The sequence below is a fragment of the Lolium rigidum genome, chromosome 4 (genome assembly GCF_022539505.1).
Source record: "Lolium rigidum isolate FL_2022 chromosome 4, APGP_CSIRO_Lrig_0.1, whole genome shotgun sequence".
Classification (NCBI taxonomy): domain Eukaryota; kingdom Viridiplantae; phylum Streptophyta; class Magnoliopsida; order Poales; family Poaceae; genus Lolium; species Lolium rigidum.
Genome location: NC_061511.1, coordinates 184,582,818 through 184,654,184, shown reverse-complemented (window position 1 = coordinate 184,654,184; position 71,367 = coordinate 184,582,818). Strand labels below are relative to the sequence as shown.

Sequence of the window (71,367 nt, the reverse complement as noted above, 5' to 3'; positions counted from 1 at the left end):
AATCAATGAGAAAGTAATATGCACTTAACTGGAACAAGAATGTGATTCTTAAGCAAAGAGAAAGCTACCAGAATGAGCTCATTCTACCAGAAGTCAGTAAGCACGCTTTCACAAAGATTCTGGATACTTCAGTTTGTCGGGGATGAAGATCTAGTCACTAATACACGAAATAAGATGGAATGGATAGAAACATGCGGTTAAGCTATTTATTAGTCACGGGTGTAGTGCTGACCGGCTCCAACCAACACTAAGAGGAGCGACCAGGACGAGAAAAGAAAGAAGATTTCCCGCAGACTTGTGCACTACTCCAAGCAATCCTCGTGCCATACATTTTTTTGATGGGCCCATCGTGTGCCATACATGACATCACAACCTAGAGCGCCATGGCACACAATGCATGTTTCTCCACTGCTAGCACACTCAACGTGATAAAAAGAAACAAAAAAAAAAAATAGAAGGACAGCATGGAGGAGAGGGGGCTCACGGGGCTGCAGCAAGTTAGAGGAGGTGCCCGGCAGGAGCATGACGGAGTCGTGGCGGCAGCAGTGAGCCGGAGATGTTGCCGACGGCAGCAGGTCCACCGCGCCTCCATTCCTGCGCCGCCGCGAGCTCCAGCGTCACTCCCGTCGTCCGCCGTTACGGACGTCGCGGAAAGACACCGTCGCGCCGACCCGGTCGCATCCGCAGGCCACCCACACGCGTGGAGCTCGTAGGCCACCGGCCACAGGGCCGATCGAGAGGTCGAGGCGGATCCTCTCGCGCCTCCCTCGATGTGGATCGCTGCGGGGAGGAGGCGGGACGGGGCGCCTCCCTTGATGTTGGGTGCTCCGGGAAGGGATATGGCGGCGGTGTACGATCTGCTCTGGCGCACTGGTGGCGGAGAAAGGGGCGGCGGATGGGAGGAGGGGCACGCCGGAGGTGGGGGAGACGAGGCACCATCGAGGGGAGGAGCGGCGGCGGCGCCGCCGGCGAATTTGGGGAGGAGCGCTGGGACGAGAGGAGGGTTTCGGTTTCGGTGGGGCTGGTACTTAACCAGATTTACCGTCACGCGTTAGTTAGGTCTTAACCAAAATTTAGGGCAATTCAGATCAAGCCATGCGCAGCGCATTTAGTTAGGTCTTAACCAAAATTTCGCCTCGCGCCATGCGTTTGAGCCCAAATTTGCCGCCCCCTCCTCCCTCTTGTTGGAATATTCCTGCATTATCTTGCCCTAAAATTCCGGGTCTTTTTTGCTTTTTTTCATAGGTAATAGGTATGCAATCAAAGTGACCGTCATTGCATGTAGGCGGCGGGCTAGAGCTCAAGCTTGTGGGTCGCGGTGGCGCTGCGTGGTCAGGATGCGACTGTGTTGGTTTGGGCGCGGTCATGGCCGGATGTGTGCGTGAGGGATGGGGCGAGAGAACGAGTGTGATTTGGGAGCGGTCATGGTGGCACTGGTGCGTGAGCGGGCGCCATGGCGAGCAAATAAGGAGGAACGGTTGGTAGGTAGGGCCAAGGGTATGATGATCACATGATGGCCTCGCATCGAAGGTCGTGCACACGGAGGAAGTGTGGGCTCGATCCCCCGCATATCAGCAGTGTTTTTCATTGGAAAAGGGATCTTGTACAACAATATGACAAGTTTGTAGAAAAATGTTATGGTGGCCTCGAAGTTGAGTTTGGCACTACATGTTCAGAATCTTCGACCGATATAGCCCTATTTGTGAATCAAGTGTCAAATCAGAGTTGTGTATTTGATGTTCCTATTCGTGCCCACCCTCCTCCGTGCCATCTCGCTATCGCCCAAACCTTCCTCCGCGCCACTAGTGGAAATGGCGTCGGTCGAGGAACTCCCTTACCACCGAGTATTCGTGGTGCCTTTTGATGGCAATCAACATTTCCGTGTCTCCGACCATTGGACTTTGCTCATAAAAATAAACTCTATTCATTAAAAATATAATATCATATTTTAATTAAAATGAAAATTTAATCATTTAGGGTTTGTTATTTAAAGTATTTTCTCTTTTCCTAGATTCCAAGAAAATTCAATAATTAGTAAAAATTCTAAAATAAGCAATAATAACTTATAAAATAAATAAATCATCAAAAGTAATTTTCTTTTATCATAATTATCATTGTTAGTATTTAAACCTCTAAATTGTATTTTACCTTATTTATCATTTTTTATATAAAAATAAGAAAAATGATAAACCCATTATTACCTTGAACTTAAAAGTTGTTTCTTAATTTCAACTTTACTTAACAAATGATTTCTCAACAATGGTTGGACAAATAGAAAACCCTAGTTCAGTTATGAGTAAAACCCTAACTCCATAATTTTATGTGAAACACTAGATTGCTTTCACTCCTAAAACCCTAGGGGCTTATGAAATGTAATCATATAAACTTAAACCTTACTCATATATCTATACTAAGAAAACAAAAGCATGTTCATGTTCTATTAAGATCATACTAGCCCAAATATAAATCAAGTTATTACTCCATGTCTTCATCTTGAATAAGATCTTATATGACCAACTAATACCACCTCATGATGAACCCTAATTGATACTTATCACTATTAATCATCATCCATTGATATAATTCCAATTTGATCAACTAAAGTAGCAACCATATATAATTATGTACCTTATGTGCTAATGCTCAAGTAAATCATCCAACTACTATATATAATTAGAAACTCATTTCATTTAAAGATCTACCTCATACTTATTTAAGTGAAACCCTTGAGAAGGAATTGTAAACCCTAGTTTTTATTCTCAAAGTCATCAACCTTAACCACCCTTATTTAGTATCACATCATTGTGATCAACCATAATAACAATACTATATAGTAATTCACTTTATATGTTCATGCTTAACTAAACCCTAGAAATACTAGATGCATCTAACTTCATTTTGCTTAGGATCCATATAATACTTAATTAGGACACTCAATTGAGAACCATAGTAAACCATAGAAGCAAATAGTTTATACTTGAAATACTTATTGTTCCTTATATAACATGTTCTTCAATAGTTATTCTTTTGAAGTAAATAAGAAGTAATCATTAACCATATCCTATAGTATTAAAACTAACCACTATTCTTTATTTGTTAACACTATGGCAATTACTATTCCTTGTGTGCCAATATAATTGCTATACTCTTTTACACCACTTGTATATGATACCGAGTTAACAAAACCCTAATAAGAACCTTGTTTGAAGAATCACTCTAAAAGTGCAACACACCCTAAAGCAATCATCACAACTCACTAATCCTAAATCATTAGGGTTAGTTCACGCTTAGTACGATTGCATATCATACTATGCATTATAGCATTATGCCAATTTTTTAAACATTGTCCTTACCGAACAACGGTGATACTATTTCAGAATTTGGAGTTATCCTGTATGGAAGTCCTTTCCTGCATAATCTTGTAGTCAAGAAAGGCAAGTTCATCACTTGCTCATGTCACCTTGATTATGTTTATCAAATTATTTGCAAATTACTATCACTCTTACATTACAGAGCAAATATTAATTTTCCAATTATCAATATGAATATGTGGTGGGCAATGGAACCATGGTTTGAGTTGATGGTGGATGTTCCATTGCAATTGGGTTACTCATCTAGGATTAACAATCAATATCGTACAGTGATTCTTGCGCCGACACACTTTACTCATGTTAACCATAAGATCTAAAATAGGACGGAGTAGTTAGTTGTATTTCTTCCTTTTATACATCAACAGACGCACTTTACCGGAGCAGTTGCATCCAGGAAGGAGCAACCGGAGTGGTGGGAAACCCTGAAGTCCTCATGTTATCGTGGTCTATGATGGGTTGTAGAAGACCGGTGTAAGTGCTTACTTTAGGAGTCTGTGGGCTAGCGGGAGCATAGAATCGAGGTCGGACAAAGGAACCGACGAGGATCCAAGACCGGAACTACAATACGGGTGGGTGTGCGAAATCGCGGAGAAATACAATGATTGGCAAGGACCTTATATTGGGCCTCACACCAAGGAAGTGTGGACAGGAAAGTACGCCCGGTTGGAAACAAGGACAAGTTCTCTTATGGGTAAAGCAACACACCTCTGCAGAGTGTATCAAATTGTGGCTTGTCACTTCCTGTTACGGGGTTAGAACTACGAACGCGGTCGGAAAGGAACTTCATGAAGTTCTAGACACCCAGTGAAGGTTGACGGATATAGTTATTCAGAATAAAAGCAACCTTTGAAGAAATGTTTACGGAAACATGCATTGCTTATAACTTCCTAGTCTATGGTTGTAGCTATTGCATTAAACACCTATTTTCCTATAATGAATTTGTTGAGTACACTCGTACTCACCCTTCTTTGACCCCCTACTTAGACATGGGGGCATCGAACGAGGATCTACAATGAAACTCGAAGACAGAGGAGTCAACTACTTCAATAGATAGGACTCTGCCAGACGGAGTCAATCATTACATCCAAGGTTCAAGAAAGCGTTATGCGTAATCGGTGCGGTGGCCTTCCGGTTAGCGGCGCTTTTCCCCTCTTTTTTCTGCATAAGCGACGCTTTTTTCCGCTTTCCCGGACCTTGATTACATCCACCATGAAGAAACCTAAATTATAAGTAGAGGGGAACTAGTTTCCTAATCTTTGGACCTACGTAACTAGAATTCAATCATAGCCCCTCTATAGAAAGAGTTAGTGATAAGTTAGACTACGAGTTGTTCTTCTGGAGTTTATTTGCAGTTTTACCTCACTGTAAAGTAGGAGGCTGTGATGATCTTCTGTATAGAGTCTGTGTGTAATTCTATAGACATTACTTGGCCCCACAAATATTTCCGTTGTACCACTCCGAGGGATGTAATACTAGTGGAACGATGTTTCATTGGTGTTATGTCAATGACTTGCATAGTACACCACGCAGTGGTATCATGGGTCACCACACAATGCGTTATTTTTTGACCATGGTGATGACACTTTGATGCCACATGGTCTCGGTCGTGTGTTATCTTTCAACTTCGTCGATGACACTTTGGCGTCGCCCCATAGTCTCAACCATCGAATGCATTTCCCTCGTGCCGAAGACACTCCTCGATGTTATTGGGTGTCGTGCTAAAGAGAGGCACATGATGAAGTAAAAATGTGGTGGTTTACGTAACAATTCACACAAAATAGGAGAAACAATATATACATGTATATAAAAAAGTTATGAGTGACATACATGGAGACCCAACAAGCACTTTATAACGGAGGGGTTCGCCAAATATTATGGGTGTGGTACTCGGCAAAGGGACACCACTATCAACTCCCGGTAGAGGCACCGAGCTCGGACACGTGTCCACCATTGTAAGTGCAATTAAGGTGAAGTGCCATCTCTCGAAGACACAATATCAACATAACAAGATTAGTAATGTCACCGTTTCAAAGCATGCATGATTGCATCTGCCCTTGCTCGACCGATCAAATCCTAATGTGGTAAAGCATACGGTACGAGGAGCGAATTGTGTCTCATGGTTAAGAACAAAATATTTAATTAAGCACACACTAGTTAACTTAGTAGTGGTAGGAGTAATATTTTTTTTCAACTGGGCTTCCACTCCGAAAACATAAATAACCAGCTCAATTAGTTCACGTTATATGAAGAAGGGGGGAGACAAGGGAAGCGGGTTGGTGGAGTAGCATGAAACCCACTACGAATGCTCGATACCAAGTATCCACTATGGGAAGAAAACCTGCTACCACTAGCCAACAACACAAAAAAATTACAAAACAAACTCAGAGACCTAAAACCGTAGTACCTAGGATACTAAAGAAGAACACTCCCAACATTTTTTATCTTGAAGGAATGCAAACTTCGGGATCCGAAACCATTCTCCCAGCTTGAGAAACAAAGGACATGATATGCCACAAGTAGTAGATTGAGCTCTCAGCAGACCCATCGCAACTTCCAACATCTTCGTAGCTCCCAGATTCAGCTTCTCTTTACCTTGATCTTTCAACAGATTTGAAGCAAAGAAAATAATCTCACACGGTTCCTCATTATATGTTTATCAAAGGTAACTTTACTTCTGGTATTCCAAATAGTAGATATAGCAACCATGAAGTAATAATCCCCATGCGGTAAATTAGCATGAAACCATGCCCATGACTGTCACAAATTGTTAGGGCATAGGTTGGTACCCAAAATCTGCCCCACCGCCCCCACACCACCCAAGCTGTATGACAGTGAAAAAGGAGATGATTTGCCGATTCTACTTCGTGACAAAAATAACATAAAGGGGATCGAGACTATTTTCTTCGCCGCATATTATCTCTTGTTTATTGGTAAACTAACTAAATGCGAGCACATAAAATATAGGCACCGCTTTGAGCTAGGAATCCTAGCCAGGATGCGCAACAAAATTAATTTCAGTCAAGCGGGAGAACTCTGACTTCTGAGCGCTAAAACTCAAGTCCAAATTCGAACTGGCCCATTTTGCAGCTCGTCAGCGCCCACCAGCCCATTTTGCAGCCGGCGTCAGATGCAGACTGAACAAAAAAAAAAACCGCGGAGACGCCGCGATCCCCTCGCCCTACCCAAATCGAACGCCGCCGCTGCTCATCTCCATCGCCGGCCACCTCCCCTCCGCCGTCCACTCCTCCACCCAACCAACTTCCACCCGCTCACGAGCCCCATGCGCAAGATCGACGGCAGCCGCCATGGACTCGCGAAGCAGTGAGGCTGAGCCCCCGGCCCCAGGAACCACTGCGTCGCGGCGGCCTTTTCGCCGGCGTGCGCGTGCACCGCTAGGACGGTGCGCGGCGCTCCGTCGAAATCGCCGCCTCCGTCGCGTGCGTGGACGGCGGGTGGGTGCTTCACGCCGGCGAGGTGCTGCCGGCCATCCGGACGCGGCGGCGCAGCTCCACCGTGGCCCACGCGGCGCCTTGTTCCGGGTCGTCGCCCTGCAGGTACGGTATCCAAACCCTAAGCTCAATACCTTTGCTCCCCTGATTCAGTTTGACTGGAAAATTGTTTCTTGGCGGAGCAGCAGTAGGAGGAGCGAGGCGTCGTAGCAGTAGTACCGCCGGTCCAGCAGCTTCTCCGGCCAGGATTCGACAGCGCACCTCCGACCCCTTCTCCCCGTCCGACTCCCTCCCACGTCTGCTGCTGCTACCTTGTAGGGGCTGCAGTTTTCAGGTATGGGGAGCTCTTGCCGGTGGATGTGAACGGACTAGTTTCTGTTGTTGGTGATGTTCTGAAGCTACTACGTGGATCCATAGCTCCTGGGTTAGTTTGACAGTGTAGCCATCTAGTGTGTTTATCAAATTAGGGGGATCAAGTATGAAGGCTATGCATTTTGGTAGTTGTGCATTCTTTTTTCTTCACTCGTCCCTGGTACTAGCAGGTGCAAGTTAGAGCTAGGTTTTATGTAATCAGGTTCTCGTGAAAATAATGGCGATATGTTTCTTACAACACGAAATACTCTGTCTCGATATAAATATAAGTTCCAGCTAGTTTGTTTTGTCCTGAATTTGCCATCGCACCAATTGGTTTTATAAAATCAGTAGAGAAAATTAGTGAGCAAGGATGCAAGGAAAGATTGAGAGCTGCCAATAATTAGTAAATAACCTCCAAGCTAATCATTCTTATGCTAGCTCGACGTGAGCAAGTTTAGTCTGTGAATAATCAACATGCTAACCCTCTTGCTTACTTGTTTCGTGGCGTTATCATGCAATTTCAGAACTATTTGTTTCTTTAGCTATTCATTTCAGCACATGCTATGTTTGTATACGATAACTTGAGCACCTTACGTTCTCAATTCCTAAATCTTCTCTCTTTTTAATTTGAAGTATCTTGCTTTGTGTAGGCAGTGACACGGGAAAAGGCATTGGAGCTAGAGACCTGGCTGTAATTTCGAGGACACTTGTGCGAAGATTTACTACAGCTGCAGCAGCGGGAGCGCGATGACGGCCGTGGCGGCAATTGACAGCAGCAGAGCGAGCATGCATGAGTGGCTGTAGTAGGTGAGGATGATGCTTCCTTATCAAACTGGAACGACAGAGTTTACTAATTGTGACTTATATGTTTTTTTTCGTTATTGTCTGTATCTAGGTTACTCTCTTGCTTAGCCTCATGGATAGCAGATGATGTTGATGGGAGCACTCGTATGCATATCCCTTAAATGTTTAGTGTCAAATATGCATTACTTTTAATTAATCAAACCACTGTCCAGCTAGTTGGTAAAATCTGTAGCTGTTTTTTAAGTCATGCCTGATTGTTATACATTATCAATTTAATCTTCTTTTTATAAATCCTCTAAGTGAAGATAACTGCTGCCAAGTGGATGATCTTTAATTTTCTACGTCATGCTATAGCCATGAATATATACTGATTTATGCCTCTGCGCATATTTGTATGGATGAGGCCATGGATGTGGCCATACAGGACCTCCTCCATGACCTGAATCTGAAGACCATGTAGGGCGTGACCATGGAGTGCAGGAGGTTGCTCCCAAGGACCACCACTGCGACCTCACTGCTGTCGTTCAGGGCCACGTCAACACTGCAATGTTTTTTTTTGCTTTGTTTGTCAGCATTGGGCCTCCATTATTTGGTTAAGCATGTCATCATATTGTTGATGTGGAGCTGACTCCTTTGTATTAATCATGTTGGCTGCTGTCCGTCCTCCGTTTACATTAGATTTCGAGGGCGGTGAGACCTGAAACCTTAGTTTCTGGTGCTGAAGTAGAGATGCATGCATTTGTAAAATGGGCATGTGTACAACAGATGCTAGATTTCAGAGTTAGACTATGGTCTAGTAATTAATCTAGCTTGTTCTGTTTGCACATTCAGTCAAAAAATTAGCACAAAAAGCAACATGTCTGTGTATGAACAATCATATTAAAATCTTAGTATTTAGTTGAATTAGGTATTGGTCGAGGCCCTAATATCCTTCTTTGGTCCTGCCCACAGCATTTAGTTAATTATTGTCCTGATACTAATTGCATCTTCTGGTAATGCTGAAGCTCTGCTACTGAAGCATCTAGTCAGGTGCAGCTAGTTCCATCATGTACTGATGTGTTGTTGATTTAAGAGCTACCATGGTTTAGTCTTGCTAGCACTTCTAGATCTTTTTTTGCATAGATAATAATGATCTCTTGGAGTACTGAATCCTAAATGCTCAATGTTGGTAGTACGAATTGGTAATCTTCTGTTTGTACCATGCTATTTGATACTGCATACCTGTTTGTTAAATATATTCCTGGTTTAATTTTCTACTGCCTACATTTGAACCATTGAATGCTAAGGGCTGTTTGCTCTATACATTGTGTTTGTGTGATTTTGATGTGCACATTTATATGTTAACTAGTAAAAAGAGACTCTTGTCCTGTAGATGTTTGAGTGCTACTCCTACCATCTTACAGTTGAAATTCTCTTTCTTTTTTTTTGCTAAACTAAGACTCCATGACAACAGCCATTAAATTACTTGCAGTCTGCCAATAGTAGTAATATTGTTTTGTTGCCAGGTTCAAATTTACTTGTGCTTCTCACTGAAGCTAAAGCTAGTTTATGTGGTTTGTGTGATTTAAAGCAGATCTTGTTTAGGTAAACTAGTTCTTATCTTTGTTCTTGTGCTATTTCTGGTTATAGAATAGATAAGAACAGAGTTTGCTGTACTAACCATGAATAGGTGCGCACTACTTGTAAGATGGATTACCCAGAGACAACTGAGACATGTCTCGAGCATCAATCACACAATGGTAAGCATACTGTAGCTTCTGAAAGCCTTTTTCTTTCTTCTAGAGCAGGGTTAAACACCTATTAGGATAATATAACTGTTGTTAATTGTCTTGTCTTATGTATCTCTTTCAGTATTTCATATCACTGGACTGTTGCGTTCCAGAGCATCTTCGTAGCTGTTAAGAATGTTGTATGGTGCGGTGGCAGCAATGCTTGGCCTCGGCTACAACCTCTCCGGTGAGCTCCTGGTTCACCCTTCGATCTCCAGCTCTTGTGTGCTCTGTTATACGACGGACATCTAGCTGTGGTTATTATGTGCTTTGGCGTATCAGCCGATGACCTAAATATTTCTGGGAACATGAAGTCTCCTTTGGTTCACTTTTTTTTATAATATCAAGTGAGCTTTTATCTTGACAAAATCGCCATCTTACCTCTGATACATCCTTGCATTCTTTTTGTTTTTATTATACATGTTGAATTAGCTCCATTGAAGCCTTAATCGAGCTAAGCATAGTGGCAGATGGCACTTGTCTAGCTGCTATTTTTTATACCGCTGTTGTGTCTTGTTCATTTGGTTTCTGTCGCTGTTGATGAACTACAGTCAGTTTCTAGCCTGCAACAAGATGAAACCCAGTACATTGATACCAATGCTGCTGAGTTGTGCGGTTTTATATTTTGTGGCTGGTGTTTGAGTATGAAAATAATTCATGCTGACTAATTCTTTTAGTAGCTTGTGGTAGTTGTTTCAATTGGTCAGACATGTATTGCTGGAGTAGATTAGTGTATATTGTTTCTTGTTTCTTTGCTCCAGTCATGACATTTTAGGAAAATTTGCTTAGCCAAAGATGTAATGTTTACTGTATTGTATTGATGTTGAGCTTTGTCACCTACTCTCCGGTGGCAGTGGTTCTGCTGCTGTGTTTATGTGTAGTATTCAGTCGCATTTTGACAAAGTCATAATAGTTTTCTTTGTAAGCATAAGTTGCATATTCTGTTAGTTAAACTTTGTAGATGGATGGGCAATTGATCGCTTGAATTATTTGGCATGTGGTCCGGAACCGAGGAGATACTGGTGGACCAAGTTGGCTGGGGAGGAGCAGTTTGAGCACGATGACTCTTTTTCCGGCAACGGCAACGGCAACGGTGAAACGAAAGAGGAGCACTGGTGGCCGTGGTTGTGTTATATAGTTTCGGGTCTTGTAATAATATCCAGTCTAGTTTTCAGAAGTTGTATTTGTTTCTTTTGTAATAATCATATCTGTCGAATTAAACTTGTAGCGAAGTGGGTAGATTTGCATTACCTCTGTTCCTAGAGTCTAGCATTTCGCTCGTGGTTTCTTGAGGCATCGTCTTGGTCCGTGGCTTCTTGGTCTTTGCCTGATTCCGCATTGCCTTTTGACACGACGCCGATGCATGTGGTGCGGTCTCAGCTCCATGGGTCCTCCACCATTCTGGGTCCACGATTGCTTCTCTTGAGGTATCTGTGCCTACACTAAAATCTGCGTTTTCTCGGTCTCATTGTGCCTCGTCGGAATTATTTTGACGGATCTTATTTGGAAACAATCAATTTGAAGATATTCAAGAGTGACAAGTGCAGTGAACTGCATATGCGTATGTGCATGCCATGGTTGTAGAACCGCATTTGCTACGTCTGTACCCAAGCATGTTATTTATTTTGTTTGAGAGTAGCTTGTCATATCGCGTGTACTCTTTTCTTTTCTTGAGTGAAAGAGGCGGCAGAATGATTCACACGCTTAGCCTGCCACGGAAATTGATTTTGAGGCTAAAATTTTCATTTCGGGCCGAGCAGGAACTTTGGCCCGAAATAAGGAGACACGAGTCACACCAGTCACGCGCTCTCGTTCTTCTATCCACCGCACCAGCTCCATCATCTCCCGTCCCCATTTGCGCCTACTCCGTCGCCGGTAGACCCTGGCCGAGTGGCCGGCTCCGGCGATCCCTCGCGCCGCCGACCTCTGCGCCGCACCAGATCCTCCTCCTTTCTATATTCTACTCCATGGAACCGCTAAATCACTGCCCCATCACAAACCTTTAAGCACCCAAGATCCCCGCTTGCCCCTCCGGCGCCGGCCATCGGCATGTCCCCTCCGTCGTTGCCTTGTATCCCACACTACCGTCTCCTCCTACCCTCCGCCATACCTTCTTGCCTCCGTCCTCAGTCCCTCCTGCCCTCCCCTTCCACATCAGATCGAAGTCTCGCCGATTCGAGATGTGCCGCCGGCCAGAAGCCACGACGTCGCGGCGGCTTGTTCGCCGGTGCGCGCGTGCTCCGTTAGAACGGTGCGCGGCGCTCCGTCGAACTCGCTGCCCGCGTCGCGCGTGTGGCTTACGAGGGTTGCTGCACGCCGGCGTGGACGATGCCCGTCGCCCTTCTCCAGCGGCTGCAAGTACGATGCGCCCAAACCCCAGCACCCAATCATGTTCTCTCCAATCTGAAAAATCGATTTTTTTGCTTGAGCAGCTAGATGAGCGGATGGACAAATCGGCGGAGAATTCTCGGACCAGCACGCCCGACGGTCCAACAGCTTCGCGGACAAGTCCTTCAAGGTATCATAAGCTAGTTGCAGATTCGATTTCAGAGATAAATAAACCTATAAACGAAATTCCAGGACACTTGGTTTTGATGCACAGTAATGGAATTTTTGGTCTGACGTAAAACAACAAATGTTCAGTATTATACTCTCATTCAGTAATATAAACTTGTCCTATGTTCATGCACAGTTTCAGCTAAGATATAACTTATTTTTCTGTACACACTTTACTTAACAGAATGGCCTCCATTCTTTTATATTCATAATAAAATTAGAATGGAATTGGTGTTGTGACTGGTAATTGTTCGTCGGAGTGTTGCACATGACAGAATGGATACTGGATCCCTTCAAGTTGGTTTATGTTTTATGCTGCTGCTGTTGGTGTACTTGGTTAGATGAAACGAATCAAATGGCATTGTTTTGTGATTTAGTCATGCACCTCATTATTATCTAGAAGGAAAGTTAGTGCTTAGTTTACCGTTAGTGGTTAGAGGAAACGAATCAATGGTGCTTAGCGTGCTGTCTATAGCAAGCTGTTGCTACCAAGTGCAAGAAGAATATATTTTGTAGTGTAAGGCTAGTATGGCGAATGTAATTTTACTAGTTCCTGTCCGTGTGATGAATAATAATGAGGTACAGCTGCTGCACATGTAGTTTGATGACCTAGTTACCTAGTGGATGTGCTGCGTCACAGGGAGTACTGATGTTGCGCCCTTGATGTCCCGTTTCAGTGTTGGCGATGAACGACTCGGTCGCCAGCAGCCTGCCGCTGCTGATGTCGCGGGCGGCGCCCTGCTGCTTGGCCAGGACTTGCTTGAGCAGGTGCGAGAAGTTTATTGCCTTGATGCACTCTCTGTTGCTGAATTCGTGTTTAATCTTGCTGTATCGTCGGGATTTGCTGTTTTGCTACGTGATGATTTTGTCTAAAGTTTGATACTGTGGTTGCATGTGTCGTGCCATGTTTTTGTATTTAATAATTAGGACATGTGGTGTTAATTTTTCTTTATGGTGACGAATTCTTTTAGTAGCCGTGTTGTTAAATTTGTGAGGCATGTACTGGTGGGAGTAAAAATTTGTGTATATTGTTTGTTTGCTGCAGTCGGTTGCTTTTATGAATATTTGCTTGGGCAGAGATGGTTTGTTTTGCTGTATTATCGTGATGTTGAGGTTTGCCATCTACTCCCTCCCTGCGGTCGGATTAAATTGACGCAGGCTCCTGTGTTTATGTGCATGGTGATTCAGTCGAGTTTAACAAGATGTAATAGTATTACCAGTTTTCTTTGTAAGCAGCATAAGCACGGCGAGTCTTTGTTGGGGCGCGCAGGAGGCCACGGGCGGCGGTGGGGGTTGTGTAATACTATTTCATGTCTTGTAATACTGCCTCCGTCTATTAATGGATGTTGGGAGGTTCGTTTAAATTCGGATGTATTAGAGCATCTCCAGTAGCGTCCCCCAAACCGCGCCGGATCGAGCGTTTGGGGGACGTGTTTTGTTCGTGCCGCGTTTGGGGGACGTCGCTCCCGCCCGCGTCCCCCAAACGCCGCCCCCAATCAGAAATTCAAATAGATGCATTCAAAAGAGATCGTTCCCGCCGATTCGTCGCGATCGGAGTAGCGGCGATCGATCAAAGTACCGGGCGCGCGATCATATTACGGTCCGGTGGTGCATGCAAATTAGAAGAAGGGGAAGGGGTTGATCGACGGCGTCGTGTCCCGAGTCGACGCAGGCCCGTCGAGCACGACGACCTCGTCGCGATCTACCCGTTCCCGTGCATGGTGCGTCCGCTCCGTCGCCGACGCGGAGGCCGACGCAGGTGTAGCGATAGAAGACGCGTCGGCCCTGCTCTTGCTGCGTTGCCGCCGCCGCCGATGCCGATGCCGCCGCCGGGGCCGCCGCGTCCGCCGCCGCCATTTTGGCTTCGATGTCGTCGAGGATCCGGCCTTTGAAGAAGTTGTGCGCCGCTCGCGTCCGGGGAGACATTCCCTCTGTCGACGTTCTCGGCGAGGGACATGTCGTCCCCGCGTTTCTTGAGCTCCGGCTTCTCCTCTTGCCTCTTGAGCGGCTCGGCCCACCTTTGGTCGGCCTTCTTGTCGCGGGAGATAAAGGTCGAGGAGACGTCGGCGAGGCATTTCGTGATCGACGCCCGCGTCTTCTCGGACGACGCAGCGTCGGCCAAGGCGGCCTTGGCAGCCTTGTTGCCGATAGGACGCCCTATCGAAGCTGCCGGCGGCGCGTCCAGATCAATGGCGTCCTTCCCCTTGGACAGCGACAAGCGCGTCAGCCGCCATTTCTCATTCATTTTGAGCTTGCCATAGCAATGCATCAGCGCGAAAGACTTGTGACCTTCCGAGTTCTTGGCGTACAAATCCATGGCCCGATCAAACTAACCAAAGGAAGCAGGGTCATTTCATCGAACACAATGTGGGCGCTACGGATTATGGAAGAAACAGTCGTACCAGTTGGCCGACGTCGGCGCCGCTGTCGCCTCTGGTCTCTAAGTCGTGATGGTACCCATGGAAGGAGTTCACCGACGCCTGGATGATGGCCCATCGCGTCGACATTGCCTTCTCGGCTCCTCTTCATTGTCACTTTCCGGTAGTCGCTGTTGATGAGCTTGCGCTCATCGAACTCGGCCTTGATCCTCGCCCAATACTTCCCGCCTTTTTGGTTGGAGCCGATGATGGAGTCATGGCTCACCGTCGCCCACGACTCGCACAGACATTGATCTTCCAGAGGCATCCACTTCGGGCCTCGTGTGCCCGACGCCTTCTTCTTCTTCTTCGTCCTCACGCCGTCCGCGTCTACCTCCACGAGATCATCGTCACCGGCACCCTCGTCGTCCTCTTCCTCGCCGCCCTCTTCGTCCTCATCGTCGTCCTCCTCGTCGTCCTCCACCCCGTCCTCTTCCTCGTCGTCCTCCTCCTCAACCCCGTCGTCCTCCTCGGCACCGGCGCCGTCGTATTCGAGCGGACCCCTGCGGCCGGTGAAAGGGCCGCCGTCCGGACCGGGTCCCGGCTCGCGCTGCTCGTACGCCGGGGAGTAGAGGTTGTTGGGGTTGAAGCCGCCGTGCGGCAGCGCATCCCGGTAGTGCGGCGACAAGTTAGGCGTCACGCACCCGGGAGTGCCGGAGGGGCCGTCGTTGTAGAAGGCGGATGACGACGGAGAGAAGACTCCGGAACGTACACCGGCACGTTCGTACTATATGGGCTCGCGTTGGTGGCGGCGATACACCCGGCCATTATGTGCTCGGTGCCGGCGCGCCGCCGAGCCTTCTTCTCCGGCTCCGCCGCCCTCCGTCCTTTCGGCTCCGCCGTCGATAGCTTCCGGCGCGGGCAATCTTGCTGCCATTGATCTTCGGTCATCCCTTCGGGCTTCTTCTTCGCAGCCGGCGCCTTCCGCGGCTTCGCGAACGGCGCTTTCGCCCCTATCGTCGCATTGCCCGGCGGCTTCTTGGCCGCTTTCTTCGCCATCTTTTGGGGGTTGTCGGCGGCGCCATGGAATGGGGAGAGGGTAGCGGCGGCGGGTGGACGGCGGGAGGGAGAAAGAAATCGGCGGGATAGGAGAAATGAATCGGCGGCGGGATATGTTTTGGGAGGCCTGTGCGCGGCGGTATAGGCGCGATTTGGCGGGAGCGGCGGGATTTGGCGGGAGTGTGAGACGAATTTTCCCCGTGCCGCCGACGGGTCGGCCCCGCGTCGGTTGGCCTCGCTTTCGTTGTGTCCGGCGTCCCCGGAGCGTCCCCCGTGGGACGGGGACGGGCTCGGGCGCCGGACACCGTATCGGGCCGCGCCGGACAAAAATGGGCTTTGGGGGACGCGGCTGGAACTCTTTTTTTGTCCGGCGCGCCCCAAATCCCTTTGGGGGACGGTTTGGGGGACGCGACTGGAGATGCTCTTATTGTGCTAAAAAGTGTCTAGATACATCCGAATTTAGACAACTTTTAGACATGTAAAAAATGGACAGAGGTAGTACTAGTAATATTCGTTTGGATATTCAGAAGTTGCAGTTGTTTGCTTTGTAATTACTAATAATCATGTCTGTCGAATTAAACTTGTAGCTGTCGAATTAAATGGTACATTTGCAGTATATATATGATGTGGGATGTTTTATTTGTTTCTGAAACCCAAACCTTTGTGGGGTATGTTGAGCGAGAATTTTGTTCTGCTGTAATGCAATTAAATTATATATTAGTATTTAATTGGAGCCGCCCGTCATCAAGTGCATGCCATCCCCCGGGTGATCAACATTATTTTACTTTTGTTTTTTTGACTCGTCGTCGTAATCTTGGTTGTGGTCGACATGTAGAAACAAATGAAATGCTAATCCCCCTCGGTGCCGGTTCATTAGGCCGGCACGTAGTGTAAGAAATATGTTTGACCGTGAATTTGGATGTGACAAAAATGATACTACCATATATGTTTCAATTGAGTCTTTGGAATGTGAATATAATGGTAGTATATTTTTCGTGATGTTACTCCTTCTTGGCTGAATGAATGCATGGTCACACTTTTTAATTATACTCTTCCCTTAAACTAGGTGTGAGCCTAATAATTAATAAAGGTGTAGACGGAGGCTGTTTCAAAATAAAAGGTGTACGGAGGCGGCAGTAGTCATCTCTCCTTTAGTCGTGCAAAAAAAAAAAATAGATAGAAGAAGATTTGATTGTGAGTACGTACGTAGAGAAAAAGAAATCAGATCGCCGGTTTCGAAGCTGAAGACGCGTACAGGAATTGATGCATGCAAATGAGTAGTCCATGGAGGACTACACGTTTGGCGCGGCTGTCAGGCGGTGGGTCATTTCTTTTGCGTTGCAGTCTTGCAGAGAGCGAAACGAATAATAATGCATCCAATCCAAAACGCGCGCGCGTGGTTGAAAAACAGGGCAATGATTATGATTAAAAGGAAGGAAGGGAAACGCGTGAGTGCGGGTCCAGCCAGGCAGATGCAGGCGTACTGATGACGTGAAGCAACCAACGATCGCGTAGGGCGGGCTCTCTCTCTCTCGCTCGCGTGCATCGCACCGCCGCGCGCGGCGCGTCTCTTTCTCCCTTGTCCCGCGTGACAGCTCATCGCTAGGCAGGTACGCGGCCGTACGCGCGCGTTCCATCCAAGTTGTTGCAAGTCGTCTGCCGGAAGAGTAGGGAGGAGCTGAACCCGAGGCGCGACCGCTGCAGGTCCAACTCCAGCAGGTTGTCCTCCATACATATCTGGTCGAGAATTTCTTGGAACCACCGAGCAATGCCTGGAGCAACTTGATATCTCTCTGGATCTTCCCCTCCCTCATCAATACTGTCAGCACAGCGCACCTTGGCAGGATGCACTTGTCCAGGCTATAACCTAGAATCACAGGATGCAGCATTATATCAGTCATTCCAAGCTTCAGCTCGTCCAGCAAGAACCGGACCTTCCTTTCTATGCTCTCATCGGCTAAAAGAACTATCGTGGGCTGCGTCTTGAAGGCCTCGAGCACCTCACCCTCCGACACACCGAAGCTCTGGAACAGTTCCAGCTTCCGGCGCCACGTGCCCCTCTTAACGCCGCACATCGCACTGAAGCAGTACACGAAGCGCGAGTCCGGGATGCGCATTCCGATCGCCTTCAGTTCCTCGAAGACTTCCCTGATGCGATCCGGCGACGCCATGAGCATGCCCATGTTGATGACGACGAGTTTCGAAATGGCCGCCTCGGTCAAGCCGCATCGGCGGAGAGCTTCCACGGCGGGGCGCATGTTCTTGTCCACGTCGGCCATGAGGGCCCGAGGGACGCGGGAGAAGCCGAGGCGGAGGTCGTCGTCGCTGCCGATGATGCCGCGGAGGAACTGCATGGACGGAACGAGGTGCTTGTCGAGGCTGCGCGCGAGGAGGAAAGGCTCGCTGGCGATCTTGCGGGGCTCGAAGCCGAGGGAGGCCAAGAAGTCGAGCTTGGGGCGGAGGATCCGTTCGGGATCGACGGTGAGGATCGACGTGGCGCTGCGCAACGTCCGGACGATGTCCGCGTTGGCGAAGCCGTAGTCTCTGAGGAGGGCACACACGGCGTCGGCCTTTTCAGTGGAACATATGCGGAGGCGTTGACCGGTGGTGGCCGCGGCGGCGGCGGTGGGGGAGAGGCCGCACGAGATGAGGTAGGAAACGGTGTCGGGGCAGGGCTCCGAGTTGGTGACATCGGCGACGGCGGACGAGGAGTAGCCGTGGGCGAGATGAATTGCTCCGGGGATGGACTGGAGGGGTTTGTGCCGCCGCCGCCCGGGATCTTGCGGATGTGGAGGAGGAGCCGCCGCCGGCGAAGGAGGCGAACATGATGAATGAATGGAAACTCGAGGGAAAAACCAGGCCGTGGCCCGCCCTCCCGAAGCAGAAACAAAGTTAAGCTATGTGTAAAGCCCAGCCCAGCCCAGCCCATCAACAGCTACAGCGCATCCGTCTATTCCCGATTCAGTTCGTTCAGGCATGGTGCGACTGAGCGGCGGCCGGCGGAGGTTCCAGACTTCCTACTCGAAATAGGCTTTCGCCCCGCTATATTAATATAACAACCACGATACAACAAACATGCTGGGGCCGCAGCACAACCAAATTCAAAGGAACCAACAGAGAAAAAGAAAAAGAATACCAACACTGGCAGATCGACAAGAACGAGGACAACCCGCCACCGTTGCGCCTCCCGGAAAAGTCCTACCACATTCCTAGCACTTCGAACTACCGCGTACCAAACAACACCTTCAACAAGGAGGACGACGATGACGCCGCTGCTGTCCGGACTAATCCTAGGGTTTCCCCCGGTCCACGGAGGGGATTGGGCGAGGGGGTACACCCGACGCCCTCCAGGAAGGCAAGGCGGTGCCCTCGGGCGTCACCGCGACGGCGTCGGCAAGGCCAACAAGGATTTCTCACAACCCCCAACACCACCACCCCTTTCATCCGAAGTGCTCCGCCCAACCAACCGCCCACAAGCACGCGCCACCACGATCTTGACGTCATCCTCGCTGTCTCCCCGGTGGTCCTCGACGCAGGGCCTAGGATGATGTGACCGAAGAGGCAGGGCCGGGGAAGCAGGCACCATAGCCTAGCGGGAGGGAACTACCTCCACCGCAATCGCGGGAGCCGACCGGACATGGCAGCATGGGACAACCAGGCCCGCCTAGCCCGGTACGCCCACGCCGCCAAGCTGCTGCTAGCCGGCCATGGCGCCGTCGCCACCCTGCCACCACGCCCCAGCACCACCAGAACCCAGGAGCACCGCCGCCGGTCAGGGGGAGCTATGGCCCGCCCAGCCCAGATGGGGCCCGAACTGGCCCAGATCCGGGTGGAGCAGGATCCGCCGCCACCACCCCGGCCGCGCCGTGCCGCCGCCAACGGCGATGCCGCCGCACCTCCGACCACCCCGGCACGCGGAAATCACGCCGCCGCACCAGACCGCCGCCACCTGAGTTCACCGCCGCCGTCCCGAGGCCCCCGCGCCCCCGTCCTAGCCGCGGGTAGAGTCCAGCCCGCCACCGCCGGCACCGCACGGGCAAGGCCCGGCGGCGCACGCCGACGGCGGCGGCAGGGGAGGGGAGGAGGGAGCTTGCCCCCGGAGGGGGATATGCGCGTCCGGCCGCCGCAGGGGGCGGCGCGGGTCGCGAGAGGGGAGGGGTTTCAAAAAAAAAAAAAAAGAGACCAACCCAGGCACTAGCACCTGTTGGCATTTTTTATAGAAGAAACTCCATGAGTGCACAGCGGGAGTACCAGGACTCGAACGCTGGCCGGCAGCCTGCGCTCCCGCAGAGCTAGCCAACGGACCGACGGCCCGTTCTCGAGAGGGGAGGGGTTTCAGTTCGGTTGATCGAGGTTCCAGACTTCAAGTACCAGACAGCCTCGATCAGGCATTCCGAGGCGAGCCTTTAGCACTTTAGCAGCGTGTAGCAGCGCCAAGACCGTGTCGGCGCCCAGGCCCTCAAGGCTAGCAGCAGCGAGCCAGCAACCCAGCACCCCAGGCAGAGCGCAACGCACCTCCTCTTCAATGTTCCTGCTTCACATGTAATTTACTTTCCCCAAATTTTACTTTTAGAGCATCTCCAGCCGCGTCCCTCAAAACGTTCCCCAAACCGCGCCGGATTGAGCGTTTGGGGGACGTGTTTTGTTCGTGCCACGTTTGGGGGACGTCGCTCTCCAGCCGCGTCCCCCAAACGCCTCCCCCAAACATTTAAAATACTTTTTTTGGCATTTTTATTTCAGTTTCCACAAACTAATACATAATTGGGAACGTGGTTTACACGAAGACATAGTTAGGAACATGGTTTCAACAAACTAATACATAGTTGGAACCGTGGTGGACACAAATATATAATATTACAAAAAAACTAAACCTAACTAGGCCGGTCATCGCAGGTTTTGTGTGTTCGCTGCCAAGAAAGAACACTCGAGGGCACACCCAGTCACCGAAACTGGAAAATCCAGCTGGTGACGGTGCCTGTTGGTTCTTGCGAGGAAGAACAGCCAGAAACCTCCGTGCACGTATTCGCTGCGAAGAAACAACACTCAGTCGTCCTCCTCGTCGGTGTTGTCGCCGTGGTAGTCCCTGTCGTCGTGGTAGTCCCGACGGCAGCGCGTCTCGCCGAAAACCTTGATGCTCATGTCCCTGTCGCTGAAGTAGGAGAACAGGAGGATGAAGCCGGCTTCGAGGCTGTGGTGGCGCGCGAACTTCTCCCAGCCGATGTTGAGGTACATCTTGCCGTGCGCGTCGTAGATCGCGTCGACGATCCACCGGTAGTAGCCGCACGAAGCCTCCCGCAGATGCATCGTGCGCGAGCGGTCGTCGCCGGCGACGTACTCGGCGAAGGAGTCCGGCAGCCTCTGGATGCCGCGCGGGTCGCCCTTGAGGACGAGGACGAACTCGAACAGCACGTCCGGCTCCACGTCCATCTCCGACGATGAAGACGACGGCGTGGGAGGTGACGGCGAGCGTTCAGCTCTGCCGCGGCCACGACCACGACCACGACCACGGCCGCGAGGTCGGCCTCCGCCTCTACCAGACATAGCGTCGAGTCTTGTTGAGATGGTGGCGGCTAGGGTTTGGGAGAGAGGCGCTAGGGTTTGGGTGTGAGAGGGACGATGAGAGGCGGCCCTTTTATAGGCCGGAGGGAGGCGGAGGAGCGGTGGCGCTCATTAACGCCGGCACGCAAAGCTAGGCGCGATGGGACGCATCGCTGCGCCTCTGCGGGAACTGCACCGTCGCTGCAAAGCCAATAACTTCCGTCGCGAGGTAGGCGACGGTTAGGTTAAAATTTATTGTGCCGCTGACGGGTCGGCCCCGCCACTCCCCGCCTCGCTTTTCGTTGTGTCCGGCGTCCCCGGAGCGTCCCCTGTGGGACGGGGACGGGCTCAGGGCGCCGGACACCGTATCGGGCCGCGCCGGACAAAAATAGGCTTTGGGGGACGCGGCTGGAACGGATTTTTGGTCCGGTGCACCCTAAATTGCTTTGGGGAACGCTTTGAGGGACGCGACTAGAGATGCTCTTAGGAGTCTTAATTCTCGATGCTAATTTTCCGACAGAAATCTCTCCAATGTAAACCATGCCCCTTGATTCCTAAAGTAATACTCCTTACTTTTAGGAGTACTATGGTTTAGTATTTGGTAGTTTTCGTGCCCGCTTTAGCTTGGTCCGCCCAACAATTTCTTGGTAGCTCCTCCGCTGCCAGTGGGTGATAGTGGGATGGTTAGTCTTCTTAGTTTATTGCCAGTTCTAATTAGGAGTTTCACACTCTTCAGAGCATCTCCAGCCGCGTCCCCCAAACCGTCCCCCAAACCGCGTCGGATTGAGCGTTTGGGGGACGTGTTTTGTTTGTGCCGCGTTTGGGGGACGTCGCTCCCCAGCCGCGTCCCCCAAACGCCGCCCCCAAACATTTAAAATAATTTTTTTAACACATAAACCATTTATATCAAATGTAGCATATGAAAAAAATGTTTTCGAGGATTGTTTTCAAATTAAATTACAACAAACAATAAAACAAGTAATCAAATATAATAAAAAGGGCTAGATGATACATCAAGGTGCCACGGTATTTCCTTTGATCCTCCACAAATGCGAAGGTAGTCGTCCTGTGTATCGGCAGGTGCTCCGTATGCAAGCATCCTCATGGAGGCGGTGCACTTCTGAATGGATGAGAACTCGAGAACGCCTACAGCGTCGACCTTGAGCTTGAAGTAGGGGTCGAACTCTCGAACGCCGTGGAGGATATTCATGAACAGGCCCTTGCTCATCCTGTACCGGCGCCAAAAATTGTCGGCATGTGTTGCCCCGTCGGCGAAGTAGTCGTTGTGCAGCATGGCATGCCCCTCCATCCTCTGCCGGGGCTTCGACTTCCTTCTTCCCGGCCTTGATCCTCCGCGGCGCGGCCTCTTCCTCTTCTCCGCCTCAGCGTCAAGCATGTCCTCGGAGGGACGCGATGATCGGCAAATGCTCCCGCAGGTCGTCGTCGAACGCTTGCTCGTCCTCCGGCAGCGAGGGCAACCATCTCATCGTCGCTGTCCATGGCTAAAGCAAAATCAATGGTTAAAATTGCACCGAGGCAGACGACGCAACAAACAGCCGACCAATCGCGCCTACCCGGCAAGTCGTCGAGCACCTTCACGTGCGCGGAGGTGGGGCGGATTTGACGGCGCGTTCCGGGAGGCGCCGGCGACGCGGCGGCGGCGGCACGACCAGCGGGAGCCCCGGCCGCGACAACGGTGCCGACTCGCAGCACGCATCGGACGCCCAAACGGCCGGGAAATCCAGCGGCGGCGGTGGGGTGGGAGGCGCGGGAAGGAAGGAGCGACGAGAAAAGAGGCGCGAACCAACGGTTTATGCAAATAGTCGCCGACATGTGGGAGCCCGCCTCGCTTTTCGTTGTGTCCGGCGTCCCCGGAGCGTCCCCTGTGGGACGGGGACGGGCTCGGGGCGCCGGACACCGTATCGGGCCGCGCCGGAAAAAAATGGGCTTTGGGGGACGCGGCTGGAACGCTTTTTTTGTCCGGCGCGCCCCAAATCCCTTTGGGGGACGCTTTGGGGGACGCGACTGGAGATGCTCTCAGTCTATAAGAAGCACGTACTGCTGAATAGTAAGGGTGTTTTGGCTCTAATACGTGCTCCTTTTCCGAAGCAAGGTCTGATGGAAAATTCAAGTCAATGTGTGATGCAGCTTCACTAGTTGATATAGCCATAGGATAAAAATACCCTGATGGACGGCAGAAGCCGAAAAAGAAGACTCGCCTACTAGTTGGCCCCACTCATCACAGAAGAACCCATTGTTAGGTCTAGTTCATCTTGCTTCTGAATTCCACCACTCCATGAGGACACAAGGCACACAAAAGGACTCGGCCACTCGGTGCAGAGCCCATCATTATTCATTATGCATAAACTTACACGTGTCCAAGATAAACAACCATGGTGGATTGTGTGCATGCATACGCCTTAGGCACATCCTACATGCCTCTTGCTAATACTAGTACAACACGTAAAGAAGATCCATACCTAGTAAATCCCCACGGTATGAATTGTAGCACACCAAGAAGCAGTGTTGTCAAACAAACACTGGTGTTGATATCAACTCCTACCCACTGTGTTGTGTCTTGTCCGGGAAGCCCAGCCAACAGCCACTTGCACATAAGCTCGGTCATACAAGCTGTCACAGAACGAGAACCAGCAAATTCTCCATTTTCTCTTGAACAGGAAGGTGCAGAACACCACCCAGAGGCCCATTACACATCCAGAACCCATGGCAATGAGAAATGAAACCGTATCGTTGACATCTTCATGATGCTCTAAAGTAGCTGGAATGAACTTGGTCCCAAGACATTTCTTAGAGATCATGGGACCACATAGACCCGGATTGCCAACATAAATAGATTCCTGGTCATCAAGTGCTTGTAGTTGATTTCCAGATGGTATCCCGCCTGTCAGATTGTTGTAGGACAGGTTCAAGTGACTCGATGATGTGAGAGCCGATAAGCTTGTAGGAATTCTGCCGTGACAACTCATTATGTGATAGGTCAAGAGACTCCACTTGCACTAACGAGCCAATCTTGTCCGGAATTTTTGAACTGAAGGCATTCCATGATAAGTTCAGACTCTTTAGAGCCACAAGAGTACCGATCTCTTCAGGAATATCTCCGGTAATACTATTACAGGATAAATCAAGATTTACCATGTACACAATTTCTCCCGTATATAAACGCTCTTGGCCCTTTGTGACTACTGTAAAATTCTCACCATAATGAGCAGGGTCATAATGCATATAAGCCAACACAAAGGTGAGTGCACTACCTGATGCATCATCTCGATCTCTCATTCGAATCATCCCTGTGTAGTTAACAATAGATTTCGGTATGTGTCCTGATATATTGTTGTAGGAAAGATCCAAAAACTGAAGATTAGTTAGCATAGTAAGCTCCACCGGAATATGACCATAGAACATATTAGATCTTAACCGCAAGAATACCAAAGATGATAGCTTCTCTCCAATCCACGATGGCAGAGTCCCAGAGAATTGATTATACACTACAAGAAAAGTTGCCATGGCCGACGAAGTTGAAGTCGCGCCGTGGTTGCTGGTGTACCATGGCCGACGATTTTGGTCCCTCCGTGGTGCATGTCAAAACTTTTTTTCTCGTTTTTGAGGCCACCTAGCCCGACGAAAGCGGCCAAAACGTCGCGTATGGTGGCCCGGGACGTGGTGCATCGCGAATTCTCGGGTTCGCCGGCCGAGTCAACGCAAATCCGCACCGCCGAGGGATGTAGGGCCCGGATGGCAGCCTCTCCGGCATTGTTTTTTTTCTCGATCGCGCCATCTCGTTCAACGTTCTCCGATCGAGCCGTTTACGATGCGGGATCATGGGTCCCGCATGTCATCCTCTATGAACCAAAATTCTTTCTATTCTTGGATTTTTTTGACCCCCGATTTCCGGCTACTTCCTTTTTCTTTTGATCCCTTGCCGCCTTGGAAACGTTGAGACCGCTGCTGCTAAATGGGACCCGCATGTCATCCTCTATGTGCAATCAACTTTCTTTTCTTGGAGTTTTTTTTGGCACCTCAAATTTGGTCACTTGCCTTTTTCTTTCGATCCCCGCCGCCTCTCAAACGGTGATACCGCTGCTGCTAACTGGGACCCGCATGTCATCCTCTATGCACTATAAAACTTTCTTTTCTTGAATTATTTTTGGCACCTCATATTTGGTCACTTACCTTTTCCTTTCGATCCCCTGCCGCCTCTCAAACGGTGATACCGCTGCTGCTAAATGGGACCCGCATGTCATCCTCTATGTACTATAAAACTTTCTTTTCTTGGAGTTTTTTTTGGCACCTCAAATTTGGTCACTTGCCTTTTTCTTTTGATCCCCGCCGCCTCTCAAACGGTGATACCGCTGCTGCTAAATGGGACCCGCATGTCATCCTCTATGTACTATAAAACTTTCTTTTCTTGAATTATTTTTGGCACCTCATATTTGGTCACTTACCTTTTTCTTTCGATCTCATGCCACGTTTGAAACGTTGAGGAACCCGCAGGCTCATGGGACCCGCATGTCATCCTCTATGTACTATAAAAGTTCATTTTCTTGGTTTTTTTTCACCCTCTGATTTTTGGCAATTTCTTTTTTCTTTTGATCCCCGCCGCCTCTCAAACGGTGATACCGCTCGTCGCTAAATCGGACCCGCATGTCATCCTCTATGTACTATAAAACTTTCTTTTCTTGAATTATTTTTGGCTGCTCATATTTTTTCACTTGCCTTTTTCTTTCGATCCCCTGCCGCCTCTCAAACGGTGATACCGCTGCTGCTAAATGGGACCCGCATGTCATCCTCTATGTACTATAAAACTTTCTTTTCTTGAATTATTTTTGGCTCCCGATATTTTTTCACTTGCCTTTTTCTTTCGATCTCATGCCACGTTTGAAACGTTGAGAGACCCGCCGGCTCATGGGACCCGCATGTCATCCTCTATGTGCTATAAAAGTTTCCTTTGTTGGATTTTTTTCACCCTCTGATTTTTGGCTTGCCTTTTTCTTTTGATCCCCTGCCCCCTTTGAAACGTTGGCTCAAGGGACCCGCATGTCATCCTCTATGTCCATCAACTTTCTTTTCTTGGATTTTTTTTCACCCCCTAATTACTAGCTACTTTCTTTTTCTTTTGATCTCAAGCCGCATTACAAACATTGAGACCGCTGCTGCAAAATGGGACCCACATGTCATCCTCTATGTACAATAAATCTTGGATTATTTTTGGCTCCCGATATTTGGTCACTTGCCTTTTTCTTTCGATCTCATGCCACCTTTGAAACGTTGAGTAAGCTCGCTGGCTCATGGGTCCCGCATGTCATCCTCTACGAACAATAAAAGTTTCCTTTCTTGGAGTTATTTTTGACCCCTAATTTCCGGCTATTTGCCTTTTTCTTTTGATCCCCCGCCCCCTTTGAAACGATGAGGACGCTCGTTGGCAGGTCGGTCCCACATGTCATCCTCTATGAACAATAAAAGTTTCCTTCGGTGGATTTATTTTTGACCCCTAATTAATTTCCGGCTATTTCCTTTTTTTCTTTTGATCCCCCGCCGCCTCGGAATTGTTGAGAATGCCGCCGCCTCATTTTTCTTTTGGTCCCGTGCCGCTTGGAAACGTTGAGACCGCTGCTACAAAATGGGACCCGCATGTCATCCTCTATGTACAATAAAGTTTCTTTTCTTGGATTATTTTTGGCTCCCGATATTATGTCACTTGGCTTTTTCTTTCGATCTCATGCCGACTTTGAAACGTTGAGGATGCCGTCTGCCTCATGGGTCCCGCATGTCATCCTCTCGTAACGATAAATGTTTTCTTTTCTTGTATTTTTTTACCAACTGATTTTTGGCTTTTTTTTATTTTCGATCCCCGCCGCCTTTGAAACGTTGACGACGCCGCCGGCTCATGGGTCCCCGATGTCAGCCTCCCCGTACAAGAAACATGTGATATTTTATTTTGCGTACAATAAACGTTGTATTTCGCCTTGAGCTATTGCAAACGGATAAATTAAATCTTTATATCTACATAAACAAACTTATATGTTGAATCTCCTTGTTTTTTGTTTTTGCGAAGCATAGGACTTTCCTGTTTTTTTTAGAAAAATTCGACCTTTCCTGTTTTGGAGTGGGCTGAAATTGTACGAGTCAAAAGGCCCAGCAGGATAGTTCGAAGGCCCAGATGTCCAGATACAACCCAATTGAAATCTTTCTTTTCTTGGATTTTTTTTCACACCCTGATTTCTGGCTACTTCATTTTTCTTTCGGTCCTGTGCCGCCTTGGAAGCGTTGAGACCGCTGGCTATAAAATGGGACCCGCATGTCATCCTCTATGTACAATAAAGTTTCTTTCTTGGATTATTTTTGGCTCCCGATATTATGTCACTTGCCTTTTTCTTTCAATCTCATGCCGACTTTGAAACGTTGAGGAAGCCGTCGGCTCATGGGTCCCGCATGTCATCCTCTATGAACAATAAAAGTTTCCTTTGTTGGATTTATTTTTTTCCCCTAATTTCCGGCTATTTGCCTTTTTCTTTTGATCCCCTGCCCCCTTTGAAACGATGACGACGCAGCTCGGCAAGTCGGTCCCACATGTCATCCTCTATGAACAATAAAAGTTTCCTTTGATGGATTTATTTTTGACCCTAATTAATTTCTCGGCTATTTCCTTTTTTTCTTTTGATCCCCTGCCGCCTTGAAATAGTTGAGGATGCCGCTGCCTCATGGGTCCCGCATGGCATCCTCTCGTAAAGGTAAATGTTTCTTTTCTTGAATTTGTTTACCAACTGATTTTTGGCTTATTTTTCTTTCGATCTCCTCGCCACCTTTAAAACGTTGACGACGCTCGCTGGCTCATGGGTCCCCAATGTCAGCCTCCCCATACCGCAAATCCTCTTTCGCAAAGGTTGTATTTCTAGATAGATAAGGTGGATTCGAATCGCCATGGTTCGAGCAACTCGAGTAAGCCTTCTTGCACCGATTAATGCAAGTAGTGTATAGCAAGGTCAAGACATGTGGCTCGGTGTAATGAATCTATTTGAATCATGTTGTGGGTTCAATCTCGATAGTTCTCTAACGATGTCAGCCAAAATAGAAATTAAGTTTTTTTCTAAAACGGAAATGCAAATTAAGATGAACACAAACATTAGTTATCATAATAGCTGATCATACATACATACTTGCTAAGAGCAAAAGCTTGCCGTAGTTTTACCACCCATACAATTAATTAGCAGTTCAGTATAAGATAACCTTATATAAGTATAACTACAAATGCATTTGCTAAGGGCTCATGGGGCAACAGAACTAGACAACCGCGAACTTTATGACCAAGCATGTCACAGCTGGCATCGAAAGATCTTGACCTTCAACTTTGATCCAATGCGAAGTTTGGCACCGTCAATGAACTTTTTCCACCCGGAAGTAACAACCAAGCGGCCATCTCGTGGACCGACGGAGTACCGTCCCTCCACGGTGAGACCTTCACTCTCCATGACGAGGGAAATCTTGCCCCTTCGGCCAGCATTGAGATCCTTGGCGATACTTTTAGGCAATTTCGATTCAAAGCAAGAGATACCACCAAAAATTAGTCAATGGCACCAATGCACCGAACCATGTGAGACTTTGAGCAGAGAAGACATCAAGATAAGAGCGAGTTATGCTGTCATATACTCACGAACATAGCCTTCGGATGCGTCCCGGTCACCACACGGGTGGCCACAGCAATGAGCCGAGACCTCGGTGATCCGGCCGGGGCAGGTGCAGGAGCCCGGGCCGGTACACGAGCCGGTGCCGATGCGGGAGACTCGCCGGGCGAGTGCGAAACGGTGCCTCTAGAGGAACCGGTGCCGATGCAGGAGACTCGTTGGGCAGGTGTGCAGAACGGTGCAGCTAGAGGAACCGGTGCCGATGCAGGAGCCTCGCCGGGCAGTGTGTAGTATATGGGGCCTCTACAGGAACCAATGTCGATGTAGGGGACTCGCTGGGTAGATGCGAAGAACGGAGCTGGTATAGGAACCGGTGCCGATGCAGGAGAGTGGGAAGCCGGTGCCGGTGCCGGTGTGGTTGCCCTTTGTGACATCCGCTCATGTTCCATCGTGGGATCTGCAGCTTTGATCATGTTAAACCCAAGCAAGCTAGAACAGAGGGAATGGTTTAGAACAACCGCCGTAACAGCTTATCAAAAGATATGAGTAGAAAAAAGTTACATATTATATATTTGGAAGTGTCTCCAACTCGTAAGCGCTACGTATATCCGCCCGTTTGAGTTTCGATCCTCAGCTCGTCGCCCTTCTTCGGACCGTAGTCAAAAACAAACTTTCTCCAATCATGTCCATACAAATATGTGATGGCCTCGCGTCTTGTAGACATACACCTCATAGACCGTGTAGGTGTTCATCAATTTGCCATTGCCATGCATAGTGAAAGACCCTTCATGCGGACACATCCGGTTAATCATAGGACGAAGTTCACAAGGTACAGTCTGCATGTGAAAATTGATACAAATGTAAGAAGCAGGAAGACTAAAAACAAGACTTTACTATATGCCAATTCATGCTAAACCACTGAGAATACATACCCGTAACTCTGTGAAGGAGCTACTAGAAAGGTAGATAGAGCCATAGGAGGTGTTATATGCGGGGTATGTACATGGGCCCGCCATATTCCCGCAAGCTCGGCATCGGGATGGTGAAGGAAACATGGGAGGTACTACCGGTGCGTAGCGCCGAATGTAAGTGGAAGAATTAGGTTGTGTAAAGTGCATAGTTCAGAGCAATGCAAATGTTGACAAGCGAGTGCATAACACTATGTTACAAACCGAACGATGAAAAATTAGTGTATGATGAATATAAGCATGCTAATTTGGTGTTTCCGAATTCCAAAAAGCATTAGACAGAGCCGGTGATAATATCATACATAAATCATGGCATGTATATGTGGCTTAAGAAAATATACCCGAACCCTTGGATGGTTACGGCCCGGCTGGTCCTTGGACTTGAGCTTATATAAGCATCCGTAAGGTGGGGCCGACAAGAACTTGGTGGCAGCCTCTCGCAGATGCCTCATCGACAACAGCTTGCAATTCTTTTGACCAATGAAGGGTTAGCAGCTTCGATCCGCATATGAAAATTGAAGAGCAAATGTACATCAGCAGTGATATATAAAATGAATCTATGAGACACCGATGCATATAGTGCTGGATGTAAGTGTAAGAATAGGTGTGTGTGTGTTTCGAACTATTGGTAAGCATTAGACAAAGCCGGCAATAAACGGACAAAAATCAAATCATGTATGAGGATTAAGAAAATATACCCGCTATCGAAAAGGGTACCACCCAGCCGGCCCGTGGCCTTGTGCTTGAGGAGGTTTTCGTAAGATGGTGGCGGCACCATCGTCTTCACAAGCAGCCTCATCAGGATCATTTTTTATCCATTTGAGTAGAGGCACATAAGTTTCATCCTGCATATGAATAGCAACAGAACTCATCATTGATATTTAATAAATCTATGAGATAGACTCGATGCAAATAGTGCGGGTGTAAGTGGAAGAATAGGGTTGTGCATAGAGAACAGCTTGACAACAATGCAAATGATTACAAAAGAAGCCAATGGAAATCAACAGCTTATATACTCGGATGAGACAGATCGAAAAGTGAAAAATTAGTGTATGATGATTGTAAGCAAACGCAAGTAGTTTCGAACTTTTGGTAAGCATTAGACAAAGCCAACAAGAATTAAACAGATAATAATGAAATCATGTATGTGGATTAAGAAAATATACCGGATTCATTAAAAGGTCACCACCCAGACTGGCCCATGGCCTCGTGCTTGTAGAGGTTTTCTGAAGATGGTGCCGGCACCATCGTCCTCACAAAGCAGCCTCATTAGCCTCATTTTGCATCCACTTGAGTAAAGGCGCAGCAGCTTCAGCCTGCATAAGAATGGGAACAGATCTCAGCAGTGATATTGAATGACTCTGAGACAGATCGATGCATATAGTGCTGGATGTAAGTGGAAGGGTATGGCCGTGTATGGACAACAGTTCACAACAATGCAAGGGTGTGTTCGGTTCTGAAACAACGTGGAATGGAATGGAATGGTTCCATTTCAGAGGAATGGAATGGTTAAATTTTTGTTCGGTTGGGATAAATGGAGAGCAGAAGAGATCGAGGTTAAACTAACCATTTGTCTCAAAATTGTAATTAACAATTGCAAATGACATTTTAATCTCAAAGTCGTAATTAACGGCGCCTAATGGTGCTCTTTTAATCTAAAAATCGTAATTAACATCATTTTTTGTTGGGTTAGGGGAACTGGAGTAGATGAACATTACCGTATGATGATTGTAAGCAAACGAATTTGGTGTTTCTAAACTTTTGGCTTCGAGATCTTATGGGTTTCAACTCTAGCCTACCCCAACTTGTTTGGGACTGAAAGGCTTGGTTGTTGTTGTTGTTGTTGTAAACTTTTGGCAAGCATAGAAAAACCCGACAATAAACAGAGAAAAATCAAGGCATGTTTTGTGGATTAAGAAAATATACCATATTCATTAAAAGATCACCACCCAGCTGGCGCGTGGCCTTGTGCTTGTAGAGGCATTTAGAAGATGGGGGCGGCATCAACATACCGGCAGCCTGATCAGCCGCAGCTTTGATCTTCCTTTTGAGTAAAGGCCCTAAAGTTTCAGTCCGCATATGAATAGCAAAACAAAAGGCAGATCTCAAAGCAGTGATATTGAATTACCGTATGAGATAGACTCGATGCATATAGTGGATGCTCTTAGCCTTTTGCAGCGTGAACACTAGCTATGGACGGACAAAAAACTAGTTAACTCAGCTTTGTCTAGATATGAATGTACTACCACCATCCAAAAGCTTAAGCCTTATTTATTTTTGAGAAATCAAAACAAGCAAAGTTTGACCAAAATTTTAGAACATTCTATCAACAAATATAATACCGTGTAGATACCGTAGGAAAATATATTTTATTATCTATTTAATGATATTAATTTTGTATTTTGCATGTTACTCGATTTTTGGTAAAAGCTTAGTCAAACATGGTATAGTTTGACTTTCTAAAAATAATATAAGCCCAAAACTTTGGGATGGAGGCGTAGTATCTAGAGCTAAAACACATCTAGATACATCCGTATCTACGCATAGTTGAGTCAATTAATTTGGATCCGAGGGAGTATCGCATTCGTAATACATCATGGTAAGTTGGTTAAAAAAATTACCCCCGGGCGGTCCCCGCCCAGCTCGGCAGATGGCATTTCGCTTCTTGTGCCGCAGATCGGGCCATGCTCCCGCAGTAGGTGGGGCGCTATTCTCGTTCCCCATAGCCTCAAGCACGGAACCCGGAGGTACCAACCCGATACGGAGAATATAGAGCATGGTGTCACAGAGGCTTTACGCACAAACAACCAAGACATGTGCTAGTTTAAGCATATTCCGTAACGGAACAGCATTGAGGATGCAGAGAGACACTTAAAAGGTAAAGAGTGGATAAGCAAACGGAGTACCTGCTTCGCGGGGCCGGGGACGCAGCTCACGCTCAGCCAACTGCCCACATGCGTGGTGGCCTTACGCTCCATTGCCCCCACCGCCGAGGTCTTACCTTTCCCGTACAAGCCGACAAAAGATACAAGTGAGTATCAGCGTAAACTACAAAGGTTGCAAATGTCGACAAATAAAGGAAGAACACCCCAATCCAAGCAAAGGTAGCCCCCGCCCCCACCCCCATCAATCACTCCCAGCTCGAGGGTGACCGTAAAGACGCCCCTTCGCCTGAATAGAAAAGAGATGCGCAAGATATCGAGGAGAGGAAAAAAGAACCGATCTCGAGAAAGGAAAGAACATTACTAGTCCTACCTAATCCGCTTGGTCTAGATGCGCCTTGCCCCTCCAAGCTGGATGCCGGGACGGTGGAGGCGAAAGGAGGGGATCGAGCTAGCGGCTTGCATCCGTCGGCAATCGGCACTCGATCGGGAGAGAAGGGGTGCTACATAAAGGGGAGGGGTAACATATTTTATTACACAGTGAACTTACTGATGTGACTAGTCATTACATGTCTCACTGAAACTAGGGCCCATAGCGTGGCACCCCAAATTCACTTGAAGCTGCCCGGCGGGACGCATTGGCGCGTCAAGAATCCCCCGACTGTAGCGGGGAAATGAAACATTTCACAAAAATTCGAAATTCAAGCACACCGCCACGCGCCAAGCACGCGGCTGTTCCTTCCTCTTCCTCGGTTCCTCCTCCCCTATCCGAAAAAACCCCAAATCCCAAGCTCAAACCAAAAAAAAAAAATCCCCTGGCCGCCATGCATGTCCTCGTTAACCCGCTGGAGATCGTTCCCGGACGATGCGGACCCCCGCCCTGAGATCCAGAATTCCGTCCACCTCGAGGCACCGCGTGCTGTCTCGCGCAGCTAGCCGGCTTGAGGGCGCCGAAGAGGAAGTTCCGCCGAAAGTGCTCATGGCAACCGTGCAAGCTCACCGGCGTGCCGCATCCCGAGAGGAACTCGGTCAAAGCTTTGCTATTCGCCACACACAAAAAATTGCGGGCCAAGATCTGGTCAAAGCTTCGTCGATGGCTTGCCGCGAGAGGCTTGGAGTCCAGAGTCAATAAACTAGCCGCTCGAGGATCAGGCGAGTGACACGGATTCATATTAACCGACTCAAGTTTGTTAGTCTAGTTAACAAATGCATCTAGATACATCCATATCTAGACGTAATTGAGTCAATTAATATGAATCGGAGGGGAGTACCTGAAAGTGTTTCATGCTACCAACTAATGCGCCGGGCAGAATCGCCGTAGAAGTAATTGTGCTACTACTCATACGATGAACCGATTGTGTGGGGGTCGAATTTTGCAACGCGATCATTCACCGAATGCTTAATCTAGCGCCAAAGGCGTACAAATCATAACATACTACAAGCACCGTAACATAAGAGTACGAATCATAAAGTAGCTCAACATTTTGCATCGTGGCCGGGTGGTCCCGAGACTACCGGGACGCCCCCGATGATCTCCGGGTGTGCATCCTCTTCAACGCAAAGCCGTGTACTCGGTCCACGGCCTCCTTCGTAGGCCGGATAATCTCAGTGTGCAGGACCTTCGTCTATGAGAGGCTCGTCATCGCACCATCCACAGTGCATCGTGGCTGGCTGGTCTTGAGACTACCCGGACGCCTCGATGATCTCCGGCGTGCATCCACTTCAACGCAAAGCCGTGTACTCGGTCCACGGCCTCCTTCCGTAGGCTGGATAATCTCAGTGTGTGGACCTTCGTCTATGAAAGGCTCGTCATCGCACCATCCACAGTGCATCAAACTGAGATTCATCTTCAAATCTCCCATCAAACCGAGAGACCTCTTCAACTCTATGCTTCGCAATTAGTACATCAACCGATTAGACAAACATCTAAGGGATGCAACTCGAACAAATGCCGTTTTACATATTTACCTTCTCATCCGGCACAAGACATGTCCCGTAGCTGAAACCCGTTTCCCGAAGCAAGCGCTTTTTCTCTCCTTCCCGTCCATCCATCCGCAACAAGTTAAATTTGAGTACGTAACCTTGCACAAAGAATGCAAACTATTGATTGAAACAATGGCAAGCATCAATATAAATAATTAACTACATATGCCAAGACACATACAAGGTGAGCAAGATCTCGCTTCTCCCGCTAAAGGATCATTATATGGTTCACCATGCTAAACCCGCCTAACATATGTGCGGTCCATCCCAAAAATGTGTAAATGATCTCGCCACTACAGGGTGAGGCCTCTTCTCACCATTCATACATGTGCAGCACAGGCAATACACGTCCAGTGTTGTGACCTTCATGAGCTCTAATAAACCCCATAAAGGGTTGAACACCATTTATATATGAAGGGGAACATAAGTGTCCATGCAAGATCCAAGTTCTGCTCCATCTCGTTTAATTATGAGATACAGTGGTTGGTGATTAATTTAAGGCGAAGTAGGAAATGTATATCAATCGAGTACAAAACTATACTACATGATTATGCATTTCAGCAATCATGTCGAGTACAAAACAAAAAATGCCCATCGACATTTTAGCAAACAGATCGTGTACAAAACTCTGCCATGGCATTTCAGCAAATTAACGGATCGAGTGCAGAATTGACTCTATATGCCCACGCAAATGAACAAATTGATCGATGACAAATCGAGCGGAAAACTATAAAGTGCCAATTAGTTCGAGCATACTGACTAATTTTTTTAGCAAAGATCAAGAAAATATAAATCGTTAGGCCGTCTTGCCCGATACATGATTGAGCTAGAGATAGCAGCCCTACCGTGGATCAACTTGACCGCCGGTGCGTCTCGATAAGAACGAGGGGAGGGGAAGCTTCTTCTTCGCACGGACGGGACGGGGAGGGGAAGCTCTTCGCACGGACGGGGATAAGTTGTGTAGGGGTGGGTGGGGGGTCATGCGGCCGGGCCGCCGGGGTGATAATTAAATGGCGTTTAATGGAGTTGCGTGTGTAATTTGTCGTGCACAAGGTTGAGGAATAGGCGGTTCCCTTTGCCGCGCGCACAATTCAAACTATCCCGCCCATGTAGTTGAAATTCGCCATATTTTCGTTAAATCGACATAAAGTCATGTGAGTGGGGGAAAATTAGCAAAGTTGCTTGAAAAATAGTAAAACTCGGAATTATCCTTTAAATATGTTCTACTTCGTGTGGAAATCGGGGTGTGGAAGCATGTTGAGCTGTTTTATTTGTACTTTCTTCATTAAAACTCCCATTTTATGCACTTTGGATGGAAAGAAATCATTTGTACATAAATTTTGACAACGCCATTTGCAAACACTAATTGTTTTACATGCCAAGATGCACCCATCCACCAAATATATATGGGGCAAAAGTTTATCACAATCTAGCAGTATATGCACAATTAGTGAGGGACCCCTTTTGATTTTGTGCAATTTCCACTAATTAGGTAGAGAGAAGGGGTTAATTAATTAGGCCATGTTAGGGGTTATGTGTTTTAGATTAGGTTGTGTGGATTCAAATACAACTTCTTTATTTGTGTGCTATGATTAATCAAAACTAGATTGATCGATCACGCACACATTATTAGAGGCGCATGCCTTTGCGCACAAAGTGCATGTGTGTGTTGTTGGCCACCAATTAACGAGAGAGAGAGAGAGAGACAGAGAGAGAGAGGTAGAGAGAGATCTACATACGAGAGAGCGATTGAAATCGATATAGGCCATGTCGTATATATTAATTGGTGTTAATCTACCGTTTAATTTGCTAGCTAGCTGCTATATATATAGATCGAGCATGTTTTTATTAGATCGGGTTATAGCTAGCTAGTATAGTTTAGGGTTATGTGTTTTAATGAACTAGGGTTTGATTAGCTAGGGGTTAGTTATATATATGGTTTAGGGTTAATGCATGGCACATTTAATTTAACTAGAGGACCACGAGCTAGGCACCCCCGGCCTCGCTTGATGCACAATTAAGTGTCGTTGGCCTATATATAGGGTTTAATTAGGGTTTAGGGTTAGCTAGGGTTTAGGGTTTAGGGTTTAGTGTTTAGGGTGTTTAGCTAGCTAGGGTCTAGGGTTTAGTTTAGGGTGTTTAGGGTCTAGGGTTTAGGGTTTAATTAATTAGTGTTTAGGGTGTTTAGGGTTTAGGGTTTAGGGTTTAGTGTTTACGGTGTTTAGGGTCTAGCTAGGATTTAGGGTTTAGTGTTTAGGGTGTTTAGGGTCTAGGGTTTAGTGTTTAGGGTGTTTAGGGTTTAGGGAGTTTTAGGGTTGTTTAAGGTTATTTAGGGATCATCGATCGAGTGCGCACACACATTATTAGAGGCACCCCGCGCCTTTGCGCATAAAGTGCATGCGTATATATGTATGTGTGTGTTTTTTGCCACCAACAACGATATATAGATGATCGAGAGAGAGAGAGAGATTGAAATCCCCTAGAATATGTTCAAATATATATTAAAATTGATATAGGCCATGTATATTTTAATTGGTGTTAATCTACGGATTGCTAGCTAGCTAGAGCTGCTATATATAGAGCATGTTTTTATTAGATCGGGTTATAGCTAGCTAGTACAGCTTTAGGGTTATGTGTTTTAATTAAGTAGGGTTGATTATCTAGGGTTAGTTACATATATATGGTTTAGGGTTAATGCGCGCATGGCACATTTAATTTAATTAGAGGACCGCGAGGCACCCCCGGCCTCGCTTCGATGCACAATTAAGTGTCGTTGGCCTATACATAGGGTTTAATTAGGGTTTTAGGGTTAGCTAGGGTTTAGGGTTAGGGTTAGGGTTAGGGTTTAGGGTCTAGGGTTTAGGGTTTAGGGTTAGCTAGGGTTTAGGGTTAGGGTTAGGGTTAGGGTTAGGGCTAGGGTTTAGGGTTTAGGGTTTAGTGTTTAGAGTGTTTAGGGTTTAGGGATTATGGATTAGGGATTATTAGGGATTAGGGATTTAAGGTTTTAGGGGTTGTTTAAGGTTTAGGGATCATCGATCGAGTGCGCACACACATTATTAGAGGCACCCGCGCGCGCCTTTAATTACGCATAAAGTGCATGCGTATATATGTGTGTTTTTTGGGCCACCAATAACGATATATAGATGATCGAGAGAGAGAGATCGAGATTGAAATCCCCAAGAGAATATATATGTTCAAATATACATTAAAATATATGCACGAATGCATTGTAGGCCATGCATGCACACTAATTATATATATATATATATATTATGAGGCAACTTAATCAAATGTGTTTTCATTCGAGAGAACTTGTCAAAATTCAAGTTAATTAATTTATCACGATAATTATATAATTAATTAATGAATCTCAGTGGATATGTTATACAACATGATCGATATAGGCCATGTATATTTTAATTGGTGTTAATCTACGGTTTGCTAGCTAGCTGCTACATATAGAGCATGTTTTTATTAGATCGGGTTATAGCTAGCTAGTATAGTTTAGGGTTATGTGTTTTAATTAAGTAGGGTTGATTAGCTAGCTAGGGTTAGTTACATATATATGGTTTAGGGTTAATGCATGGCACATTTAATTTAATTAGAGGACCGCGAGGCACCCCCGGCCTCGCTCGATGCACAATTAAGTGTCGTTGGCCTATACATAGGGTTTAATTAGGGTTTTAGGGTTAGCTAGGGTTTAGGGTTAGGGTTAGGGTTAGGGTTAGGGTTTAGGGTCTAGGGTTTAGGGTCTAGGGTTTAGGGTTTAGGGTTAGCTAAGGTTTAGGGTTAGGGTTAGGGTTAGGGTTAGGGTTAGGGTTGGGGTTAGGGTTAGGGTTAGGGTTAGGGTTTAGGGTTTAGGGTTTAGTGTTTAGGGTGTTTAGGGTTTAGGGATTAGGGATTTAAGGTTTTAGGGGTTGTTTAAGGTTTAGGGATCATCGATCGAGTGCGCACACACATTATTAGAGGCACCCGCGCGCGCCTTTACGCATAAAGTGCATGCGTATATATGTGTGTTTTTTGGGCCACCAACGATATATAGATGATCGAGAGAGAGAGATCGAGATTGAAATCCCCAAGAATATATATGTTCATATATACATTAAAATATATGCACGAATGCATTGTAGGCCATGCATGCACACTAATTATATATATATATTATGAGGCAACTTAATCAAATGTGTTTTCATTCGAGAGAACTTGTCAAAATTCAAGTTAAATAATTTATCACGATAATTATATAATTAATTAATGAATCTCAGTGATATGTTATACAACATGATCGATATAGGCCATGTATATTTTAATTGGTGTTAATCTACGGTTTGCTAGCTAGCGGTTATATATAGAGCATGTTTTTATTAGATCGGGTTATATCTAGTATAGTTTAGGGTTATGTGTTTTAATTAAGTAGGGTTGATTAGCTAGGGTTAGTTACACATATATGGTTTAGGGTTAATGCATGGCGCATTTAATTAATTTAATTAGAGGACCGCGAGGCACCCCTGGGCTGCCCGATGCACAATTAAGTGTCGTTGGCCTATACATAGGGTTTAATTAGGGTTTAGGGTTAGCTAGGGCAGAGGGTTAGGGTTAGGGTTAGGGTTTAGGGTATAGGGTATAGGGTTTAGTGTTTAGGGTGTTTAGGGTTTAGGGTTTAGGGATTAGGGATTTAGGGTTTTAGGGTTGTTTAAGGTTTTAGGGATCATCGATCGAGTGCGCACACACATTATTAGATCGAGGCACTCGCGCCTTTACGCATAAAGTGCATGCGTATATATGTGTGTTTTTTGGGCCACCAACGATATATAGATGATCGAGAGAGAGATTGAAATCCCCAAGAATATGTTCAAATATACAATAAAATATATGCACGAATGCATTGTAGGCCATGCATGCACACTAATTATATATATATTATGAGGCAACTTAATCAAATGTGTTTTCATTCGAGAGAACTTGTCAAAATTCAAGTTAATTAATTTATCACGATAATTATATAATTAATTAATGAATCTCAGGGATATGTTATACAACATGATCGATATAGGCCATGTATATTTTAATTGGTGTTAATCTACGGTTTGCTAGCTAGTAGCTACATATAGAGCATGTTTTTATTAGATCGGGTTATAGCTAGCTAGTATAGTTTAGGGTTATGTGTTTTAATTAAGTAGGGTTGATTAGCTAGCTAGGGTTAGTTACATATATATGGTTTAGGGTTAATGCATGGCACATTTAATTTAATTAGAGGACCGCGAGGCACCCTCGCCTCGCTCGATGCACGATTAAGTGTCGTTGGCCTATACATAGGGTTTAATTAGGGTTTTAGGGTTAGCTAGGGTTTAGGGTTAGGGTTAGGGTTAGGGTTAGGGTTTAGGGTTTAGGGTCTAGGGTTTAGGGTTTAGGGTTAGCTAGGGTTTAGGGTTAGGGTTAGGGTTAGGGGTAGGGTTAGGGTTAGGGTTAGGGTTAGGGTTAGGGTTGGGGTTTTAGGGTTAGGGTTAGGGTTAGGGTTTAGGGTTTAGGGTTTAGGGTTTAGGGATTAGGGATTAGGGACTATTAGGGATTAGGGATTTAAGGTTTAATTTAGGGGTTGTTTAAGGTTTAGGGATCATCGATCGAGTGCGCACACACATTATTAGAGGCACTCGCGCGCGCCTTTACGCATAAAGTGCATGCGTATATATGTGTGTTTTTTGGGCCACCAACGATATATAGATGATCGAGAGAGAGAGATCGAGATTGAAATCCCCAAGAATATATATGTTCATATATACATTAAAATATATGCACGAATGCATTGTAGGCCATGCATGCACACTAATTATATATATATTATGAGGCAACTTAATCAAATGTGTTTTCATTCGAGAGAACTTGTCAAAATTCAAGTTAAATAATTTATCACGATAATTATATAATTAATTAATGAATCTCAGGGATATGTTATACAACATGATCGATATAGGCCATGTATATTTTAATTGGTGTTAATCTACTGTTTGCTAGCTAGTCGTTATATATAGAGCATGTTTTTATTAGATCGGGTTATATCTAGTATAGTTTAGGGTTATGTGTTTTAATTAAGTAGGGTTGATTAGCTAGGGTTAGTTACATATATATATGGTTTAGGGTTAATGCATGGCGCATTTAATTAATTTAATTAGAGGACCGCGAGGCACCCCAGGGCTGCTCGATGCACAATTAAGTGTCGTTGGCCTATACATAGGGTTTAATTAGGGTTTAGGGTTAGCTAGGGCAGAGGGTTAGGGTTAGGGTTAGGGTTTAGGGTCTAGGGTATAGGGTTTAGTGTTTAGGGTGTTTAGGGTTTAGGGATTAGGGATTTAGGGTTTTAGGGTTGTTTAAGGTTTTAGGGATCATCGAGTGCGCACACACATTATTAGATCGAGGCACCCGCGCCTTTACGCATAAAGTGCATGCATGCGTATATATGTGTGTTTTTTGGGCCACCAACGATATATAGATGATCGAGAGAGAGATTGAAATCCCCAAGAATATGTTCAAATATACAATAAAATATATGCACGAATGCATTGTAGGCCATGCATGCACACTAATTATATATATATTATGAGGCAACTTAATCAAATGTGTTTTCATTCGAGAGAACTTGTCAAAATTCAAGTTAATTAATTTATCACGATAATTATATAATTAATTAATGAATCTCAGGGATATGTTATACAACATGATCGATATAGGCCATGTATATTTTAATTGGTGTTAATCTACGGTTTGCTAGCTAGCTGCAATATATAGAGCATGTTTTTATTAGATCGGGTAGCTAGTATAGTTTAGGGTTATGTGTTTTAATTAAGTAGGGTTGATTAGCTAGGGTTAGTTACATATATATGGTTTAGGGTTAATGCATGGCACATTTAATTTAATTAGAGGACCGCGAGAGGCACCCCTGGCCCGCTCGATGCACAATTAAGTGTCGTTGGCCTATACATAGGGTTTAATTAGGGTTTAGGGTTAGCTAGGGTTTAGGGTTAGGGTTAGGGTTAGGGTCTAGGCCGGGTTTAGGGTTTAGTGTTTAGGGTGTTTAGGTTTAGGGATTAGGGATTATATATTTACGGTTTTAGGGTTGTTTAAGGTTTAGGGATTATCGATCGAGTGCGCACACACATTATTAGAGGCACCCGCGCCTTTACGCATAAATTGCATGCATATATATGTGTGTTTTTTGGCCACCAACGATATATAGATGATCAAGAGAGAGAGATTGAAATCCCCAAGAATATGTTCAAATATACATTAAAACATATGCACGAATGCATGGTAGGACATGCATGCACACTAATTATATATATATATATTATGAGGCAACTTAATCAAATGTGTTTTCATTCGAGAGAACTTGTCAAAATTAGAGTTAATTAATTTATCACGATAATTATATAATTAATTAATGAATCTCAGGGATATGTTATACAACATGATCGATATAGGCCATGTATATATTAATTGGTGTTAATCTAAGGTTTGCTAGCTAGCTGCTATATAGAGAGCATGTTTTTATTAGATCGGGTTATAGCTAGTATACTTTAGAGTTATGTGTTTTCATTAAGTAGGGTTGATTAGCTATGGTTAGTTACATATATATGGTTTAGGGTTAATGCATGGCACATTTAATTTAATTAGAGGACCGCGAGGCACCCCCGGCCTGCTTGATGCACAATTAAGTGTCGTTGGCCTATATATAGGGTTTAATTAGGGTTTAGGGTTAGGGTTAGGGTTTAGGGTATAGGGTTTAGTGTTTAGGGTGTTTAGGGTTTAGGGATTAGGGATTAGGGTTTCAGAGTTGTATAAGGTTTAGGGATCATCGATCGAGTGCGCACACACATTATTAGAGGCACCCGCGCCTTTGCGCATAAAGTGCATGCGTATAGTTTAGGGTTATTTGTTTTAATTAAGTAGGGTTTGATCAGCTAGGGTTAGTTACATATATATGGTTTAGGGTTAATGCATGGTACATTACATATAGTTTAAATCTCAAGAATGTTTATACATGATAGGCCATATGTGCAAAGGAATTTTTTTCCCCGTGAACTTGTCAAAATTCAAGTTTATCAGTGCCAATGGAAACTAGTCCAAAAAATTACATAGAGGACCAAAAGTACTAGACAATAACTAATAGAACCTGCAACTTTACAAAAAGGACCCCAAAACATATAGAAGAAAATCAATCGAGTCCTTCTCGACCGCACATCGATCTCTCGCTCCGCATCCTTTCCAAAGCAACTCCGTCGCCGGGGACGCACCACTTGGGACGGTGTCGCCGGTAGTCGCCAGGACGAAGGAGAAGAAGGGCCTCAAGCAACGGCATATTGGCTCCGAGAAGGGCCGCCGAAAGGCCAAGATGTGCACGGGCAAGACGGATGACGCCGTCGTATGCCCCGAGCTTGTGAACTTTAGCAGCTTGACTTCCCCATTGGCCGGATCCGAAGCACCGACCAAAGCAAGCCTCACCGTTAGCGCCATCACATTGATGGCACCAGATCGGGGTTTGGCCGGCAAGATCCGCCGTATTCACCACAGGCCGATCTCGAAGCCGATGACGAGATCCCCGACTCCATTGCGCCATTCTCGCTCATGGGAAACACCGGATCTAAGCTTACAACAACACTAACTCCCTCGGATCCAAATTAGCCGACTCAACTTTGCTTATCTAAATATGGATGTATCCACACATGTTTTTACTCTAGATACATACACGTCTAAGGAAAGTTGAATCAATTAATTTAGTTCGGAGGGTGTACAATATACAGAGAGAAGTCGGCCTCGTCTCCGCTGGCGAGGCCGCCGGAGAGAAGGGGGAGAGTGAAAGTGCATGGAGCCCCCATGTGTGGTTTTGGTAATTAATGACAATCCCTATGGACTAATGTTTGCATTGAGTTATATTTGTAGGAGTTGTCCATAGGCAATTCTTGAACCATATGTTGGCTTCAAGGTTGCAATAAGAAGAATTTGATGAAGGATATCAAGTGTCAAGTATGTCTTGAAGATGAAGATGGAGTGAGCCCTCAAGTTACTTCAAGACATCAACATGATGAAGAATGAAGAAATGAAGTGCAAGTTCAAGATGAGCCATCTCTAAGAGATCATTTGCTTGAATCTTGCCATCCATATGGTGTTCATGGATATATGAAGTTGCACCGAAGAAGAAGCTCTCCCATGGTGGATTATGGGGGAGCAATCCACAAGACTTCGTCAAGCAAGCACAATCAAGAAAGGTGTTCCATCTTGTTGCGGTCAAGATCGTCATCATCAAGCTCAAGTGGAATGCTCAAGGTTAAGGTTTGCTCTTGATAGGTTTTCTTTCTCACCGGTCTCATGGTGTAGTTGGAGACCGGTTTATAGTTTAGTTACCGTACTATCAAGAGGGCTCTCGAGTGAGTAATTCGATCGTATCCTTCGGAGAGCTCAAACCTTTGCGTCCTTGCATCATATTTCTTGGTTGTTATTTGGATCTTATCCATATGGTGTTTTAGAGCTTGTGCTTATTCTCATGACAAGCTCTAGTTCATCGAAAACGGATTCCGCATGAATCACTTGTTGCGTTTTCGATATTGGAGTTTTTCTCGGTTTCTCGTATTGAGAGGTTTCACTCTAAAATACATAGAAAAACCTACCCCACTTGTTCTTAAGCTTTTCACTCTTTGTGGGGTAGCTCTTGTCATCTTCTTTACAACAAAATTGGTTTCACCTAAATCCGAGTTTCCTAACTCAAGTTGTTGCATTTTCCATATTGAAGGTTTTACCGGTTTGCTGTTTATAGATAGGTAAAACCTTTATCCATTTATTTCTATCCTACCTTACTGGACTATGATGTTTCCCTGCATGATCTTGTAGAGCTTGTTACTAGCTTCGAAACGAGCCCAAGATCATCAAAATCGGAGTCCGGATGCAAAAGTTCTTAAGGTTTTCGTACCGGGTGTTTGGGTAGAAACAGGGAGGCCGGCAGTGCCGCTGGGAGCACTCCGGCACTGCCGCCGGGAGCACTCCGGCACTGCCGCCAGGACGCGTTTTTGGCCCCAACGGGCAGATTTCTTTGCCCCTATTTAAGGGGGTCTTCTTCCCCAAAGTTCCCCAACTGTTAGAGCTCGTTTTGCCTCCATTGTTGACCTTCTTTGAGCTTGCTATCTCCCTCTCCCTCCCATGAATCTTGCATCTATTTGAGAGAAAGATAGAGGAGATCTAGATCTACATCTTCACCAATCAAATCCCTCTCTTTGTGAGGGGAATCCTCTAGATCTAGATCTTGGAGAAATTTGGTGTTCCTCCTCTTTGTTCTTCCTCTCTTATTCCCCCAATAGCTTTTGTAGCTTTGTTGGAATTTGAGAGAGAAGGACTTGAGCATCTTTGTGGTGTTCTTGACATTGCATTTGGTGCATCGGTTTGAGTTCTCCACGGTGATTCGTGGTGGTGAAAGCAAGAAAGTTGTTACTCTTGGGTTCTTGGAACCCTAGACGGATTCTAGGCCTTTGTGGCGATTTGTTGGGAGCCTCCAATTAAGTTGTGGATGTGTGCCCCAATCTTTGTGTAAGGCCCGGTTTCCGCCTCGAAGGAAATCCCTTAGTGGAACCGTGACCTAGGCCTTTGTGGCGAGGGTCACCGGAGATTTAGGTGAGGCGCCTTCGTGGCGTTCGGTGTGTGGTGTGAGTACCGCATCTTGGGGTGAGGCCTTTGTGGCGTTGGTGTGCATCGAGCAACCACACCTCAAGGTGAGCCTCTTGTGGCGTTCGGGAGCACTAAGCAACCGCACCTCTCCACCGGAGATTAGCACTCGCAAGAGTGTGAACTCCGGGATAAATCATCGTCTCCCGCGTGCCTCGGTTATCTCTATACCCGAGCTCTTTACTTATGCACTTTACCTTGTGATAGCCATCGTGCTTGAAGTTATCTATATCTTGCTATCACATTGCTTGTATTGCTTAGCATAAGTTGTTGGTGCACATAGGTGAACTCTTGCTTTGAATAAGTTGTTGGTGCACATAGGTGAACCATAGTATATAGGCTTTGGGCTTGACAAACTAAACGCTAGTTTTATTTCGCATTTGTTAAGCCCATCTCGTAAAATTTTTAAATCGCCTATTCACCCCCCCTCTAGGCAACATCCTTGTCCTTTCAATTGGTATCAGACCAAGGTCTCTCATTCTTAGGCTTGACCGCTTTGAGAGTAAATATGTCAGTTAGGGGATTAGCTCACAATAACTTGTTTATATTTGATGGCACAAATTATGATCTATGGAAAATTTATGTGCTTAATATTTTGCGGGGTATCTCCCCGAACATGGAGCGATTTCTTGACATGGGTTTTTCTTCTCCTAAGGATCCCCAAAAATTATCTTATGAGGAGAAGAAAAACTCTTGTCTCGATGCTCTTGCTTCTCATGTGTTTTCCATTGTTGTGAGCAATGTAGTTACTTCTTCAATCATGCCTTTTGGGAGCGCTCATGAATTATGGACAAAGCTTCAAGACAAATATGATGTGTCCAATATTATTGAGGATGATTGTATTGCTTCCACTTCCGGCCGTGATGAGTTCTCATCTTCATCCACTTCACCAAAGTGTGGTAAGACACAAGGTAATGATATGGTGAGTGGTGATGAAAATTGCAATGTTGATATTGAGCTTACTATTGATGATTCATCATCTCTATCTCATTGCAACGCTTCATCTATGGACATAAACACATCTAGCACTAGAAATCATCAACATGCTTGTGTTGATAGTCCTTGCATATCATGTGTAAGTTGCTTGAATAAATCTCATGATGATATGCTTGCTTTGTCTTGTGGCCATGATAAACATGCTTCTATTTCCTCTAGTTGTTGTGTGACTAACAATGTAGAGGAAACCAAAGATTCTATTGGTCAAGACAAGATCTTAAAAAGAGCGTCAAGTAACTCCTCATCTTTATCTCACGGTCCTCATATATGCCTTATGGCCAAGGGTTCCACGGTACCTCCTACCATGGAACCTAATATTTCTCGTGGTGATAAGGATGAGGATGAATATGAAGAAGAGGATTGGGTTGTCTCTCTACGCGATAAAGGTGAGAGTGTATTCAAGGTTCTTTACAAAGATAAAATTGCTAGCTCTCACTTCTTTGAAATCTTGACTACCGCTATTGAGAGCCAAAAACTTATTTGGGTGCATGAGAACACCATTGATAAAAAGGGTGCTCTTGAACGAGAGTATGCCAATGATGTAGCATCCCTAAAGAATGATCTTGAAGAAGAACAAGAGACCGTAGCCTCTCTTGAAGAGCAACTTGAAACCCTTGAAGTGTCTCAAAATGAAATAGTTTCTAAACTAACTAAGGAAAGAGACCATGCTAAAGCTCAAGTAAAAATGCTTAAAAAGGAAAATTCCAAAGTTGGCGTTGGTCATGATAAACTTGTTAAGGATCTAGATGATCTAGACAAGGCCCACAAAGTCTTGGAGAGCGAACACTCTATCCTCACCAAGTCTCATGAGAAACTTCAAGCTTCTTATTTAAAAGAGCATGCTATGTTACCCTCTCTTCTTAATATGTCTTGTGATGATGCTTGTGCTACTAACTCTACTTCTTGTGAAGCATCTATCTTGAAGGAGAATTTTGAGCTTAGGGCTCAACTTGATTTGCTAACTATCAATTATGGGAAATTGGAAGAAAATCATGGAAAGCTTGCTAGCTCCCATGAGGATCTTCTAGCCTCTCATGATAGGCTAAAGTTAGCTCATGAGGCTATCTTATCTAAGGCAACACCTTGTGAGCCTCATGTGGGTACTAGCACTACTACTCAAAATGTTATATTGCCATGTGCTAGTCCTTGTAATTCATCCACTCATAATATTGCTAAATCTTGTGATGAATTATCTTCCTTGCCTTGTTGCTCTAACAATGAAGGTTCTACTTTCTCTAGTACTTGTGTTGTTACTAACCATGTAGAGGAAATCAAAGAGCTCAAGGCCCAAGTCTCTTCTTTGAAGAACGACTTGGTAAAGGGTCATGAAGGGAAATGCAAACTTGACAAGATGTTGAGTGTGCAACAATCCCCCAATGACAAGATTGGACTTGGATTCAACTCCAACAACAAGAACAAGTCCAAGAACAACAAGATTAAGAAGGGCCAATTACAAGTCAAAGACCCGGCCAAGATTGTTTGCTTCAAGTGCAAAATTGAAGGGCATCATGTTAGATCTTGCCCTTTGAAGAAGAAGCAAAAAGGGAAGCGGCCTCAAGCTCAAACTCATATTCAACCTCAAGTTGAAGAAATGCCACTTCCCAAGAAGAATCAAGCCAATGCTCCCATTGTGGAGAAATCTAGTGAGAAGAAGGAGAAGAAAAGAACTTGCTACATATGCCGTGAGAAGGGCCACATCTCCTCTTTTTGCACTATTGGTACCTCATCCAACTCTATCACCATTGATGATGTTTATTCTCTTCGTAAGGATGAGGGTGGCAATGTGTTTGCCAAATTTGTTGGTGCTCAAAGTGGTGTCAAGAAAAGAACCATTTGGGTTGCCAAGCCTATTGTGACTAACCTCTTAGGACCCAACTTAGTTGGGGACCAACAATCTAAAATTTGATCAATAGGTGCTTGTTGGAGGGCATTGGAGACTTGGCTACATCATGAAGAATTAAGGGATCTTCATCATTTATATTATCTCAAGCCAAGTCTTTTGGTTATCTTGCTTCTATCATGTATTCAATGTTCCTCCTTGCGGTAACATGTTCTCAACTCACTTATATTGAAAGTTACTCGCCCCTTTGCATGTGTTAGTTTTGTTCCTAGCATGTGTTTGTATATGTTGTGCTTCCTACTTGCTTTTCTTGAGAAATCAAGTCTATGTATGTTGGGTTGCACACCGTGTACTTGTGTTTATGTTGGAGCCTCTTTGCATCTTGTTGTATCTTATATGGCTCTTATGAGAGATTAATGGACTATAACATTTTGGGGGAGTGATATGCCTTTAGGAATTTCACAATCCTAACAATGTGTGTACATGAGGAATATCACTTAGAATTGATATTGCAAGATTATCTAGTCTCTATGTGGTATGTCATCTTCATGAGAAATTCAAATTCTAATGTCCATTAATATCTCTAGTTGGATCTTATTTACCTCTTGTGAAAATAAATTCCTTATCACATTATGGGGGAGTAATAAGCTTTGTGCATATTACAAGCCTAGGAAATGTGAACTTTTGAGGTTGTGTCACATAGAATTGATATTGTAAATTATCTCTCATATGTGACATGTTTTCTCAAACAAGTTCCAATTTGCTTAAATGGCTTCATTGCTAATATCTTTGTGGATCTTATTTGTGGAAGTGTTTCTTAGCATGGTTTTTCACAATGTGTCCCTCAATACATTTTTGGAAAACCATATGCTTCAAGTCATACTATTAATTGCTTTGCATGTTGGTATGAATACTATTAATTGCTTTGCATGTTGGTATGAATACTATTAATTGCCTTGCATGTTGGTATGACTAAATGAAGCTATCAAGAAACTATCTTTGCATGATGGTTAACTCTTATCTTTTACCATATGCTTTGTTCGTTGTAAATATGATCTTATGTATACTTACAAACTACCTACGGGAAATACTTCCTCATACCTTTTGTCCTAGGACAATTGGTAATCAATTATGAGGTAGATATTTGTTGATCATATCTACATTGGCTCTTGTATTTATATTGCCTTATTTATTGCCATGAATTTGTTGTGCTTTGACTCCCATGTGTCTTCCTTGCATCTTATGGATCTAATTTGTCTATTCAAACTTTCTTAGCATTTTAGTAGATATAGGTAGCGTGATGATCCTAGTTTTGTGCATTTAGTATTCATATGCAAAATCCTAGATAATGCACTAATCTTGGGGGAGCTCTCCTATTTTTGTTAGAATGCTTAACATCTCTTGATCATTATCAAAAGTTTGGTTTTGGGAGACATAAACTTTCTTTTTGGTACTTTATGCCATCATAAAAAGTTTCGAGGGTTTGGTTTATTCGTTGGAACCTTGCTCTCTTGGGAGTTGGTTATCTCATTTCTTTGTGTTTAGGTTTAATTAGCTTCTTATAATGAGATAAGTCTTTGGAATCAATCTAGTGTTGATTTGATTCTTTGATATAATTTGGACAACCATTGTCTCTTGATTTATTTGGTGTTTTGTCCAAATTGTATCTTCCTTTGGTTCTTGAAAGTATTGTGCATGCATATTTAATATATGTATATCGTATGGCATGTGTTACTTTCTTTGATCCAATATATAGGGTAAACTCCATCAAATCCTAATTTGGCTAAGATGTGCATGAAATTCAATTTCATATCTATATGCACATAGTATTGTGGAGTTTATCCCATATGTTGTAGTGTGTCTAACTACTTCGGACCCAATTATTTTGGGGACCATTTTGGTACTTACCTTTGTGTTAGGTACAATGGATATGCATTGGATGCTTGTCTCACTCTTGGAAAGAAGTGGTGACTCAATGGTAACTTGAGGCAAGCTAGGATGGTCAACGAACACATATCTACTACATCCACACCAATGCTATCTTGGTAACAAGTATCTTCTCATGCATACTTCTTGTATCCAACCTTATGGTTGCATCTTGGCATGAATCTCTTGATTTGCAAATGTTGTGCTTCTTGCAAAAGTCTTAATGAAACCTCTTTATTGTGAATGTGAGTAATTTGAGATGAGTGCATTTGTTGGGAAGTATTTTAAATCATGCTCATGATTCATCCATCCCAACTATGTCTATCTAGCAATTTTGTTGCATATCAATTACTCAAGCCTCTCACATGTGCAATATCGATGAAAGTGCAAATTGAGTTATTTCTTTTAGTATCCTCGTTTGTGATACTTGTTGCCTTTCTAAATGCATCCCAACTATCTTCTATCCCTTGTTGATATTTGTAATGTATTTTAGTTGTTTGTGGTTGAAGCTCATGAATGTACAATAAGATAAAATTGAGCCTTTGGCCATGCTATTAAGCAAAAATTATTATTGGTATATTGCATGACTTCATTTTGGATATCATGCTATATTTCTTTCATATCTATTTTGCGTGTACATGTTTCGTTATGGATAAACATCTTAGTGATTTTGTCCACTTAGTGAAACTTATACACATAAGAGATGATACATCTTCATTTGATATCTTATTTTTTGTTGTTGTATGTTGATTGGTCAGTCTAAGCAATATAATTCATTGAAGACTATGATGATGCTTTTTGCTCATCCTTGTAATAGTCTTATAATATGCTTTTTCATGCCTTTCACATATCCTCTTGGTTGAGCCTTTTATTATGGTGCCTCTTACTTGTTGCTCAACCATTTGTTTGATGCAAGTGTTAAGCTTAATTGTCCATCTATGATCTATTGCAAATGTTTGTGTCTTAAATGGTAATGAGGGAGTTAGGATTCCATGTTATGCATATTGTATTCAAATGCAACATTTTAATTTATGCATGTACCTTGGGGAGCTTCCTCATTTTATTAAAGGCACTATTTTGTGGTGATCATTAGAGTTTGATTCACTTGGTATCTTTTGTTTTGTATGATATTATGGGAGTGATGATTCCATGTTTGTGCACCTTATACTCCAATGCCAATTGTCTAGTTTTGTGCACAAACCTTGGGGAGCTTCCTCATATTATTTAGAGCAACCTTCTTGATCTTATCATAATATCTATCTTTATTTTGGTATCTTCTTTGGGGTTCATTTGGTTGCTTGCTTCATTTGTTGAAGCTTCTTGACTTTGTTATCTTTTTGCAATTTTTGATCCTATCTATAGTGTGATTCCTTCCGAATATTCGTCATTGGATATGTTGCATTTGATTCCACTCAAATTATGAGAAATGCACACGCTATGGAGGAACTCTCACTATATTGGCCTTCTAAATTTTTCACCCATTTCGGCAATTGGTGCCAATGGGGGAGAAGTTTGGAGGGTTTAAGGGAATTTGGTTATGTCTTTGCTTTGTGCTTAAGCATGTGCATTTATTGCATTGCATCTTGTTGCTTTGCATAGTTGAATATTTAGAGGAAACTCCACTAGGCTTTGAATGCCAATATATGCAATGAAAGTCAAGATCATTCACACATGCATATATTATGGGGGAGTTTGCTCTATATATTCAACTTACTTGTTACTTAAATTCCTTATATAAACCCTCTCAAAGAGATTGTCATCAATTACCAAAATGGGGGAGATTGAAAGTGCATGGAGCCCCCATGTGTGGTTTTGGTAATTAATGACAATCCCTATGGACTAATGTTTGCATTGAGTTATATTTGTAGGAGTTGTCCATAGGCAATTCTTGAACCATATGTTGGCTTCAAGGTTGCAATAAGGAAGAATTTGATGAAGGATATCAAGTGTCAAGTATGTCTTGAAGATGAAGATGGAGTGAGCCCTCAAGTTACTTCAAGACATCAACATGATGAAGAATGAAGAAATGAAGTGCAAGTTCAAGATGAGCCATCTCTAAGAGATCATTTGCTTGAATCTTGCCATCCATATGGTGTTCATGGATATATGAAGTTGCACCGAAGAAGAAGCTCTCCCATGGTGGATTATGGGGGAGCAATCCACAAGACTTCGTCAAGCAAGCACAATCAAGAAAGGTGTTCCATCTTGTTGCGGTCAAGATCGTCATCATCAAGCTCAAGTGGAATGCTCAAGGTTAAGGTTTGCTCTTGATAGGTTTTCTTTCTCACCGGTCTCATGGTGTAGTTGGAGACCGGTTTATAGTTTAGTTACCGTACTATCAAGAGGGCTCTCGAGTGAGTAATTCGATCGTATCCTTCGGAGAGCTCAAACCTTTGCGTCCTTGCATCATATTTCTTGGTTGTTATTTGGATCTTATCCATATGGTGTTTTAGAGCTTGTTCTTATTCTCATGACAAGCTCTAGTTCATCGAAAACGGATTCCGCATGAATCACTTGTTGCGTTTTCGATATTGGAGTTTTTCTCGGTTTCTCGTATTGAGAGGTTTCACTCTAAAATACATAGAAAAACCTACCCCACTTGTTCTTAAGCTTTTCACTCTTTGTGGGGTAGCTCTTGCCATCTTCTTTACAACAAAATTGGTTTCACCTAAATCCGAGTTTCCTAACTCAAGTTGTTGCATTTTCCATATTGAAGGTTTTACCGGTTTGCTGTTTATAGATAGGTAAAACCTTTATCCATTTATTTCTATCCTACCTTACTGGACTATGATGTTTCCCTGCATGATCTTGTAGAGCTTGTTACTAGCTTCTAAACGAGCCCAAGATCATCAAAATCGGAGTCCGGATGCAAAAGTTCTTAAGGTTTTCGTACCGGGTGTTTGGGTAGAAACAGGGAGGCCGGCAGTGCCGCTGGGAGCACTCCGGCACTGCCGCCGGGAGCACTCCGGCACTGTCGCCAGGACGCGTTTTTGGCCCCAACGGGCAGATTTCTTTGCCCCTATTTAAGGGGGTCTTCTTCCCCAAAGTTCCCCAACTGTTAGAGCTCGTTTTGCCTCCATTGTTGACCTTCTTTGAGCTTGCTATCTCCCTCTCCCTCCCATGAATCTTGCATCTATTTGAGAGAAAGATAGAGGAGATCTAGATCTACATCTTCACCAATCAAATCCCTCTCTTTGTGAGGGGAATCCTCTAGATCTAGATCTTGGAGAAATTTGGTGTTCCTCCTCTTTGTTCTTCCTCTCTTATTCCCCCAATAGCTTTTGTAGCTTTGTTGGAATTTGAGAGAGAAGGACTTGAGCATCTTTGTGGTGTTCTTGCCATTGCATTTGGTGCATCGGTTTGAGTTCTCCACGGTGATTCGTGGTGGTGAAAGCAAGAAAGTTGTTACTCTTGGGTTCTTGGAACCCTAGACGGATTCTAGGCCTTTGTGGCGATTTTTTGGGAGCCTCCAATTAAGTTGTGGATGTGTGCCCCAATCTTTGTGTAAGGCCCGGTTTCCGCCTCGAAGGAAATCCCTTAGTGGAACCGTGACCTAGGCCTTTGTGGCGAGGGTCACCGGAGATTTAGGTGAGGCGCCTTCGTGGCGTTCGGTGTGTGGTGTGAGTACCGCATCTTGGGGTGAGGCCTTTGTGGCGTTGGTGTGCATCGAGCAACCACACCTCAAGGTGAGCCTCTTGTGGCGTTCGGGAGCACTAAGCAACCGCACCTCTCCACCGGAGATTAGCACTCGCAAGAGTGTGAACTCCGGGATAAATCATCGTCTCCCGCGTGCCTCGGTTATCTCTATACCCGAGCTCTTTACTTATGCACTTTACCTTGTGATAGCCATCGTGCTTGAAGTTATCTATATCTTGCTATCACATACTTGCTTGTATTGCTTAGCATAAGTTGTTGGTGCACATAGGTGAACTCTTGCTTTGAATAAAAGTTGTTGGTGCACATAGGTGAACCATAGTATATAGGCTTTGGGCTTGACAAACTAAACGCTAGTTTTATTCCGCATTTGTTAAGCCCATCTCGTAAAAGTTTTAAATCGCCTATTCACCCCCCCCTCTAGGCGACATCCGTGTCCTTTCGCAGAGGAGCCGGGGAGTGGGAAAGACTCGAGAGAGAAAGAGAAGAGGAAGAAATGAGAGCTCCCCGGGGAAGAACATTATTTTTGTCGTTCTGCTCGTAGCTTGAAACTGAAAATTTCGGCCGCGCGCCAAATCATCCCGCCGCATCCATTCGAAAATCCCGTGACCAGTTTTACCCTTTTAAACCTGGTCCGGAAGCTACAACCCACCGACCATGGAGGGCTCATTCGGTAACAATGAAATATCTTGCCTAGATCCCGAACCCTCCCCACGAGCCCACACCCACCCACCAACCATTCGCCCCATTAGCTCAAAAATACTCTCACACGCCAAAGCTCGACTCTCTACGATACTAGATCTGCTTCGCCGCCGGCATACTCCTCCACGACGTAGCCTTGATCGTGTTGGCTGTCCACCCACCTGATCCGCTCCCCGCCGCCCTCGTCACCGACGGATCTGCTTCACCGCCGACCTCGCCACCGACGTATCCGCTTCACCGCCGACCTCGCCACCGACGGATCTGCTTCACCGCCGACCTCGCCACCGACTACCTCGGCGCAGCGGCTGTATCAACTTCACAGAATCCCTTGCCGACCAACCGGATCCGCTTCACTAACGCCCGCTTCTACCGAAACAGGGTCGATTCATCGTCTCCCGCGTTCGCCGCCGCTGGAATGCAAGTTGCCGCCCCGTCCACCCCGCCGCAGCTTGGTTAGTACGCTGGCCCGTTAGATCGCGGTGTTTCTTTAGCCATGTTTTGTGTAGTTATTTGCGGATCTCATATGCCGTTAACTTTCTTGATGTGTTGCTTCGCATGAAGTTTGTTTAAATATTGTACAGTACAAAAGCATTATCCGGTCGCTACCATCCTGTTCATTCTACCGACACCTGTGTGCATCCACATATTTATAGCCTTATACCCATTCATTTGCTGCCAACTGTTTTTGTACTGCATGCTATTGTCGCACTGCTTTTATAGTCATGCTATGGGCATTTCCAATCTGCTTGTTCTTATACCACGTCATTAGCTCACCGCTAGCCGCTAGCTGTTTTCTCGTGTCTGCTATTCTCACACTGCTTTTATAATCATGCTATGTGCATTTTCAATCTGCTTTCTATTATACCTCGTCTTTAGCTTATATAGTTATTGTTGCGTGCATGTCTGGTCTTTGTATTATCATAGACTGACTTGTCAATGTTATTTTTCCTAGGGATTGATCATGCGAACCACTTATTAGAACATCCAACATTAACAGCGGGGACGCTAGGGAAGGTTGGAATCTGAGTTCTTGGTTGGTAATTTTGGCAGTTTACTTCCGTTATTATCTATAACCTATATGCATTGTTCCTTATGCAAGAGATTAACACTTGGAACCCTGCCATAGCAATGCCATTCATGCTTTACTATGTTTCGCCTGTTTGATATGCTTGTCTTGGAGAAACTGCGAAGGTGATTTGAACTCGACATTTGGTCATTCTTAATGCCAGTTTACTTTATGTGGAAAACCTTGGCATTACCCTACTCTAAATCCGAATGTCCGAAATTCGTATCTCATGCAAAGCAACATCTAGTTGGTTTTAATCGATATCCGGTAAATATTGGCTTATTCATTTGGCAGCTCAAGTTTTTTGTTATTTGAAACTAGGCGACTTGATCTTAAATGTGATATCTAAACACGGATTAAGGACAATGGAGCAGGAGGATTAGCATTTCACTTGATGGCTGAACCTAAAATGACGAGCATGTTGACCACGACTAGTGCACGCAAGAGAAGGACTCGCAGCGAGCCGGTATGTGCTTAGTACATGCATCTTATCTTATCTTGTGCTTATTTACGCTACATGCTCGTTATCCGATCTCTACATTGCGTAATACATGTTTGAATAGTTAATTGTTGTAACTATGTTTGCAATGTTACCGAATGCGGTTTTAATGAAGCGAGTCATCATTAGAAGATAGTCGCCAAAAAGGATCTCGTAGCGACCCCGTGCAACATTATGATGTAAGTTTGTGCTTAGTACAAGTTCCATACATTGTCTTATTTATGCAACTTGTTATTATCTTATATCTACATTGCATAATAAATGTTTGCATAGTTCATCGTTTAACTCTTTTTGCATTATTATCAGAATGCGGTTGTGATGAAGCAATCTTCATTAGAAGTGAGGCCCACAAAAACTTCTGATATTTCTTCTGATGCATCTTCTCATAGCCGTCAACCTAGACCATTGCTTTCATCAAACAGTAAATATCTCAAGGCTGTACTTTATAAAAGACATGGTATTGCTCCTTTAAGATCCGTAGTCGATATGTTGACAAAGAGTACACAAGATTCAATCAAGGCGATTGCCAAATGTCAACGTGTTATTGATGATGCTAATAGAAGTCCTCAATGATTCTATGTAATTTTTTTATTTGGGCACATGAATTGCCTTGTAATTTTCCTACTTGTTTTATTTGTGTATGTAATTGTGTGTATCATTGATATCAGATTTTAGGCTCATGAAATTTAATGCATGTTGACTAGTCAAACAAGTAGGGCACTACAACTAATTGGGCCGGCCCACTTACAGTTGTGGGACCCACTTTCATTTTGGGCCGGCCCACTTCTTTAGTAGGTCGGCCCGGTTACACGATAGTGGGATCCACATGCTTATTGGGCCGGCCCACTATCTTGTTGGGCCACCCCATTTGGTATATGGTGGTCCCACATGGTAAATGGGCCGGCCCTTTAACGGAAGGTGGGACCCACATGTGCTTTTGGCCCGGCCCACTATCTTGTTGGGCCGGCCCACTTGCTATATGGTGGACCCCACATACTAAATGGGCCGGCCCTTTAACAAGAAGGTGGGACCCACATGGGTTTTGGCCCGGCCCACTATCTTGTTGGGCCGGCCCACTTGCTATATGGTGGACCCCACATACTAAATGGGCCGGCCTTTTAACGGAAGGTGGGACCCACTCGTGCTTTTGGCCCGCCCACTATCTTGTTGGGCCGGCCCACTTGCTATATGGTGGACCCCACACACCAAATGGGCCGGCCCTTTAACGGAAAGTGGGACCCACTGTGTTTTTGGCCCGCCCACTATCTTGTTGGGCCGGCCCACTTGCTATATGGTGGACCCCACATACTAAATGGGCCGACCCTTTAACCGGAAAGTGGGACCCACCTGTGTTTTTGGCCCGGCCCACTTGCTACACGGTGGACCCCACACACTAAATGGGCCGGCCCTTTAACAGGAAAGTGGGACCCACCTGTGTTTCGGCCCGGCCGACTTGCTTCTTGGGCCGGCCCGATAGGCCGTAAGGTGGACCCCACATGTTAAATGGGCCGGCCCATTTAAGTTTTGACCAGATCAACCTTAGAGGTTAGGCCCGGCCCACGTAACTAATGGACCAGCCCAGACTATATAGTTGACCGGTCAAACTATGTCAGCTGGCCCGGCCCGCTTAAGACGTGGCGAGGCCTCATGTGGGCCTACCATCTACCACGGGGTTTCGGCCGGTTAACGCCGTTAACCGCGGCTAACGGCGTCCGCCACGTGTCGGCTTGCATGAAGTCGGCGAGTCAACGGGCTCCCGGAAACACTTGCGCAACGGTCCGATTTTCCGTGGCGGAAGGGCGCCCAAGCGCGACGGACCGAAAAAACGTCGTTGGACTTTGCCTGACGCAGTTTCCACAACAGAACCCATATCGTCGGGTTAGGCCCATGGGCGACGAAAAATACCCCTTAGCGGACGATTTTGAGACGTTGTCTATCAGAACTTTTCTTGTAGTGATATGCAAGGTCAAGAAATATGAGTTGCTTGCAGCTTTGGAGAAATGAAGGGAAATCGCCTGACAACTTGTTGTTGGTCAAGCTGAGATGAGTAATACTCAGACTTGTCGTCTTTGTTGTGGATTGATTGACTAGGCAATCAGGAATTGACCCAGTGAGCTTATTTCTTGATAGATCTAAAATCATCAATGATTCCAGTTTGCACAAGCTTGAAGGAATGGTGCCAGAGATTGAGTTGTCAGGCAGATGTAGTGTTGCAAGTCTTGGCGCTCCGAAGTCAAATGGCAGGCTAGAAAATTTGTTTCCACTAAGATCCAAGTCGGTTAGATTAACAGGTAGCTTGGGTATTGGACCACTAAAATTGTTAGAACTAAGATCCATCTTAAATGATGTCATAAACTCCATTGTGGATGGTAGATAGCCACTGAGTTGGTTATGTCCCATCATTATCGAGTCCACCGAGGAAGCTGTTATCCAAAACGAATCTAGCACTATGTCAGATATGCTTGTGTTTGAAATATCAAGACGATATAGATGCATTGGCCATCTAAGCCACAACGGAAACTCAGGCCCTAAAAAGCATGATCTGAGTACAATATCTGTTAAACTGGAAGGAGGAACCCAAGTTGAATTCGGTGCGATGGCAATAGAATTATCATACAACCACATCGTCTCCAAGCTTGCTAATCCTGATAAATGACCTTCATGAATGACGCCATCCAGATTGTTTTGTTGCAGGTTCAGGTCCTTTAGCTTCGTGAGACCTCCGATCCACAGGGGCAAATGACCTGTGAGATGGTTCTCACTGAGATCAAGCACGACCAGATTTCTTAATGGTCCTAGCTTTGTTGGTATGCTTCCTGTCAAACTACTGTTAGACAAAGACAACCATGATAATCTATTCCAAGAACAACTAGGCAAAAGCTGAAAGATTTCTGCTATGCTCCCGCTGATGTTGTTCCCAGATGCTTTCAATTGTTCCAAGCTACATAGGTTCTTCAAGTTTGATGGTATTATGCCCACTAGGTTGTTTTGTGATAAATCAAGGCTTCTCATGGAGGTCATATTCCCAATCTCGTCAGGGAACATGCCACTGAACTGATTATAAGAGATATCAAGTTGCTTAAGGCTGGTCAAATCCCAAAACCAGTTGGGTTTGATAGGCTTGCGGAACTCGTTGGACGAAATGTCCAGAATTTCAAGAGATGACAGATTTGAATGCACATGATAATCAGGGCTGTTTTGAAGTCCGCAACCAGAAATAAGAAGAACTTTAAGGAAAACAAGACTATTCAGGTCCGGAAACAAGTTTGTAAGGTTGCCGAGATTTATATCACTCATATCTAGGTGTTCAAGGGAAGATAACCTCGGCAACCAGGCGATATCCGTGAAGTATGCGCCATGATTATAGCCAAGACTCAAGTAACGTAGGTTGGTGAGATTACCCAGCTGGGACGGTATCCTTCCCGCGAAGTCCGAGCCCAACAAGCTTAGATATCTCAAGCTGTGGAGAGAAGACAGGAAGTCCGGTACCTGTAGGCCGCTAAACCAGTTGCGGCTGAGGTCTAGATACCGCAGATGTTGCAGACCGAGCAACGAGGAGCTTATGTTGCCTCCTAGCATGGTTTTGACAAACCCAGGAGGCCCCTGGAGGTCGAGCTTCACAACATGGCCGGTTCTGTTGCTGCAGCCGACGCCCTTCCACCGGCAGCAGTCGTGGCCCTCCCATGACGAAAGGAAGTTTGCAGGGTCCGAGAGGCCTGCTTTGAAGTGGAGAAGGGCGGACCTCTCACTCGTGATGTAGCTGTCCGCCTTAGTGGAGGTGGTTTGTGTTATCAAGAGTAAGGCTATGGTTATTTGGAAGTAGAGGCATCTAAAGACGATCATTGTGTTTGGCAGTCCGGGTCTGTTTTGCTTTCACTATGGCAGCTGCGTTGGGCGATATATATAGAACAACAAGACCTCCAGTTTTAATGGCCAATAAGGTCTCTATTGAAGTCTTCATGGTGTTGTACATGGTCAAATCTAGCTTTGCTGGAATAAAGAATTGAGTCAAGTCATCCAATAATGCCTGGGATGGATGCTGATCGGAAAGTGCTACTGCAGCTGCGGAAACTTTTTCCGTGGGCTGGCTTCAATGCGTCCACACAAGGCATGGAGTCCATGCTTCAAGGTCATGTTCTTATGGAATGCACATACAGTATGTTATAGTTTTTTGTTAGCATTGTAAGATCGATTAAACTAGTGAAGTACTTCTGCACTGATGCTGTTCGGAAACTTCCCCGGGCTTGCATGTGTCCACACAAGGCATGGGAATTTTTGTTTTTTGGGAATAGAGCTGCTGACTCGAGTCCATGCTCCATGCTCTTATGGATTGCACATGTGCTTAAGGTTTGTTAGCATTCCAAGAATTAGTTAGGTTTTGCTAGTACTAGGTTAACCATAAATTAAGTTAGAGCTCGGTCGACGCTGGAACTGTTGGATTAGTATCGCGATTTGTGCAACTCAGAATTGCACGTTGGGTTGCAATTGCAGCAAAAAAAATCTCCGTTGCAAATAAAATTGGATGGTGTCATCTGATTTAATTCTAGGTCGGTCAAAAATTAGTCGCGTCCAAAAGTTAGTTGTTTCCAAAGATATAGAAAGAAGAACCGAACTCCTGGAGGGTGAAAGAGGAATCTGACTCCAATCTGGACTTAGCTTCTTTTTTCGGTTGTTTGTTGGCTGTAAGCTGCTTTGTCAGCCAATATACGTACCATTTGGAATTTATATTAATTTATTAAATCTGGGCATAATGCTTTTTATTTATCAAAATGTCGAACTGGTGCAGATATGTTTCTGCACTGATGCTGATCGCGAAACTTCTTTCGTGAGCCTGAACTTGAGAGAAGACGTGAAGAGGATCCTACTGGCCTCAGTGGCCTGGAGTAGTATAAGGCTGGACATGTATTGTGAAAGTAAAATGTGATGGAGCGTTCTACCATGATGCTGTGTTTGGCTGGGATTCATCAGGTGCTGCTTTGGGGAGTAGCCGAGTCGCCTATACTACCGAACGTTGCGATCGCACCATGTGGAAATGCTCTTTGGCTCATAGGTGGTAGATGCACCCATTGCCTAGAAAACATATTTTAAAATGTCGAAAAATTCCAGAAAAATATGTGTGCGTACATCTATATATTCTATGTTCGCACATAAAATGTTCGTGAAGAAATGATATTTTTTATGACCTGTGTAAAAAAGACAATTTTTGTGCTCAAAAATAACTTTTCACGATTTTTTTTTGTATTTTTTACATAGGTCACAAAAATGTCTTTTCTCCGCTAATTTTTTTTAAGTGAACATAACATGTCCAGATGTACACCTAGGATTTTTGTTTAGAATTGTTTAAATGAATTCAAAATATAATTTTCTTAATGGGTGTATCTAGACCTATGAGTCAAAACACCATGCCCTCGCACCATGCCACTATGTACCATTGCTTACCATGGTCAATCCTTTCAATGGTCGGCTACCATTAAACTGAAACCTGTATCAGATGGTCAGGCCCCAATGACTCCTACACGGATTGTTCCAGAAGTTCTATGTCAATCCCGTAAGAACACAATGCTCCTTCAGACGATACCAACAATGAGCAACCAATGGTGTCTGTTCCAACGCTACCACAGCCAGGGTACACGCAACTGAATTCTGCTTTAGTACCACGCGGATCTTTCATATATAAAATGACATAAAATTTGTCTTTTTCTCATATTGCTGATTATGTAAATTAATATATGATATGAAGAGAAATGTAAGTCCACTGTACAAATATATAGTTACCTAAGATCAAATCAGTGTACAAAATCTAAAAGAAGTTCTAAACGTTCTTAAGGGTCCACTAACAGATATCAAATCATAGCCTACACTACACTACACGTCAGATCAATGTTCTTGTATGAGAAAGGCTGAAGCCAAGCTTGGAGCCATAGTGTCATTCTCTGGCTTGATCCTGCCCTCAACAGGTCCAACAATAACTTACACACCAAGAAGTTGATAAGCTTTGCAGGCTTTCCTGATGTTAATAACTAAAGTTTCTATATTTTACACATAACATGCTTTCTAATGCAGTTGATGCAATGCAACCCAAAGAAATCAATCACCTTGTATCCACTATGAGTCTGACCATCCATCAACTTCAAGGGGAAGTGTCAATGTCCAGCAAAAGGGACATTGCTGCATACTAACATTTCCAGATGTAGTATTACTTACTGGACACAAAACAGATGAACATTTCAAACCAAGTTCATTCAACCCAGATAAACCAATTTATCCACGGAACAACAAGCTCGAACTTGGAAATGGCTTCAACAGACCTACACACAAAAGATTGTCGGTGTGCATTACTCACTAGCATTACATCCAGGCAGAGAGAAAGTAAGACATGGATGTTCTCAACTTTCGATAAATCGATGCATTTATTTATTTGAAAAATCAAAGATACTTCAGGTGAGTTGTGGAACACAATGTAAAACTGAGTTCAATCCTTTGAACAAATCATAACATATTGGGACAATCGATCAAAAAGCATAACCAGTCATTTGGTGATGTATACAAGTTAGACAAGTTGACAGGCTTTACAGGCATTCCTGATGTTGTGATGTTAATAACTATAAACTTTCTATATTTTCAGCAACAATGCAATATAAAAGAAATTAATCACTGTGTCCACAATGACCATCTGTCAACTTCAAGAGTGAGTGTCAATGTCGAAAAATGAAGACATGCTGCAGACTAGAAATTTCCAGATGTAATATTAATTACTGTACATAAACAGATCAATATTTCAAACCAGTTCATCCCAGCCAGATAAGCCATTCTGTCCACAGAACTACAAGTTTGAACTTAGAAATGGCTTTAACATACCTACACACAAAAAATCTGTCGGTGCACATTACTCACTGGCATTACATTCAGGCAGAGAGAAAGTAGAACATGGATGTTCTCAACTTTCGATAAAGCGATGATTTATTTATTTGAGAAAATCCAAAGATACTTCAGGTGAGTTGTGGAATAGAAATTAAAACCGAGTTCAATCCTTTGCGTAAATCATAACATATTGGGATAATCGATGAAAAAGTAAAAGAACCAAGTCAGCATGAGAAATGAGGGAACTTTAATATGAAGGCACAATCATCATCTGCTACGCTTCTATATTTTAATAGGCCACGGGACGCAAAATAGCAGCTGCTAAACTACAAATGTAGATGATACCGAGTCCACATGGACCATCAATGGGGGAAATAATTTGTTCTCTGAAGCAGAGTTAGAATCATGCATGGGTCATGATTTGATATACTATTTAATCACAGGCGGTAGGATAGGAACATAAAGCCTAATAATCTAGAGTTATACCGTCTCATAAGGAAAGAACCGGGCTATCGAACATAAAGTCATGTGTCGCATCCGAATCCTTCAAATTTGATCTTACCCTCGTATGCCTTAACAACATCTGGAATCTCATCGGCATGCTTCAATACGTATTTGGTCGAGAATTCCCTGGAAGTACCGAGCAACGCCTGAGGCAATTTGATTTCTCTCTGGATCCTCCCCTCCCTCATCAGCACGCTCAGCACGGCGCACCTCGGCAGGATGCACTTGTCCAAGCTATAACATAGAATCACAGGCCGCGACATTATAGCATGTATTCCAAGCTTGAGCTCGTCCAGCAAGAACCGGACCTTCTTTTCTATGTTGTCATCGGCCAAAGCCAGCATGGTGGGCTGGGTCTTGAAGGCGCTGAACACCTCGCCCTCCGACAGCCCGAAGCTTGTGTACAGTTCCAGCTTTCGAAGCCACGTCTCTCTCTTGAGGGTGCACATCACACCGAAGCAGTAGAGGGATCGCGAGTCCGCGATGCACATACCGATCTCCTTGAGGTCCTCGAAGACTTTGCTTATCCGATCCGGCGACAACCTGAGCACGCACAGGTTGATGACGAGGAGCTTCGAAATGGCAGCCTCGGTAAGGCCGCCGCGGCGGAGGGCTTCCACGGCGGGGCGCATGCTGGTCTCGAGGTCGCTGGAGAGGGTGCGGGGTTGGCGGTGGAGAGCTTGGCGGAGGTGGTCGTCGCTGCCGATGATGCCGCGGAGGAACTGGATGGAGGGGACGAGGTGCTTGTCGAGGCTGCGCGCGAGGAGGAAAGGTGCGGTGGCGAGCTTGCGGGGCTTGAAGCCGAGGGAGGCGAAGAAGTCGAGCTTGGGACGGAGGATCCTTTCGGGGTCGACTAGGAGAAGCACCGAGGCGCTGCGCACGATCCGGAGGATGTCCGCGTTGGCGAAGCCATAATGCCTGAGGAGTGCACACACGGCGTCGGCCTTGTCGGTGGAACAGATGCGGAGGCGTTGACCGGTGGTGGCCGCGGCGGCGGCGGTGGGGGAGAGGCCGCACGAGATGAGGTAGGAAACGGTGTCGGGGCAGGGCTCCGAGTTGGAGACATCGGCGACGGCGGACGAGGAGTAGCTGTTGCGGGCGGGAGGGATGGACTGGAGGGGATTTGTGCCGCCGCCGCCGCCGCCGCCGCCACCTCCACCTCCAGGGATTTGATGGATTCGGAAGAGGAGCCGCCGCCGGCAGATGGAGCCGAACATCATGGGTGGGGTGCGATGCCGATAGTGAGGGGCTGGGACTGGGAGGAGCGACTGGATTTGATCTTTTATTTTATTTTCAAGCTGAGGGTTTGATATTTTTATTTTCTTTACAAACAGAGGCAGTCCGTTCTCTCATCCGATTATACAGAGAAAAAATGTTTTAATTACACAAGTTTTCTGGACAAGCTCCAAGACACAAAAAACGGAAAAGTGATATCTAAGGGCATCTCCAAAATGTTCTACTAGTTACAATCGTCTCTAAGTATCCGCTTTAGTCGAACCAAAATGATTCTGTGGCCTCGTTTATCTGTTTGGAACTTTTCATCATTGATAAAAGGATATAATTTACATAGGTTAAAATAGGAAATACACAAGAAAAATTAAAACAAACCTCTAAACTCTAGCCTAGGCGCCAACGACTACTCCTCCTCGTCCTCGTTCTTGGTCAGGTCGATGAGATCCGGCAGCGGCCATAGCCAATTGGGCACCGGCAATTGCATGCGGTATACCGGTGGAGTAGGAGGAGGGGGAGCGGACCCCGTCGGCGCATGCCACTCATCCCACGACGACGGCCAAGATAGGATCAATAGTTTTGCTGGATCCCTGGGCTGGGTCCATGTGGACTGGGATGAAAGGAGGAGAGGCGGAGGCGAGAGGGGTGGCCAAGATAGGATCCGACTGAGGAGGAGGAGTAGACATATCTGCATAAATAAGTTATTTCCACTGGACCATCCGGAAACTATATGACTCGTTCACATTACCCCGTTCATCGTTACGAGCTCCGATAACGAAGCTTGAAGATGGAAAACTCACCGGAATGGCGGTCGCGGCGGTCGAGTTTGCCGGCGATGAGGTTTCAGTGCGATGGTTCGCCAAAGTTAAGAACACCGATGAACACGGCGCAACGGAAGGAGCTCCGGCGAGGATCCGGCACGGCGGCGCTAAAGTGAGAGCAGTGAATGGGGAAAATGACTGAGTTTAGGGTTTAAACCCAACGGCCTCGATATTTATAGCCAGGAGATGAGATTCATGCTCCGCATTCTATGGTCGAAACGCAAGCGTCGGCGTCGCACAGTTGGATGCGTGACACATGTCAGAAACCCTAGTGCTAAATTCAGCAAAAGGATTAATTATCGTTGGAATTACCCGAGATTGAAGCCTAAATCGGCGGAGCAATTTACTCCCCGCAGGTTCTAGGTAAGTTCGTGGTATTTGATTTGAGACCTTACAAGGTAGACATCCGGAGAATGAATTTGAAGATTTGATCGATGGATGATGTCCCGCGAGAGAAGAAGCATTTCCGACAAAGAAGTTGGAAAGGCATTTTTGAAGTTGGAGTTCTTCAAGATTCCCAAGACTTCCGAGAAACGAGCCGGAGATTTCTACAGCGTGAGCAAGATGGAAGACATGGTGAACCTCGGAGAACTCTGGGGCTACTATTGTGGGTATACTTCATAGGTGTACCATCGACAATGCCTAGATCTGGCAAGCCCGGGTGGCCCATAGATGGTGATGGTGGCATACGGCCCACCGAGCGGCCTAGTTGTTGTTGACTGAAGATGGAAGATGTCCAGCCTAGGAACAAGGAGCCAGATCCAACCCGAACTGCGACAAGAGTCGGATCCGGCAAGGCCCAAAGAAATCAGATCCAATACGACAAGTTAGGTATAGGCGGATCCTTGACGTGCATGGCAATGTAATATTCCGTGGATAGGCAACTTGTATTCCGAGTAGGACTCTCCATAGAAATGCTAGATCTGTGCGCCTATATAAGTCGGATTTTGGGAGCCCTAGGTACAACCACAACTCATTGTAACAACGCTAAAGCGCCCACATAATTCCAGACAAGCAGCAGTAGGCCCTGCCTCCGTGTAGCGTATTCCAAAGCTGGGTAAAATCGCGTACTCCTGTCCCTATGGCTCTCCGCCCTTTGGCCCCATCTTCTTCCCCTTCCGAGAGGATACCTCCTCCAGGGCATTGTCAAGTAGGCAACGACAGGGTGGTGGAGGAGGAGGAGGAGGAGGAGGAGGAGGAGGAGAGGTTTGTAATACCAACCTGAGAACCTCTTCCTGTGAGAGGCTTGGCGACATGTGCATCGTGGTGTACCGGGGCAGAGATTGCGGTGGTTCCGGTAGGTGTGACATGAGGACGCCGAGCCTCGTCGCCTCCTCTTCTTTTAGCTCTTCCGGCTATGCGGGAAGCTAGTCCAGCCTTCCCTTATCCCTGGCCTTTTGCCCCTCGTACTGCAGGAGGCCGATGTAGTCGTCGATGTCGTCCCTGTTCTCCTCGCCTGGGATATTGTGTCCGTCGATGAGCAGCTCCTTGGCCTCAAACGGAGCCACGTCCTCCATCTTCACAGCCCAGGGTCACAACGCAGCCGCGGAGGCAGGTCATACACGTACCCGTCGCCACCGAGGAACTTAGTCCGCCGCCTTAGGTCGTACTCGGTCAGTGAGAATGTGTATGATGGTGCTCCGGTGATGGCGCCATACAATCTTGTTGGCAGTTGTTGTGGAAGCTGTTGGGAAACCCCAAGAGGAATGTGTGATGAGTACAACAACAAGTTTTCCCTCAGTACGAAACCAAGGTTTAATCGACCAGTAGGAGAAAGGCATGACTTCTGAATGTGTTGCTGGCTAACTAGTGGCAGGGCGCACTACCGGTGTCAGCAACAACGTGAAACCTGCACATAACACAACCAAAGTACTTTGCCCCAACTTGCAGTGAGGTTGTCAATCTCACCGGTTTGCTGAACACAAAGGATTAGACATATCGAGTGGAAAGAGATGTTTGCAGGAAGTGAACAGAACATGATTGCAGTAGAATTTATCACTAAAGGAAATAGGACCGGGGTCCACAGTTCACTAGATGTGTCTCTCCATAAAGAAATAGCATGTTGGGTGAACAAATTACAGCTGGGCAATTGACAGAATATCCATCAATACATGACAAGATGATTAGTATGAGATTTGATATTGGGCATTACAACATAGGGATTTCTATTTTCGTGCCCTCGGTTCCTTAGTTGTGCTCAGTTTTCCCCAGCCCCTTAGTTTTTCCTTAGTTTTCCCCAAGACTTTGTCTGAAACCCGCAGAAAGAGCTCAGACGGAAGGAATCCGTTTATTTGAACGTTCCGTGCTAACGTGTGGGGCCGCGTCGTGTGGGGTTGGTAGGAAGGGACCGTGTGGGACAGCACGAGACCGTGTTTGGTTGTACGTGAGAGCTGGGTTTTGTCTCTCTCAGCCCAAATTGGCATTTTTAACAGCACCTTTTCCCCTCTTTCTCTCTCTGTCTTTTTCACCAAATTAGTATCAAATCTAGAGAAGCTTCTATTTCTGTCTTTCTTCAATTATTTATGCCTTTTGGCCCTCGTTTTTTGCCCAATATGGCAGCAAATCTAGAAGCTATTATATGATAAATTCACAGCAGCATAATCAGAAAACTAAGTATAATACATAGGTAAACTGCATACAGCAGCCAATAACATTGTTAATGTTCACGACAAACTAAGCTGAAAAAAAATACAAGATGCACGCAATGTATGGCCAACAAGAAGATTAGGATACCCCAGGATGAATGAATTTGTTATTCATTCCTCATATATTTCTCCGTCGCTCCATTCGTGCATTATCCCAAGGAAATATTCATTGAACTCCCGCCGTCTGCAGTGTGCGGCCGATACATCCTCCAAACGGTATGGCCTATGTTCATTTCTCAGACCGTAGCTTCCTAATCTATGCACATATTGTGGCGACTCATCCCAGGAATTTGTATCATGAAAGTACTCTTTGGTATAACCCAAATCCGCGTAGTAGATGCAGCCAGGTCGAAGAGTCGGGTACACTCTGGTGTCGACAGAGATACACCGGATATAATGCACGAAGAAGGCATGAATGCCAATGTTACTGACCGGATGGAGAGAGCGGCTCTGAGTGTCCACACGGTACACCACAGGCGTGTTTTTCATCAACACAAGCAGCAGATCACCATCCGACTTCACAAGGTAGAACTTGTCACGTCCAAGTTCTGGAAATGAAATTAGTGTCTCCATCTTGACAGTGCTCGCGCGCTGCTGCTTCTGTACATTGGTGCACACTATTCTTCCGGACTCAAAATTGTCCACGACTATTGCATACAGTTCACCATTGAACGGGGTAATGCAACGCATACTATGGTTCTTGATCGAAAATCTTCCTTCTCCCCAATCTTCATATATATCCTTAGTTGGAGTGCTCTCATCGACCCAACCAAGTTCCTCCGGGTAATATCCGCAAGTGAAGACCATAGTCGGGGAGTTGATTGCAGCGACTGAATCCAGAAAAACAGTTGGCATCTGCGCCTCAAACATAGTGTTTGATGTCTTTGTGAGTGGGTTCAGAAGCCGTATCTTGTGCGGCGGGTTCTTCTGGGCAAGCACGATGACGCCACGGGAAAAGCCGACGAAGTAGAATCTAAATTATATTGATGAAGATAACATTCAGCACTAATATTGAAAATAAGAATATATTAACCCTATAGATATGGAGGATTTGAACCTTGCACGAACTGCAGATAGATCTATGGTGACGTAGCGGGATGTGCCGAGATGGAGGAAGGTGAACTCAGCGGCGCGTGGAAGGGCGTGGTCTAGCATGATCCATTCGTGCAGGTGCACGTCGGGATCGTGTAAAACTGAGCGCCAATTTCTACAGACTTTCCTCATAGCAGAGTAGGTGTCCACGTACTCCTCATTCGCCAATAAGCATTCGCCGATCTTGTGAAGTGGTCCGTCAGCCGTGAGACAGGCCCAATTCACGGAGGCGCCGCGCTTGGATGCGCCGCCCTCGGAGGCGACGGGCTCGGCGGCGACGGGCTGGGAGGCGACGGGCTGGGAGGCGACGGGCTCGGAGGCGACGGGCTCGGGGCGATGGCCGCCGGCGCATTCTTCTTCTCCATCGCCGGCAGGGGAGCGCTCGTACGACGCGTTGGGTTTTTTTGGAGAAGTTGATGGCACGTGAGAGGGTGGTTTCGTGCGTGAGCGAGAATGAAACGTATCGTGTGCAGAGGGAGGGAGAGAGGGGCTTACGCGTCCTAAATGCGACCCGCGTCCTACGCGTCCACTATTGCACGTCTGCACCGCGACACACGTCAACAATGGCACGTCTTCCACTTCTGCACCGCAACACGCATCCTCGAGTCTAACCCTGGAAATTTAGATATACTCAGGTATACCCTCGAGTCATATACTAGCATTTTTTGTGTGCTCAGTTTTCGCCTTGAGTGCTAATACCGGCTAGTGCAATATACTCAGCTTTACCCTCAAGTGGCTGGTCAACAGAGAGTCAACAAATGGGATTAACTAGTTAAATGAGTTATTTAATGTGCAAAAAATTCCGAAAAAGAGTGGCACTTACTCATGGAGTCTTTAGCACAAATTGCCACTTCTCAAATCATAGATAAATCAAGTTTTACCACAAATTGCAACTTCTCAAATCACCTAGTAGCTATGAAGGTGCATGGTTTTCCACAATAAGCCCTACCCAAAACAGCTTTCCCCAAAACATACTTTGTCTGAATGAGGCCATAATTTTCACACTCATGTATATTTGTATTGCAAATAGTTTGAGGTAGGCCAAGATGGGTTTCATTGTACCAAACACGCATTTTCCATTTTTTAAATCTCATATTTGAATCCCTTAGTCTCGTTTACTACTCACTTGCTCTTGGTTTCTTGATACTACTCGGCTTTGCCCTCTCCCTTCACAAATTCTCACGGACGCCCAACATTGCCCCGATTGGTCTAGCCGATGTCACGCGGATCGTGCCCGCCGACCGTTGATCGTAGGATTTAACAGGCGGGACAACCCCTATCTCTCTCTCCGGTCGGGGCCACCACCCTCTCTCTCTCGTCGGCGGTTAGCTTCCACCCTCTATGTATGCTTAAGGGCGGTTACCCGATGACGCTAAAGTTTGGTTTTTTGCATTATTTTTCACGATCTAAATTATAAACTCTTTTAGGCATTATTTTTCACGCAAAAAATGATACACCATCACCAATTTGTTGTAGCCATTACTTTTCACGCAAAAAATGATACACCATCACCAATTTGTTGTAGCCATTACTTTTCACGCAAAAAAATGATACACCATCACCAATTTGTTTAGTCATTATTTTTCACGCAAAAAAATGATACACCATCACCAATTTGTTGTAGCCATTACTTTTCACGCAAAAAATGATACACCATCACCAATTTGTTTAGCCATTACTTTTCAGGCAAAAAATTATACACCATCACCAATTTGTTTAGCCATTACTTTTCACGCAAAAAATGATACACCATCACCAATTTGTTTAGCCATTATTTTTCACGCAAAAAAATGATTCACCATCACCCATTTCTTGTAGCCATTATTTTTCACGCAAAAAATGATACACCATCACCCATTTCTTGTATCCATTACTTTCCACGCAAAAAATGATAAACCATCACCGATTTGTTGTAGCCATTACTTTTCACGCAAAAAATGATGAACAATCACCGATTTCTTGTAGCCATTACGGTAAAATGATAAACTATCACGAATTACCATTTCTTTTAGGCATTACTTTTCACGGTAAAATGATAAACTAAATCACGAAGTTCCATTTCCGTCAAGATAGTCCGCATTACTTTTTTGTTGAGAT

General features: G+C 45.5%; 3 protein-coding genes, 2 long non-coding RNA genes and 1 pseudogene across 7 annotated transcripts in view; 2 read left to right on the top strand and 4 right to left on the bottom strand.

Moving 5' to 3' along the window:
* LOC124706565 overlaps positions 1 to 593 on the bottom strand; it is a 1,687-nt gene extending 1,094 nt beyond the window's left edge. The window contains exon 1 of the long non-coding RNA XR_007004478.1: positions 485 to 593. This is a non-coding gene — a long non-coding RNA (uncharacterized LOC124706565). The remainder of the gene's footprint in view (positions 1 to 484) is intronic.
* A 6,477-nt stretch (positions 594 to 7,070) lies between these two features.
* Positions 7,071 to 10,997, top strand: LOC124706561. 2 transcript variants are annotated; one of them, XR_007004471.1, is made up of 4 exons: positions 7,071 to 7,154; positions 7,825 to 7,981; positions 8,070 to 9,717; positions 9,830 to 10,997. It is a non-coding gene; the product is annotated as an uncharacterized LOC124706561 (long non-coding RNA). The 2 variants fall into 2 exon arrangements; XR_007004470.1 differs by having other exon boundaries at positions 7,825 to 9,717.
* A 1,020-nt stretch (positions 10,998 to 12,017) lies between these two features.
* Positions 12,018 to 13,624, top strand: LOC124647898. Its single transcript, XM_047187749.1, has 5 exons — positions 12,018 to 12,105; positions 12,180 to 12,265; positions 12,981 to 13,071; positions 13,349 to 13,416; positions 13,540 to 13,624. The coding sequence occupies exons 1-5, from the start codon at positions 12,076 to 12,078 to the stop codon at positions 13,622 to 13,624; spliced, it is 360 nt and encodes a 119-aa protein (XP_047043705.1). The 5' UTR covers positions 12,018 to 12,075.
* Positions 13,625 to 17,011: 3,387 nt separating this feature from the next.
* LOC124647897 lies at positions 17,012 to 19,305 on the bottom strand. The gene is made up of 2 exons (XM_047187748.1): positions 19,183 to 19,305; positions 17,012 to 18,466 (listed from the first exon to the last, which is right to left on the bottom strand). The coding sequence occupies exons 1-2, from the start codon at positions 19,303 to 19,305 to the stop codon at positions 17,012 to 17,014; spliced, it is 1,578 nt and encodes a 525-aa protein (XP_047043704.1).
* A 4,504-nt stretch (positions 19,306 to 23,809) lies between these two features.
* LOC124647896 lies at positions 23,810 to 59,960 on the bottom strand (annotated as a pseudogene).
* A 2,142-nt stretch (positions 59,961 to 62,102) lies between these two features.
* Positions 62,103 to 64,704, bottom strand: LOC124646607 (transcription termination factor MTERF15, mitochondrial-like). 2 transcript variants are annotated; one of them, XM_047186707.1, is made up of 2 exons: positions 63,541 to 64,704; positions 62,103 to 62,425 (listed from the first exon to the last, which is right to left on the bottom strand). In XM_047186707.1, exons 1-2 carry the CDS (start codon positions 64,700 to 64,702, stop codon positions 62,379 to 62,381), a joined length of 1,209 nt encoding a protein of 402 aa, XP_047042663.1. In that variant the 5' UTR covers positions 64,703 to 64,704; the 3' UTR covers positions 62,103 to 62,378. The 2 variants fall into 2 exon arrangements, with proteins under 2 accessions (XP_047042663.1, XP_047042664.1); XM_047186708.1 differs by lacking the exon at positions 62,103 to 62,425 and having other exon boundaries at positions 63,341 to 64,704.
* Positions 64,705 to 71,367: the final 6,663 nt, after the last annotated feature.

Coding starts and splice junctions, on each gene's coding strand:
- LOC124647898 (XM_047187749.1), top strand. CDS start 12,076: ATGCCCGTCGCCCTTCTCCAGCGGCTGCAA. Junction 12,106..12,179: donor CCCTTCTCCAGCGGCTGCAA/GTACGATGCGCC, acceptor TTGCTTGAGCAG/CTAGATGAGCGGATGGACAA. Junction 13,417..13,539: donor TGTATTATCGTGATGTTGAG/GTTTGCCATCTA, acceptor CTTTGTAAGCAG/CATAAGCACGGCGAGTCTTT.
- LOC124647897 (XM_047187748.1), bottom strand. CDS start 19,305: ATGGTGCCTGCTTCCCCGGCCCTGCCTCTTCGGTCACATCATCCTAGG. Junction 18,467..19,182: donor CGCGTGCTTGTGGGCGGTTG/GTTGGGCGGAGC, acceptor AAACCCCTCCAG/TCCATCCCCGGAGCAATTCA.
- LOC124646607 (XM_047186707.1), bottom strand. CDS start 64,702: ATGATGTTCGGCTCCATCTGCCGGCGGCGGCTCCTCTTCCGAATCCAT. Junction 62,426..63,540: donor TGTTGTTAAGGCATACGAGG/GTAAGATCAAAT, acceptor TTTTGTGTGTAG/GTCTGTTGAAGCCATTTCCA.